The sequence below is a fragment of the Electrona antarctica genome (genome assembly GCF_951216825.1).
Source record: "Electrona antarctica genome assembly, chromosome: 22".
NCBI lineage: Eukaryota > Metazoa > Chordata > Actinopteri > Myctophiformes > Myctophidae > Electrona > Electrona antarctica.
Window position 1 is genome coordinate 35,861,233 of NC_136805.1, and position 72,089 is coordinate 35,933,321.

At 43.5% G+C, this 72,089-nt stretch overlaps 3 protein-coding genes across 3 annotated transcripts; all 3 read left to right on the forward strand.

Moving 5' to 3' along the window:
• Positions 1-9,953: 9,953 nt before the first annotated feature.
• Positions 9,954-25,782, forward strand: LOC306915123 (multidrug and toxin extrusion protein 1-like; the record flags this gene model as incomplete). The annotated part of the gene is made up of 13 exons (XM_079492372.1): positions 9,954-10,050; positions 11,406-11,474; positions 12,102-12,250; positions 12,632-12,674; positions 12,769-12,813; positions 13,496-13,593; positions 14,157-14,254; positions 15,194-15,375; positions 15,769-15,877; positions 23,432-23,507; positions 23,738-23,807; positions 24,106-24,238; positions 25,532-25,782. The coding sequence occupies exons 1-13, from the start codon at positions 9,964-9,966 to the stop codon at positions 25,780-25,782; spliced, it is 1,410 nt and encodes a 469-aa protein (XP_079348498.1). The 5' UTR covers positions 9,954-9,963.
• A 4,634-nt stretch (positions 25,783-30,416) lies between these two features.
• slc18a3b (solute carrier family 18 member 3b) lies at positions 30,417-32,003 on the forward strand (the record flags this gene model as incomplete). Its single annotated transcript, XM_079493531.1, has 1 exon — positions 30,417-32,003. One exon carries the CDS (start codon positions 30,417-30,419, stop codon positions 32,001-32,003), a length of 1,587 nt encoding a protein of 528 aa, XP_079349657.1.
• A 2,400-nt stretch (positions 32,004-34,403) lies between these two features.
• On the forward strand, positions 34,404-58,576 carry chatb (choline O-acetyltransferase b; the record flags this gene model as incomplete). Its single annotated transcript, XM_079492373.1, has 14 exons — positions 34,404-34,448; positions 36,824-37,015; positions 41,722-41,840; positions 46,663-46,716; positions 47,632-47,809; positions 49,881-50,058; positions 50,435-50,604; positions 51,538-51,638; positions 53,975-54,103; positions 54,477-54,599; positions 55,085-55,226; positions 56,408-56,470; positions 56,579-56,716; positions 58,286-58,576. 14 exons carry the CDS (start codon positions 34,404-34,406, stop codon positions 58,574-58,576), a joined length of 1,923 nt encoding a protein of 640 aa, XP_079348499.1.
• Between the last annotated feature and the right edge of the window lie 13,513 nt (positions 58,577-72,089).

Here is a 72,089-nt window from a genome sequence, read left to right on the forward strand (position 1 = left end):
ATTAAAACTGTCAACTTATACTTGGATGAGATGCTTTTGGACTGACAATTTGACGTACTTTACATACCGTAATTAGGCATTGGAGAGAGCAGGTGTCCCAATCACAGAGAGGAAAGAGATGTTTGGAATCGGGGAAAAAAGTAAGCTAACTCCAATTTCCTATTCCGAATCCTTACACATCTCTGAACAAACTTGATATTTTTGTGGATTTAAAAAAAAAACGTTATTCACATTTCACAGCAAAAATAAGCCTCCATGTGCTGTAACACTTCTGATAGCTGAACCAGCATCTCATGTTTGAGCTATCAAACCACGCTCGGATCAACAGCGGTTGACCCCAAATAATGGCCTCTTGACACTGGGAAGCTTCACTCTCATGACACCTTTTTTGTTCCCCATCTCTTCATCTCCCCCAATCAGGGTCTTCTCTCATACCCCTGGAGGAGGTGCTGGGCACTGGATCTGGTTCTCTGACCTCTCAGAAGGCGGACGTGGTCTCAGGAGCGCTTGATTCGGGTCAGGGTGAGGATGTGGCAGCTGCCACTACAGTGAGGGTGGCTCTGTCATGCAGACAGCTGGTGGTACGGCGTGGCCTGATTCTCGGGGTCATGCTCCTCGTCCTCGCTGCTGGCATCTTTGTCGATGAGCTGGTCACCCGGCGGCATCAGTGAGGGACCTCACACAGCGACACGTCGCTGATGGTCCAACAGACTAGCCTGGATCCAGCCCAAAGACCCCGCCCACTCTCTTAGTGGACTGCATCTCTAAGCTACAGTCTGATAATCAGGCTACCAACAGACAGTTCTTCCCAGGACGTCCTACACTGAACAACGAAAATATTCACTTCATAGCAGTGTTTAAAATATACAAAGAAAACGCCTGATGTATAGTTGAAATGTGTTTTGGAATTGTGAATTCTATATACTTAAAAGGATCCCTGGCTAATATGACAAATATGCCTTAAAATACTATACTTGCCCTCTATAACAAAAATTATTTCTTTCAGTGAGGGACCTTTACTAGTGGAGTAAAAGTAGAAATTTTGGCTCTGAGATGTATGTAAAAGTATTGGAAATTGGAAATACTCAACTAAAGTACAAATACCTCAAAATTGTACTTAAGTGTACAGTAGTCAGTATAGTAGTACTTAAGTAAATGTACTGTACTTAGTTACTTTACACCAGTGAAGCCCCAGAGAGATCTCAACGGGAGCGTGTGTATTTGCAGGGTATCAACACAAGATGTCACCACAACCTTGTGTTATAAATAAAAGGGTCCTCTCGAGATGTCAGGAGATGTAAGAGTGCATAGCGTACAAGTTTACTTGGTTACTTACTGATAAACGTTCTGATTTTCTTTTTACCGCCTTTTCGTTTCATTGCTGACTGAAACAATAAATTGTGGAATGCGCGTAATTTATTCGGTATTTCCTGAATTTGCTTTGGCAATGTAAACGTATATGTTTTCTGACTTTTCTCATGCCAATAAAGCCCTTAATTTGAATTGAAGTGGGTGTTGCGTGCTTGGCAAAAGAAACAGATCTACAAGCTAACAATGCGTCGCATTGTAATGCACTGTTACCTTGTAGATCTGTCTTTTTGTTGTTGCAAGCGACACCGTCATACTTCGGAGTATAAATGAGCCTCGAGTCTCTCCACGGGAGCTGTCCACCACTGCGTGGTCCTGAAAGAAAGTGAATTCAAACTCGATTGCGCGTATCCGCCTCTCTCTCTCTCTCTCTCTCTCTCTCGCTGTGTGTGTGTGTTTACCTTCTAGCTAGCCCCGCCTGAGATAGGCGGGGGCGCCTGCCTCTGAAGGAGCTCATTCAAACTATTCAAGTAGTACAAGATTCCATTCCCATTCCACTATGGACGACTCTACAACAACTGCCAATGGAGTAAATGGACAGACCAAAATTGAACAAACGGATGTTATTACTCATAAGAATGATTCTGCATGTATGCTGTGGTCCTTTCCTTAAATGCATCACGACCTGGATACCGGTGGACTACAAGAATGAGATAGTTCAACTTTTAAAGCTAGCAGGACCAGTGGTAAGAATTACATTGGATGTACCATGTACTCACTAGAGTAATTAGGGTTGGAATGCTAATTAAGATTGTGTTATTATTAGTAATACATTCATAATCCGACTCGATATTTCATCATAGCAGAACCCAAATTGACCTGCTCTATGTCTGTAGATATAATCTGTTGTACTGTATAAGCACATTGAAAGCAAATAATTCTCAACTTACTCTGTAAACTATTAATGTACCCTCCGCCTCCGTCACTATTGACAGCAACGACGGAAAAACGCTGCTAAAAATCCGAAAAACACAGCAGTGTGCAGGGACCTTAAATGTCGTTATTATCTCAAACATGTCTAGTGTATTATGAATGTATAGTATTGTACACACTAGGCCTATTTGTCATAGGCGGATCTAGAGATAACTGGCCCCGGGCCACTGTCACACTTGCCTAGTGTGGGTAGTGTGAAACCCAGGAAAAGATGTAGAAAAACCTCCAGAGAGTCCTAGATGCAGAGATGATGTTCGTATTTATTCACACATACAAAAACAAAGGTATTTACAGCTGTGCTGGACCGGTGGCCCTGGCTCCTTCCACCTCCACAGTCCTACCTTGGGAGGCCTCCCTACATATAAAGGCTAAGCCCCTCCCACTGAAACATACCACCCTGAATTGATTCCACAATTAAACCAGTACTTCATAATGTCCAGGGACAACACATATTATTCATCACATATTATACATAACTTATTATTCAATCAATTAACCATATACAAACAATATAAGATAATTAGAGTTCTCTCTATATACTCTCTAAACAAAACACGGTTGGCATGATGACCCCTACACCCAAACACACAGTTGGTAGGTGCTCCCTACAATGGAGCTACCAATCAGTCATCAATCAATATACATAGTCAAAATAACAAATATCACTCTGCAATCATAAATAATAATTAACATGTTAACCAGTCAGTCTCAGTGGCAGGTTGAACTGCCGCAGCCACCAACATGCAAATGTTTAATTTGTTTTTTATACAGAGCGCACGCATAATTATGACATAGAACTGCGACATTCACCTGCATTTCAGCAGTATTTACAGCAAGCAATAGACTGAAAAGTGGACTGGTTAAGTAATCAATTGGCAGGTGTGGGGTTGCCGTGTCAATCAATTGGCTGAGGCAGAGGCTGGAAATTGCACAGGTGAGGGGATTTAGGCTGATTAGGCCCACTGGCAGAGCCTGACCAGAGCCCTTTGTGGTGGTTCTGGAGAACCGTGGGTCCGACCGACTCGATACCGGGCACTGCACTCCCTGCGGGGGTGTGGAACGCGTGTGTCGAATTTGCTGTTTGTGTCCCTTAAACAACATTCACAAGCCTCTCCCGTACCAACAGCAGAAACGATGTGTTACATTGTGTCTTAGCCCCACACACGTTCTTGATTTGTCAATGAGTATAACTGAAGATGTTTTGCCAAGTTTTAAGGCTCAGACTGTATCTGTGGTGTTTACCTGTGAGAAACATTTTTTATACTTAAGCTGACAGCATTTCACCTGTGTGTAAAGCGGTGATGCACCCTAGAGGTAGGTGGAGAGCATCACATCTCTTGCCTCATCGATCGAGGTCTTGTATCAGCTATCAATATTAGCTTTTATTATTAAGAATACAGTAATTTCTGTTATGTTTGAACATTGGTGTACAATAGTTATTATTCTTATGAGTAGAAGCGATTTATTGGGGGTAGAACGGGGATGTACAGGGGCTATTATATTTACATTTATATTAAAGAGTGGTGGGTGTGGCTATATTAAGCATTGGGTATCGTGTGCGCACATCTGGACTTCAGTTCTCCGTTGGTCCTGGGACGGTCGGTCGGTAGGTGAAAGTGCCCGTAAATGTTGTTATAAGGATAAATGCCCACATTATACCTTTCTTGTGTAAATGTGTTAGTCGGTTGTATGTTCTGCGTTTAATGATTGTATTGTGTGTTTTCTTATTTCAACAGTAAAATTACCTGCTGCTACTACTATCGACAACAAAGCCAAGCTATCATAACTGTGCTATAAGCGACGTACAGACTGGTTGATTTTATTGTATAAACAGTATAGTTAGTGAATGTGTGTACGTGTGTGAGTGTGATATAAACAACAAAATACCATTTTCGTTGTGTTTGGTTTGTTACAAGTTGATTGAGTCGAGTAGTTTGCACTGTTGTGTCCAGGCCAGCGATCCATGTCAGAGGGAGATTGTTTAGTAAACATCTATTAAGCAATATTCTGAACAGTAATTTTACGGAGAACCAGTAATTTTACGAGGCACCAGTAATGTTACGAACCAGTAATATTACGATGGTACAGTAATTTTATAAGGGAACCCTGTGATCAAGTGATCACAGTGACAATCGTTAAGATTAGTATCAACCAGTCTGCAGTCGTGCGTCCGTGTACGGTGGAAAAGCTATGCTAGCGAGCGTTAGCCTTTGATGAAGAGGAAGGTGGAGACGAACGTCAACATAAACGCCGTGCCAGCCCGAAAATAATCGGTGTGTTGGATCGGACTGTTTGAGGGACTTCCAAGCTCCACGAACCTGAACCAAGAAGCTCGTTTGTTGTGCACCGAGGACGAGACGTGTGATGAGGAAGGGTGTCAGTCAACTCACGTGAAGAGTGAGGAAGACTCCAACCACGAGGCTTCGATCAGACAACGCAAAGACGTCGAGCTCAGATTGCACCACACCTAATACATCATGTGAAATGTGTTATATGCTTGTGTGTACTGGGATAGGATCAAAGAAGCTATCATTGCATTTGACGAGGCAAGCTACTATTGCTAGCATAAGCTAAAGTGCATTTATCTGCTGTGGCATTGTTATTGTTGAAATTGACTTTGAGTGCATTAACGGTGTGTGGCCACTAGGCGTCACTGTTGCCTTTGGTAAGGACTGTACATGGTAGAAGTGACTTTTTGACCACTGAGAGTCACTATGGCGTCAATAGATGACTTAAAAAAGAAGCGCACCAGTGCACAAAGAGACTTTACAAGGAGAGTCAATAAGATAACTGACAATTTGGACCTGTTAAGTGGAGAAGAGCTACTTAATGAACAGAGGGGACTTCAGATGGCATATGATGTGTTCATGGAGGAGGATGCAGACACCGACCATCAAAAGGAGATTGCAGATGTTAAAGGTAAAGGAGAGGGCTGTCGCCAAAAGTACAGAGACACTATGCTGCAACTCAAAACCACAGTATGGAGAGACAATGTGTCGGTCCAGTTTGAGAAAGCCAAAATTAGACTAGATGGTGAATTTGAGAATGCCAAAGGTCTTGAGCAAAGTGAGCTCACATCAAATCAGTGTGAGGAGATGTGTGAACTGTTGAACACCACTGCCACAGACCTTGAGCTCATAGTGGACAAGTGGGCCCCTTTCGTTCCCAAGGAGGAGGGTGCTACTTTACGGGAGAGCATCAAAGACTATGACCGTGAGTTAAAAGCGTGTATCCGCACATTGAAACGCCAAGTGCGTAAGTTAGGAAGTGAAGGAAGTGACATTTTTGAGGATACTTTTGACAAATACGCAGAGGTCCTGGACCACACTTCACCTGCTAATGAAGGGCAGGGTAAAGCCATGGACACCGGCCAAAGCAAAGCGCCAGCCACTGGCGGGACTTCAGGTGAGCAGGACGACCATCTTGACGGTGCGCTGGGGGGAGGTACTGCGCTGGTTAATCCCCCAGGCCTGTCACGGTTTCCATCGCTGCAGGACGCGAGTGTGAAGAGAGAAGCGCGAGTTACGTCGAGCAGTGGTGGAGTGAGGCGGGTGAGTGCTGGGCCTGGTGCCGTGCCAGGCGCTTCCTTCCCAATAGGAGGGGTGGTGGCGCCACGGCTAACATTGGCTCCTCTGAGTCTACCAAAGTTCCATGGAGATAGGAGGAACTATTTTCGCTGGAAAGAAAATTGGATTAAGCTGCAGAACCTGGCTGAGCCATCAGGTTTACCAGAATTAAAGTTATTTCATTTGCTGGACAGTCTCGGGGAAGCGGTTAAGACTGAACTCAGGCTTGAGTATTACCGGGATGTGGAGGACGTTTTCCGTGCATTGGATGATCGATATGGGGATGTGTCGCTGATTGCTGATGACATTGTCATGGAGCTGCAGGAGATGCCAGCAGTGCGTGGAAATCAGCCAAGAGAGACTTTGCAATTGATTCAGAAAGTGGAACGAGCTTTGGATGACCTGACATCATTGCAGTGTGCAGGGGCTATCAACAATCCGTTGGTGGTCCGTGCACTGGAGAGCAAGTTACCACACGATTTGCAAACACGGTGGCTTGTATTTCAGTCTGACCCAATGAACAGGGTCACCGTGTTGAACAGGTTTAGTGGACTGTTACATTTTCTACGCTGTCAGAAGACGGTCCTTACGCGGCAGGAGCAGTTGCAGGCTAAGCGACCGGACAGTGCCAGGGCGGGTGAGCCGCAGCCTCGCAGCAAGCCGACTGGAGATAAACCGCAAGAGCGGCGGGCATTTACCAGGGCGACAGCAAGCGAGGAGGACTCATCTCGGAGGTCCTGTGATGTGTGCGGGGAAGGAGGCCATGCAGGCCGCTTGTACCGATGCAAGGCCTTTAGGAGGGCTAGTGCTTCACAAAAGAGAGCTCAGGCAAAATAAACCAATGCTTGTTTTATGTGTTTGGATGTACATTATGGGGAGTGCAAAAGGGACTTTTTATGCAAAAAGGAGGAATGCAAACGAGAAGGTCCTGCTGACCACCACTACATGCTGTGCCAGAGACCACGAGCTGATAAAGGCACTGCACAAAAGGGCACAGCACCTAACGCCACTGTTGGCGGGGAGACTGCAATGGAGGGCAGACTGGTGGACAAAGAGCCACAGGCTCTAGCTGCGAAGGAAGAGAGTCTTGTCGCTGAGATAAGTCTCCTGAAGAGGCAGTTAGCTGAGTTAAAGCAGGCTAACACACATAAAGTGTCTACGACAGTGTGTGCCGGTGAAGATGGACCAAAGGAGCTCCCGGCTCTTTTAATGGTGGTTCCTGTGTTATCTCGTGGGACCTGGTTGAATACACTGATTGATCCAGCCTCTGACACAAATTTCATTACTCACCAGGCAGCAAACAGATTGAGTCTTGTGGGTGAGCCTGTCACTCTTATGATGCGTGGGGTGGGTAGTGTGGAGACTAGGGTAGAGTCAACAAAGTACTGTGTGTGCGTGAAAGCGGCATTACAGAGAGAAAATCCACAGAACCGGATGGACCATGAGATGGTCTGCTATGGACTGGACAAGATTGCCAGCCTCACCGCTGTAGACGGGAAGGAATTGGCAAAGTTCTTTCGAGGCACTGTGAAGCCTAAGGAACTACACCGCAAAGCAGAAGTGGAGATGCTCATTAGTGCAACTGAAGGTCGGCTCATCCCCCAGCGAGTGGCGGTGAGAGGCGATCTGATATTATGGAACGGTCCTCTTGGGAAAACTGTAAGCGGCCGGCATCCGGAGCTCATCGGGAGCATGGGGTCGACAGGACACCGGGCCTCGACTCACGTTGCATGGTCCATGATGGCAGGGGCCGTGAGGGTCGAGGTCCCTCAATGCTGCCCGGAGTGGGGTGTCGACAAGCCCGCTGGATATACTGCTCCGGTGGATGTGTGTGAAGCTGCCCGTGCACCGCAGGGCGTCGGCCCTGTGAAGGTAAAGAGCGTCGCCGTGAGCAGTGAGTCCCTCAGCAGCCCCCTGGGACTAAGTGTGATGTTGGCGGGGGTTGAGGCTGTGCTAAACACCAGGGGTTTTCATCTCAGCTCTTGGATGCAGTTTGGCCACAGTGGGAGGAGCGGAGATGAGACCCGGAATGCCAACCAGATGGTGAGTTGCTGGGGCCAGACGTTTCCTGTGACTGACTGGGGGCAGAGAGGGTCTGGGATCCTAATCAGACCAGATGGAGAGAGGCTGCAGAGGAAAGCATTCTCGGCGGTTTACAGCGGAGAAAGTGGATTCTCGCCAGCTGTGGCTGCGAGGGTTTCATCAACGCCACTGGACGGCGGGACGAAGAGGCTCTGCAGAGCCGCGGAGAACGATTGTGCGCATTCCTGGTTGCCCGGTGAGACCGGCGGTCATGAACAGTGGGAGGCGCTGCTCACGGCTGAGGACCGTGAGACTCGTTACTCTGACATGCTGTTCCTTCCTTTTGACCGTGGGGGGATGGAAGGAACATTTGCAGGTGTGGAGCGCCGTGCGAGGCGTTTGCGTGAAGGCCCACCTGGGTCTACTCATCGGCTGGGACCAGTCGGTGGGGTCATTTATCAACCTCCTTAAACGTGGTGGGGTTGGTACTTTAACCTGGGCCAACAAAAAGCCTAATTGAGAAATACCCAAACAGACTATTTGACTTTGTGTGTTTTTTCCCATTATAATAAGCGGGTGTTCCTCTGTGTGGTGGCTGTTTAGTTAGTAAATGTTTACTATGGGTTTGGAGTGAAGTTAGTTCTCTATTTTCTATATTGTTGCAAGAGCTTTTTGAAGTTAAATCTTTTTAAGAGTGCAGTCTAAGACTTTGTTTATTTCTGCGTGTGCCGATTTAGGTACATGTTTATTAGATATGGGTGTGTGACCTCCTTCGTGTATTTCACTCGTAGCTCAAGTGGGAGGTGTGGTGTTTACCTGTGAGAAACATTTTTTATACTTAAGCTGACAGCATTTCACCTGTGTGTAAAGCGGTGATGCACCCTAGAGGTAGGTGGAGAGCATCACATCTCTTGCCTCATCGATCGAGGTCTTGTATCAGCTATCAATATTAGCTTTTATTATTAAGAATACAGTAATTTCTGTTATGTTTGAACATTGGTGTACAATAGTTATTATTCTTATGAGTAGAAGCGATTTATTGGGGGTAGAACGGGGATGTACAGGGGCTATTATATTTACATTTATATTAAAGAGTGGTGGGTGTGGCTATATTAAGCATTGGGTATCGTGTGCGCACATCTGGACTTCAGTTCTCCGTTGGTCCTGGGACGGTCGGTCGGTAGGTGAAAGTGCCCGTAAATGTTGTTATAAGGATAAATGCCCACATTATACCTTTCTTGTGTAAATGTGTTAGTCGGTTGTATGTTCTGCGTTTAATGATTGTATTGTGTGTTTTCTTATTTCAACAGTAAAATTACCTGCTGCTACTACTATCGACAACAAAGCCAAGCTATCATAACTGTGCTATAAGCGACGTACAGACTGGTTGATTTTATTGTATAAACAGTATAGTTAGTGAATGTGTGTGAGTGTGATATAAACAACAAAATACCATTTTCGTTGTGTTTGGTTTGTTACAAGTTGATTGAGTCGAGTAGTTTGCACTGTTGTGTCCAGGCCAGCGATCCATGTCAGAGGGAGATTGTTTAGTAAACATCTATTAAGCAATATTCTGAACAGTATCCTTAACTGGACCGAATAGACAAAAGAACATTCGATTCTGTCATAACTCTGGCATGGCATAAACTGTACTTGTGTTGTGTTTTCTGTTTTCTGTCAGGCATAACTCTTTGATTTAGAGAAGTTCACAAACATAACTTATGATCATTACACATCAAATTATGCTTAACCATTATAGTGCCAGAAGGAACCATTGTCAAATTTGTCATTGTGTATAAACGTTCTCTGTGGTACACAGAATGGAATTGATTGATGATGCTATATATATATATATATATATATATATATATATATATATATATATATATATATATATACAGCATTTAAGAAAGTATGTTTTCTGTGTATAATGAACCATGCTACCATGCATTGTGATACTACAGCCATTTGATAAGATACTGAAAAATTAGATGGAATGATAAGATAAAGAAGGATAACATGGTTTAGAATTGTCATTGAGTTTATTTTTGTATTTCAGGTGGTCTCAGAGTTGATGATGTTTCTGGTGGGTTTCATCAGCATGGTATTCTGTGGACACCTGGGCAAGATAGAGCTTGGAGGTGTGGCAATGGCAATCGCTGTAAGGAAACTCAGTATACAGTCTAATCTTGTGCAAGTATCTGACAATATATAAAGTCACAATAGCACTTTGTTTTGTGGCTTTCACCTTTATTTTATATTTTTTATAGCCCGCTGAGCCACGGCCCAGGCCCACAATACCACATTTAATGAGGCAGTATTTGTTTTAAAAATATAAGGTTTTAATTTCCTGACAAATTGACATTTTGGAGTTAGCTGGTTTCTGCCCCTACAGCAGAGATACATTTGTATATCTGTGAAAAGGATTGAACACATACAGGTTTAAGAGCTTATTTCCATTGTATCCTTTTGAGTGCAAACGTAATGTGTAGGTGATGTATATTTTATGCACCAAGTGACCCATTGTGTCTTTGTAGCAGTGATGGTTGAGTTGAAGAAAGGAGGCAAGCGAGGTTCTAGTCGTCACAGAATCTGATCAGTTTTATTGAACAGAATCACTCAGTACAAGGCAACCACGGGCAGAAGGCCCCGTGGCATTCAGGAGTCACATCGTATAGGCTGATCTCATGTGAACACAGAGAAGTTCACAGCATCGCAGTATTTACTAACTTCAAGATCCCGCCTCCATGGAAACAAACAGGCTACCTCCGCTTTATGGGAGCCAATCAGAATGTTTCCTTCACAGGAAAATCCTGTGAGAGGAGGAGGGACACATGGCAACTGGCTCATGTAACGAACTATATGTGTTATACCGATATACTAATTCAATATCTATACTATATATGAAGTATGCAGAACATTATTTAACACATGTAATGAAATAGTTCAAACTGTATTGTTAACCAGTCTAAATGATTAAAGCCCAAATACATTGTAGATCATGTCATTTCGACAGAGAGCAGAAAGCCCCCTGTACACACACAGCTGTTAGTTTGCAGTTTGAGATAGGAGCTGTCCCTATGATTAGGAACTGTCCCCCGACCCCCCTGGGGTGTTTGACAGCATTCTAACAAAGGCTTCGTTTTTACAGCCTAATTGTAAATACCTCTAAGCAGTTTACTCTTCTGTGTGTCACCACAGTATCAACTTACAGTTTGTCCTGTGCACAGTCAGTGTGTGCAGTCAGTGTACCTAGCTGAAAATAGGTTTGACTGATACATACATGTGTCCATGTTCATACCAGATCCATCATAGATCATGTGTTTCAGGGTTGAAACATTTTGACCATGATAAACTAGTCTTTTCTTTTGTTGTCAGCCCTCCAACATGGACACAGGTCCATCTCCAAGCATTGCAGACATGTAGTCTGACTAAAATTTGAATTAATGAATGCATTAATTGTGCCTGCACAGTATATATATTTCTACTGTTTAAAAATGTTTGATTTCAATCTAGGTGATTAACGTCACTGGTATATCCATTGGCTCTGGTTTGGCATCTGCCTGTGATACTCTAATATCTCAGGTAATATAATATACTTGAGTCTTGTATTAATTGTCACACTCACTTAAATATCACGCCCATACCACTTTCAACCTGCTATCCCTATTTTGGGTATGTCAAATAAATAACACATCGAATTGCTTCAACGTAACTGATGGAAGCATATAGGCCTATACCCACAGTAATTCACATCATTATCTTGCGTCATTTGAAAAGTTCTACAAATGAATTGCCACGTGCCATTATGAATTATGACTAGTCTCGCGTTACCAGACTGTTGCCTCCGCGATTTCCAAACGCTTCATCATACAGTCTGGGCCAACGGAAGAGCTGTCATGAGTATACTATAAAGCGAAAGTGGAGCCTCCTCGCCACTTCCGTTTCGTCTTTACAGTCGCGCACATTTATCCTAATATAAATTGAAAACATCTAAGAATATATAGCTTGTTGCTTAGCAGAAAAGGAAATAAAAAAATAAGCTCTAAAGATTTTAAAATATATTTAATATAAGAGTTAATATTAATTAACGTAAATGGCAGCTTCCGTTACTCAGCTCATGGGGGCTATAGTATAGCATTCGGAGATTGTGGAATAGCTACGCGAGACTACATCATGACTGACTGTACTGCATGCATTTCCTCCATGCAGACGTATGGGAGTGGCAACCTGAAGCGTGTAGGAGTGCTGCTCCAAAGAGGGGTTCTCATTCTGCTGCTCGCCTGTTTCCCCTGCTGGGCGCTCCTCATTAACACCCAGCCTATACTGCTGGCAGTCAGACAGAGCCCTGAGGTCGCCCGGTCAGGCCTCCTTACACACACACGCACGCACACACACACACACACACACACACACACACACACACACACACGCACGCATGCACGCGCGCGCACGCACGCACACACACACACACACACACACAGCTGTACCCTAGCCCTGTTTTTAGGACTCGAACTTCGGCAGGAGTTTTCGAGCGAAACTTCAAACCATTCGTTTCTAATTCATTTAAAAAATAACATAATCATAGAAAACAGTTTAACACCAATTCTTCATTTAGACCTTTAAGAAATTCAGTATTTTAGAAATGGATCCAAAATGCTTCTCTCATTAAATTAATTAAGTCATTCATTTTCATTTGCAAGTGTCATTAAAACTTACCTTCATGTCCATCTGCCATAAAGAGTTGCCCAGCTGTATGTGATGATCTTCATGCCAGCTCTGCCAGTGAGTCGAGTTCACTCCCAGTATACCTAATGGTTTCATGGTTTGTTTTGTTCATGCCCATTCAACCCTGCTATTTTGTGGCTGTCTTTTACAGGCTGCCTTCATGTATCAGCTGCAGGGGCGATATCTTCAAAACCAGGTGTGGTGCATATATTGTTTAGCATTTTAGACTCATGCTACGTTCTTGGTTTACTGAGAGGCACTACACTGTCTCCCTGCATTTGATGCTTTACCTTCTTACTGTAAGTCGCTCTGGTTAAGAGTGTCTGCTAAATGTCTAAATTGTAAATTGAGTAATTGACATATGGATAGTAATACATCTAACATCAGTAAGACATCTGTCTGCTGTCTTTAAAAGAAAAGTCAGTAGCCTACTGTTGACTTGGACTGGATGTTATTTTAATTCAAATCACTCTGTTTAGAATGTGGCAATGTGCTGTAAAGAGGAGAAAGTGGTATTGGGAACCAATCCGAGCCATATGTGGCCCAGAGGTCAGGAGTCTTTCTCCTGTTTCTGTAACGTTAGGCAGCGAGTACACCCCTGAACATGACGCTAGTATGTCACAGGGACTTACCCCCAAATTAACCCTTGATGCTGACAACCTAGCAGGGAGGCCTTGGGTACCTTTGTTATAGTCTTTGCTATGAATCTGTTGGAGATTGAACTCTTGGCCCCACCTGCCAATCTCAGGCAGACAGTCTAACCACAAAGCCACTGAGCTGTTAAAATAAGTAATAAAATAAATATTAAAAGCAAGGTAAAATTATAATACAGAATGAAAGAAATCTTGTGATCTTAAAAGCAGGGTGTTTGTTTGCAGGGCATCATATGGCCTCAGGTGATAACTGGAGCTGTGGGGAATCTCCTTAATGCACTTATCAACTATATCTTCCTCTATCCTATGGACATGGGTGTTGCGTAAGTTTCACAGCCTCTATGGCTCATTCACTTATTTCTCTGTAGAGTACAACAAACACATTTCACACACTTACTCGGATCACTGTTATTTATGTCGTTGCTGTTGCACAATGCAATATCTAGTGAGCAGTGAGTGATTTTGGACACGGCCTATATGCATTGTCTAACATATACCCATACAGTACACAGTCACCTACTGTACAGTATATGTCATGCAGTGCAGTACCTTCACTTATAAATGGAATGAACCCATAAGGATCCATTTCGTTTCTAAATATCAATCATTCAGCTGGGACCCCCTGGAAACCCCTCGGGGACCTTGAGGAAACCAGTGTTAGAAAGGTCATGTGACAAAATATAAATGAGCCTTTTACAGCCTTGTTTAATGTTGCTACTAGCGTCAAGCCCTGCGTTCGAATCCCTGGAAGGAGATAAATCCTATATGCATTGCAGCTTTTAAATGAACCGGAGGATTGCACTGTGTGTGGTGGGGTCCCTGTAATGCCACAGAGTGCATCGCTCACTCCACTAAACCTTTTTGCTCTTCTTCATCCCTGATGAAGTGGATCTGCTGCAGCTAATGCTATCACCCAGTATTCCTTGGCTGTGTTCCTGTACGTTTACATCCGCTGGAGGAGGCTACACGAGGCCACATGGGATGGTGAGATGTGTCTCCCATTGAAATCATTTTTCATTCAATCCGAGTCGTCATAGACCACAAGACAGTTCTGAGGCTATTAAAAGGTTTCTAGTCGTTTGCCATTGCAGCAACGATTATTAAGTGCCTCTTGCTCTGCATTCAACCTACTAATAATGTGAGGCTTCGTACACACATATCAGACAAACATGCTCTGTGCGGTCCGTGTTTCATGGCCGCCTCAATGCTTTTCCAATGGAAGTCTTGTGGTTTGACCAAACAGTTGTGTGTGATGGGGGGCGAGGGGCAATCAAACACAAGTGTTTGGTCAAACCACGTGACTTCCATTGGAAAAGCATTGGGGCGGCCATGAAACACAGGCAGAGCACAGCACAGTTGTTCTTTATGTGTGTACTAAGCCTCAGAATACGTTGACCATTGGTCACATTCCAGTGTGTAATATCTAATATGTGACCAAGTTGTATAATAGTCAATATTGTGGCTGGCTGGCTGGCTGGCTGACTCACTCACGTTGTTTAAACAGGCATACTCTACACTTCTCTACAAAAGGTGATATGCTGGCATTTCATATTTGACTGAGTTCATTCCAATTCCATTCCATTCCATACTGAGGAAAATCAGTGGGTTGTTTTGTAATGTTACTGATCATGCCATTTATTTAGCATGACACATGCCTGACATCACGTATGCTAACAATATTGCAGTACCCACACACACACACACACACACACACACACACACACACACACACACACACACACACACACACACACACACACACACACACACACACAGTAATGCAGTTGAATGGGGAACAATTGATTTGACTGTCTGTTACAGTATCCAGAGGGTCCTCTTCTGTTGGACTGCACCGTTTCAGTATGTAAAGTCACACAATATAATACAGTTTACCGGTGTGACCCATGACCGTCTGACCCCTAGGGTGGTCAACTGAATGTCTTCAGGATTGGGGACCATTCATGCGGATCGCCATCCCCAGCATGTTGATGCTGTGCCTGGAGTGGTGGTTGTATGAGATCGGAAACTTCCTGGCTGGTGTCATAAGTGAAACCGAGCTGGATGCTCAGGCTGTTGTGTATGGGCTGGCAACTCTTGCTTACAAAGTAACTCTCAATATCCAATACAGTCATGTTTATCTATGATGAGAAGAAATACATTTTCCAGTATAAGTAGTACTGTACATAAATATAGTTTGCAGACAATGTATTGCTAAAAATACTGAAAATGGTCACAATGAACATGAAATAGACAAAATGAAGCAATAAATAGTATTTTTCTTTTAAACGTTGGCCTACACAACATGGCACACAATACATGTATTTGGAAACACATTTTAGGCTATGGAAATATAGTTTCACAAATATAATATTTTAGATATGTTTTAGACGTACTGTACAGTGTTTCAAGATGTGTGAAAGAGAATGGAATAATTACATATATTATTAAATTATTATATGTTATTACAGTATACATTTTGACCTCATCCTTTCCCACAGTTACCACAAGGATTCTCTGTAGCAGCCAGTGTGCGTGTTGGGAATGCTCTTGGTGCTGGTAACACGGAACAGGCCAAGCTGTCTGCCAAGGTCTCCTTCATCTGTACAAGTACGGATCACTACATCAATGAAATATTACAAGTTTATTTAAAATTGGAATCAGGCATAGAAAAGACTACTGAACACCACAAAACCAGCACTGGATGAATGACTGAAGGAATGAATTAATGTACACCACAAAAAGCACTGAGTGAACAGAATGAATGACTAAATTAATAAATGCCAAAATCAATAACCAAGATAAACTAAAGACCTAACTAAGCATCAAACAAAAACAAACAAACAAACAAAAATATGGGCTGGTCAAACTAATAAGTGGGGGAGCTATGCACTATGTGTGTTCGGTTATTTGGCGATGTTATGCCGGGGCTCCGACCAGCCCATGCACTAGGCAGACAGGAGTGACTAACACGCACAGGGTGAACTAAATGTTCCAATAATAGCTTATATTTGATGAACTCAAACGTGCATTTTATAGGGTTTTTATTAATTCATATTAATCATAAACACTTACAATCATACATTCACACGTTCTGTTCACACTTTCCCCAACACAAGATGATCTCAGTACCCTGGAGCTCTGCCCTATTGGTCTGTAGTTCTATCCTGCTCTGTCGGTAGGAATTCTTGCTATCATTTCACACTCTAAACTGTCCCAGATCATGGTAAAGCTTAGCTTGTCCTTGTTGACTTTCAGACTTAGTTCAGTGATAAGTGTATCACTAATTATGTGGTTTTAAATCTACGTTATCATTCAGTCAATTACCATTAATTGCCATTAATCAATCGGGAGAAAAGAAACACAAATAACACTTGGTTACAATCTAAACATCATATTACATCGATTATGAATAATGCACAATTATATATATAATAATACATACCGCTGGCGTCTGCCTAACTACATGTATCACGTTCGTTGGTATTAGTGAATCTGATTATTGATTGTGCCACACAGAATAGTCACAGTGGGCTCTGACTGAAATCACACCTCCATGCTAAACACTTTCGGCCAATCAGATGCCACTGACCATCCTGCCTTTCTCTGGCCACAGCAGCCAGCTCCTATTACAGTCCCTGTAATGTGCCCAACTGCTACCTCTGCCTAGATTAAACTGTTGACTATTACAGGTATTTATCATTTAGCCTTTTTTACCAACCCAATATATAATAGGTTATTAGAACACATTTAAACAATTGAAGAGGAATTAAAGATTGGTTACTTCAATATTTGTATGTTCTAGAGTTGACTTCTCCTGTGAGAAGGAGTCAAAATGGCCTGTCTCACAACAGGAAGAGGTCGTAAAACCCCTGTAGAATGGAATGTGGGGACCTGAAGCTCTCCCACTCTAGAGAGCTGCATATATCTCCAATCAATCTGACCCAATATATAATTTCTCATTATGAGTACAAATCTCGCACACCCATAAATAACAAGACACTCCTCACGTCAGTTATGAAAATTGATATGGATATTAATTTTTCATAATCTGAAAGATTATTTTTGATATTAATTTTTTTTTCGGAAATATTTTTTGATATTTGGGCGCATCCCATTTTTAGTAATTCCGGAACCTGTTAAATAATACTGGATCCACATACTGAAGTTATAACATTATACAACTTTGAAAAACACATTAAAATAAAACACATTAACTGCATAAATCAATAAAAAATTTAAATAATAAAAGGTTTACATGCGTCGATATCGTGGACATTTTTGTAATTATCCCAACGCACCCTTACGTATTAAATTCAGTTACAGCTAATCAAACTTATGTAATACTTGTAATAATGTGATGCTTGGTGCATCTCCACTTTTGTAGGAGATGCACCATTTACCTGTCATGTCAGTTAGGGGTCACCTAACTGACATGAACTTTTGGTCACCTCTGTCCGTTTAATTTTATGGCTGTTTGCCCGGACAAAGGTTCAGACTGCTATCTAACATCCCCCTTGTTTTGAGGAAGAAGACAGTTTATTTTCCACACAAGACTGGTCCCTTTATCTTAAGAAACATTCTTCCCGTGCTCCCCCACCTCTGCAAACGACTCTTTGCCCACAGGATGGGCTAATTTGTTAGTTACTTCAAATTATGATTTAACAAAATAATCGATTTTGCATTTCAACAACTTGGTGTCATTTGACTTAACTTTTTGGATTTTAATTTGACTTTAACAAAAGCAACCCAATTGAAAATTGCAAATCCTTGCAACATCTTAACCACATTATGTGTCTTTCACACATGCAGTCTTTGTGCTCGTGTGTGTGTGTTAGTTTGTGCGTGCGCGCACACACGCTCACGCACAAAACCCACTTGCACTTTGAGAGACAGTGATCCCCCCTCCCAATCGAAGGAACCGTAATAATTTTTTACCAGCATTTCACATTTGTCCATAAGGACTTAATTGGCACAAATTAAATCCATTTACCTGCAACTTGTTGTATAGTACAGATATAATGAACCCACATACATCATCACATTTATATGCACAGATCAGACACACATCTCGTGTGTGAGTGCTTGTGTGCGTGCGCGTGCGTGTGTGTGTGTGTGTGCTGTGTGTGTGACATCTTGTTGTCACTGAAGCCCCAAATGTTCCCTGCGGTGTAGGAGCAAAATGGGTAGAGAAGCATTTCACATGCTACTCTTTCTGACCCAGCTCTGATCTCGCTGGCATGAAAGCGTTCACCCACCCCCATCTTTTCCCTTTCCTAGGATCTAAAAGGACAGGAGCCATCGTGGCCTTCTTTGCCTTCTTCTCAGCTGCTTTACAGACTCGGCACAACAAATGTGTCGACACTGCGGTTTTCTGTACCAGACTGGACTTTGCCATTCCCGATTTGCCACCCTTCACGGGGGCAATCTTCGGGTGACCCCTCACGAAAGTCACCCCAGGTTGCCTGGTGTGTGCGTCATGCTCCTCCCCCACCGCCCGTTGAACGCGTAGACTTATGATGGCACCAGTAATGCCACAAATCACGCTCTGCGTTTCTGTGGTGAGGAGGTTCGATGACTCGTCGGCCTTGCCCACGGCGTCTGCGGGCATGGCTCTGATGAACGGTGAGGCGTAGGCAGCCTCCAGGCTCTCTGGACGGCTGCTTACCTGTTCCGCTCTTGTTGACAGCTCTGCTGCTGCCGGTCCTGCGTCGTTCACAGGTAGTGATAGTTCCTCGCGAGCGACATCCGTCACTGGCGCGGCTTGGATGAACAGGACGGTGTCTACAGGCTCCAGGCCCTCTGGAAAGCTGCTCACCAGTCCCGCCCTTGTTGACAGCTGCTCTGCTGCTTTTGCTGCTGCTACTGTCGTCGATCCCACTTCGATGTTCGGCGATTCCTCCTCTGTCGAAGGCTGCGGAACCGTCGCGTGGTTCTCGTAGGCTCCCTCAGCTCTGCCCCTAGCCACTGGTCTGCTAGGGTACTGACTGAGGGTTGGTGTAGAGGGCCCCGGCCTCCCTGCATGGTTACTGCAGGAAGCACCAGGTTGCGCCTCCGTTGTGACAGGCTCTATCTGCTCCCAGCCCGGATGGCTGGCAGCCCTGTCTCTTCGCCCCTCTGGGGCGGTCCCGGTCCCCGCTGGCACCGCGTCCGCTCCGCCCGTCTCTGCGCTGGCGAAGGGGTCCGTGATGTCACATCTCGTGACGCCTGGTGCTGCTTCTTCTGCGGGCTTTAGTATGCCCCTCTCCTCCGGGGCTCCTTTGTTCCTGCTCTCTACAGGAAACTCACAGAGGCCTATCTGGTGGCACCCTGCTGTGACTATGACACCTTTGGCTACCCTGCCTTTCTCCTGACAGATAGCAGCCCTGATTACACGGTATCTTTCTCTGTTGTACTGTTTAATACATAAATTCAGTACTTCATTTTCTATGTGTGCAAGTCTATCTTGGTTTTGCTCCTGAAGGATCATCTCGTAATCTGACGACGCGTCTATCACATCGTCCATCACCCTGTCCAGCACAGCAAAACTTTCAGCTATCTCACTGGATGAACCCTTGTCAATACAAAGATCTACCCTATAGGTTGTACTATTAAACATAGATTGAGCCTGTGAGCTCTTTATCTTTAGCTCATTTAAAGAAGCCATTTTTCCACCCCCTCTGTCCCTCCCCTTAACAAACAGTACAGGATCTAATTGGACCGGGTTAGTGGTTAGTCGACTTCACAAATCATTCATTCACTCAAGTAAATGGTTAGTTTTTTGCCCAGCGATTTCACAACGCGGTCTTTTATTGCCCCTTGACCTCAGTCACAGAGCAACAAGCATGCAACTCCATCTAGACAATTCCCTCGTCTCGTTGCGAATAGTTATGACTATGGCACTCTCTATGTTATTCTGTCCATAATCATTTGTACTCAGAGAAGCCCATACTCCCCTGTCAATACCTTCACCAAATAAACCTTTTTATATTATATAGATTATATATAATATAATTATATAGATTTATATTGGCCGTGGGCGGTCAAACTCTATAGCCTCATGTAAACCTGGATCACAGCTTTTGCTAGATGCGTCACGCAACAGTTATTATAGACACGCCCTTCCTTTATGCGCACTTCAAAGCACGCTTTCAGCGTTAAGCATTATTGATTGGTAATTGGATCACAATTACATCGCCTTTAACGCTGAGTTTAAAACCCTATTTTGTTCTAAACCTTCATTAGCATCGTGGATCACACGGAATGCTGTCGTAGTACTTTAGCTACGGTGAATTAAGTACCGTTGCTTCAGTAGTACCTTGGTGGATTACACCGCTATTGTCTCCCCTGCACTGTTTCAGCACATTGGGACATCTGCATGATAGTGAGAATGAGGAATCCCCCCAACCCCTCACATGCTCTAAGCTGCTGTTGTTTCTTGGTGCTCAGCACCCAGCAGGAAAACACTTTTATTGTGGTTAGTATAAAAGCACCTCTCTTGGTTTAAACGACCGGTGTCTTAACCGGTCTCAATTAAACTTTATGTTTGGTTACAAATAGTCTTAATAATCAGTTTCCTAAACTGACCGTCGATTAGAACTCTGCCCTATCGACCAATGACTACCAAACTATTTGTTAAACCCGCAGTCACTTCTGTGGCTCACGGTTTTAACTGTCCGTTTCAGATGGCCCCATAACCACACAAAACGGTTTAACGGTGTCGCATTTATTTAGTAGCACAAATCAAACTACTGCGGCATCGCATCCACATGCGCTGCTATCAACGCACGGCTTAAATTTCAGTTGAATAAAGCCACACCAACTGGTTGTTAGTGTGGCACGATTCAACTCTGTGCGCTGGTCCCAACACACGGTAATTTATCTTTGTTATAATTGTGGTCACTTTAGTGACTATACACCGATCTACGCTGTTTAGTTTAAACAGCACGGCAACCGAATAAGTTCAAACCGTCGCAGTTGAACTATATTCTGAATTAAAACAACTTTAAATTGCAGATCCTTTTAGTGACTGCTAATTTAAAGCCCTTTACAACGCGGTAGCAATTTAAACTGTAATATGTCAAACGGTTTCGGTTCAGACTATATTATATCTTAAATTGCCCGGGCGCGTATTGAGCTGTACGCTGATCCCAGCGTGCGGCACTTTCTTTCTGTTTAAACTAGGCACTTTAGTGGCTCTATGGTTCAAAACAGTTCGCGCGGCGGCGAATTAACTTTCGCACGGCGGCGAATTAATTATGTGTAAACTGTGCACTGATCCCAATGCACAGTACAACTGCCTTTAAATTGTGGTCACTTCAGTGACCACTAATTTAAAGAAACTGTGCACTTTAGTAGCACAGCGCTTTAAACCTGAATATGTTGAACTGTTTAAAGCTAGTCGCTGCACGCAGCGATTTAAAACTAGTAATATGTCTAGATTATAGGCTATATTACGCTTCAAACCGCCCGGCCACGATTTAAAACTGTTCGGTTATTTGGCGATGTTATGCCGGGGCTCCGACCAGCCCATGCACTAGGCAGACAGGAGTGACTAACACGCACAGGGTGAACTAAATGTTCCAATAATAGCTTATATTTGATGAACTCAAACGTGCATTTTATAGGGTTTTTATTAATTCATATTAATCATAAACACTTACAATCATACATTCACACGTTCTGTTCACACTTTCCCCAACACAAGATGATCTCAGTACCCTGGAGCTCTGCCCTATTGGTCTGTAGTTCTATCCTGCTCTGTCGGTAGGAATTCTTGCTATCATTTCACACTCTAAACTGTCCCAGATCATGGTAAAGCTTAGCTTGTCCTTGTTGACTTTCAGACTTAGTTCAGTGATAAGTGTATCACTAATTATGTGGTTTTAAATCTACGTTATCATTCAGTCAATTACCATTAATTGCCATTAATCAATCGGGAGAAAAGAAACACAAATAACACTTGGTTACAATCTAAACATCATATTACATCGATTATGAATAATGCACAATTATATATATAATAATACATACCGCTGGCGTCTGCCTAACTACATGTATCACGTTCGTTGGTATTAGTGAATCTGATTATTGATTGTGCCACACAGAATAGTCACAGTGGGCTCTGACTGAAATCACACCTCCATGCTAAACACTTTCGGCCAATCAGATGCCACTGACCATCCTGCCTTTCTCTGGCCACAGCAGCCAGCTCCTATTACAGTCCCTGTAATGTGCCCAACTGCTACCTCTGCCTAGATTAAACTGTTTAGACTATTACAGGTATTTATCATTTAGCCTTTTTTACCAACCCAATATATAATAGGTTATTAGAACACATTTAAACAATTGAAGAGGAATTAAAGATTGGTTACTTCAATATTTGTATGTTCTATAGTTGACTTCTCCTGTGAGAAGGAGTCAAAATGGCCTGTCTCACAACAGGAAGAGGTCGTAAAACCCCCGAATCCACCGGTCGGTCTGTAGAATGGAATGTGGGGACCTGAAGCTCTCCCACTCTAGAGAGCTGCATATATCTCCAATCAATCTGACCCAATATATAATTTCTCATTATGAGTACAAATCTCGCACACCCATAAATAACAAGACAATGTGCATGTCAGAGTCCCCAGACACCCCATAAACTACAAAAAAAAAAGAAGAAAACTAAACAAACGCCAAAAGAATACTTACGACCAGCCCATCTGAAACTTACCTAAAGAATAACAGAGCAACAAAAGGGGAACACAACTGTTTCAGCTGCTGGCCACAGCTCCTCTGACACTAATCACTCAATCACTCATGAAGTACAGCTGGGACCAAATGATTGACAGGTGAGTCGCTAGACCAGAGCATAGATAGATCATAGCAGCATAGATCAGCAATGTCACAGGCAGAACATGCACTACAACAAAACAAAGACGGAGTAACATTAGTGAACAGATGATGGACAGAGGACAGATGATAGACAACGGAATGGATAGACGTCGTGTCTCACCATGCCTCTCAGCCATTATAAAATACACGGTAACCTGAGACCTCTTGTGGTTTATTGCTTTATTATTACATCACAATTCTATTGGCAAAGGATGTCCTCTAATTCCTTGTTTAGAGTGTCAGTTGTACAGTAAGTATTCTTCCATGCTTCGGCCAACTATAATAGAGTGGTTCTTTTCCCCAATTCAGTTATAGTCTCATGTTGTGTCGGGATCGTTCTTGGACTCACTAAAGACGTTATAGGATATATTTTCACCCGAGAGAAGTGAGTACATTCTTATGGTACTTTGATGTCTCTTAACCACTTAATCCTATACTGTATACTATACTTAGTTGAACAGAATTCCCCAAGGCCCTATACTAGGCCCCCTTGTGTTTTTGTTCTACACTAACTAATTACCTTCACCTAATATTTGCGCAAAAAATGTTAAGCTATATTTTCTAAAACATATGTGTATATATTTTAAGATGTTAATGTCTTTGCTTTTCTTTCAGAGATGTCGTTAGGAGGGTTGCTGATGTCATGATAATGTATGGTTTTATCCATCTGTCTGATGCCATTAGGGTGAGGGATATACCAATTTTAAAATGCCTTGTTTTATTTCTAGCCCACTTTGCAAGGTCATGTACAGGGTTCAATTTCTGGACAATCAGTGCGGACTATAGTTTTATACCTGCTTCTGGTCAGACCGGATTCCCAAAAGGCAATGCAGACTGTCTGAGAGATATATATTTATTTATGTTTGACAATATCACAATGTAACACTTTAATTTAAAATGGATGTAAACCACATTGACCCTAGCATCCTTATGTTGGGCAAATTCCAGAGGCATTTGGAATCAGGTGTATTAAATCTTCACAGGCTGTGGCTGGAGGGGTTGTTAGAGGAGCAGGGAAGCAGATTGTCGGTGCACTGGCTTACTTCATCGGTATCTATTTCATCGGCTTCCCCATTGGAGTGGCCCTAATGTTCCCAGTCAAAATGGGCATTGTAGGTGAGAAGAGTTGAAGGGTGTATAATAGCCGAGGTCCAATAAGTCACTGGTTCTCAAGGGAGTACCCCCAGATGGGTCATTGGGGAGATCCCCAGCAAAACGAGGAACAGTTTAAAAAGTTATTTTATTTTTTTGGCTATTCGAAAATCTACAAGCTTGAGCTGTTATATTTGGAAAATGTTGACAAATCTTCCTGTTGGTCCTTGGCACAAACTATTTTCAAAAGGGAGTCCATATCGGGGATCCCTGACATGCATACAGTATGTTTGAGAACCACTACAATAAGTAAAGGCTAATTTATATTTCATGACTCATTGCTTTGCTTGTCTTGTCGAAAGGGCTGTGCTTATAAACTAGCCATAACTGTGGTTCTCAACTGATTACATGTGGACACAGCTGTTACTACTAGAACTAGTAATGACCTGGGACTAGAAAAGTTAAAAGAGATGGATTGCACTTTACAGCTAGCCAAGATACACAAATGTGAACAGGTCTCATAAAATGTCAGTTATTATGCACAGTCCTACAGTAGAAACAGACAGTAGTGTGTCAGTACAGCCGTGCTTGGAGAGAGTGCACATACTGAGAGTCACTGTACTAGAGTCAGTTATTCTGTCTTTATCGGTTCCCTATGTGTTGCAGGGCTGTGGTTGGGACTTTTCACCTCTGTCATATTGATGTCCATATTTTTAATAGTTTACCTATGTAAACTGGACTGGAAAAAGGCCACTACAGAGGTAGGTGTCAGGCCTACATCTATGTCCATGGATAAATGTCATGACTCATAGGTTTTATTTTATTTTCATTACATTACATTTTCTTTATTTTATTTTTATTTAATCATTACAATGCTGTTATGATTATACACTGAATATTAAAACTGTCAACTTATACTTGGATGAGATGCTTTTGGACTGACAATTTGACGTACTTTACATACCGTAATTAGGCATTGGAGAGAGCAGGTGTCCCAATCACAGAGAGGAAAGAGATGTTTGGAATCGGGGAAAAAAGTAAGCTAACTCCAATTTCCTATTCCGAATCCTGACACATCTCTGAACAAACTTGATATTTTTGTGGATTTAAAAAAAAAACGTTATTCACATTTCACAGCAAAAATAAGCCTCCATGTGCTGTAACACTTCTGATAGCTGAACCAGCATCTCATGTTTGAGCTATCAAACCACGCTCGGATCAACAGCGGTTGACCCCAAATAATGGCCTCTTGACACTGGGAAGCTTCACTCTCATGACACCTTTTTTGTTCCCCATCTCTTCATCTCCCCCAATCAGGGTCTTCTCTCATACCCCTGGAGGAGGTGCTGGGCACTGGATCTGGTTCTCTGACCTCTCAGAAGGCGGACGTGGTCTCAGGAGCGCTTGATTCGGGTCAGGGTGAGGATGTGGCAGCTGCCACTACAGTGAGGGTGGCTCTGTCATGCAGACAGCTGGTGGTACGGCGTGGCCTGATTCTCGGGGTCATGCTCCTCGTCCTCGCTGCTGGCATCTTTGTCGATGAGCTGGTCACCCGGCGGCATCAGTGAGGGACCTCACACAGCGACACGTCGCTGATGGTCCAACAGACTAGCCTGGATCCAGCCCAAAGACCCCGCCCACTCTCTTAGTGGACTGCATCTCTAAGCTACAGTCTGATAATCAGGCTACCAACAGACAGTTCTTCCCAGGACGTCCTACACTGAACAACGAAAATATTCACTTCATAGCAGTGTTTAAAATATACAAAGAAAACGCCTGATGTATAGTTGAAATGTGTTTTGGAATTGTGAATTCTATATACTTAAAAGGATCCCTGGCTAATATGACAAATATGCCTTAAAACACTATACTTATAATATTTTATTTCTTTCATATATAGAGAATCTTTCACTCAATAGGGACTGCTCCCGCCGCAGGTTGATGATGTCATACGTCCATGTTTGGTCCAGCCCTATGTAATGTATGGAATGCATTGTATGGAGGGTCAGGGGTTGTTAGAGGAGCATGACATGTACTCACAATGCACTCAACCAAATTCGTCGCAGCAAAAGAAAGACAAAAAAGAATATCGTCATATCCCCAAACAGGTATGGACTAGTACTAGTATAAGTAATAATTTGATTTGATTTTGGTAGGACACGATATATCCCAATTATCAAGAATGGGTGAGCTGTAGTGTGTCCAACACCAGCAGTGGTGAGCGGCGCACTTCATGGCGCACTTCAACTCTGCTTGCGCACAAGTTGTGTGCAAGGCGCAAGTTGGCATCTCGAGAGAGTGCATCTAGTTACAGTGTAGATGTTATGACCAGAATGAGCCTGATTAACATCAACCTCTGTGTGAGTTCATCCATGTGGGACTGCATGCAGCACGTGCTTTTGCTGATTTACATCGTTGAATTGAGACGCCAGATGTCTTTATTTGACACGTGTTTGTGATGGAAGTTGAAGTAGTACTCACATGTTTTACTTAAGTAGTAATTATACATTATGCATTGCAGTATATCAAATACTCTGTTACAAGTACAAGTCCCGCGTTCAAAATGTACTTGAGTAAATTAAAGTGCAAAAGTATCAGCATCATCAGGTACAAGTAGTACTAGGTAAAAGTAGCCTACTCATTGTGCAGAATGTCTCATTTCAAGTTGAAAATGCATTACAAATCTTTAAAAAGATATGTACATATATATATATATAATAAAGCTGAAAACCTTTTGTCTTGCTGTTGCCCTCAAATTTAGACCATTATTTTCTTCCAAATTGAAATTGCTTTGTCCTGAACAGACTTTTGGTATGCGGTCCGGTTTAGGCCTGGCTCAGGGAAATTTGGTATATGGTCTTTTTTTATTGCCCTAAATATTGTCTATATACAAACATTTATGAATCCACTTGCTGACCAGCTGTCAGTATTGAGAACGTTTTTTATAGGGGTTTCTTGTGACCCTACCATTAACATCCTATGGCAGACAAAATTGTCAAACATGTCAGGCTTTCCTTATGCTTTTAAGTAGCATGTGACATGTCAAACTAGGGAGTTTTCATGATTCTGAATCCATTCCAAGCATTAGTTTTGCACAAAAAACACTCAGCCATAGACGTTATGACAAAAGTGATGAGGTCACAACAAATGTGATAAGGTCAGCACATTTTGGGGACATTTGGGCAAGTGGCTATGGCTGTTTTTAGCTCAAGGAGTGTATGTTGTGCAAAACTAATGCTTGGAATGGATTCAGAATCATGAAAAAACCCTAGTTTGACTTGTCACATGCATGCTACTTAAAGCAAAAGGAAAGTTTGACATTTTTGACATTTTTGCCTGCCAAAGGATGTTAATAGTAGGGTCACAAGAAACCCCTATAAAAACATTGCTCAATACTGACAGCCGGTCAGCAAGTGGATTCATGAATGTATGTATATAGACAATATTTTAGGACAAAAAAGGGGAGACAGTAGCCAATAACATTGCAGGAGAGCTTGTGTGGTATACCTGGCCTTATGCAAGTGTTAAAACAAGCCACTCATCAAAAAGAAAAATCTAAATGTTTTTTGGGGAAAAGCCGACCTACAAGCTCACAGTCACAACACATCACCGCATGTTGTGAGCTTGGACATCAGCAATTCTCTTTTCTTTGTAGCCTATAATGACATGCCAAAAATTGGGATTTCAGGGTGTTTAGCTATAGTTAGCCAGCGAGACTGGGACGTTATCCACTGTATACTGGCAGGTGGCAGTCCTCCTGAGACAGACATTATTTGTGGCATATGCATGGTCCAAGTATATTACATGTTTGGGATTTCCATAATTGGGTATTATCAGTACAGTTGCAGGAGAAAAAGGGCCATTTAGCTGCAAAGGTGAATGGGTGCGTACTTCATATTAAAACTTGTTTACACTGTAAACAAGTTATACAAGCTAAACTTGTTTTTTGTTTGTCTTGCCTTTCTCACAAGCTTGTTTAGGTTGTGAGTGTCGCATCCCGACACATATAGGCTAGCGTTGAAGTGGTTAATGTATGTTTTCTAATCAAAATTAAAATCTCCAAAGTACTAGGCCTAACTACAGTTTTCAAATAATTGTAGGTCTAGTGTAAAGTAAAAGTAAAAGTAGAAATTTTGGCTCTGAGATGTATGTAAAAGTATTGGAAATTGGAAATACTCAACTAAAGTACAAATACCTCAAAATTGTACTTAAGTGTACAGTAGTCAGTATAGTAGTACTTAAGTAAATGTACTTAGTTACTTTACACCAGTGAAGCCCCAGAGAGTCTCAACGGGAGCGCGTGTATTTGCAGGGTATCAACACAAGATGTCGCCACAACCTTGTGTTATAAATAAAAGGGTCCTCTCGAGATGTCAGGAGATGTAAGAGTGCATAGCGTACAAGTTTACTTAGTTACTTACTGTCGATAAACGTTCTGATTTTCTTTTTACCGCCTTTTCATTTCATTGCTGACTGAAACAATTGTGGAATGCGCGTAATTTATTCTGTATTTCCTGAATTTGCTTTGGCAATGTAAACGTATATGTTTTCTGACTTTGCTCATGCCAATAAAGCCCTTAATTTGAATTGAAGTGGGTGTTGCGTGCTTGGCAAAAGAAACAGATCTACAAGCTAACAATGCGTCGCATTGTAATGCACTGTTACCTTGTAGATCTGTCTTTTTGTTGTTGCAAGCAACACCGTCATACTTCGGTGTATAAATGAGCCTCGAGTCTCTCCGCGGGAGCTGTCCACCACTGCGTGGTGCTGAAAGAAAGTAAATTCAAACTCGATTGCGCGTATCCGCCTCTCTCTCTCTCTCGCTGTGTGTGTGACGTGTGACTGTGTGTGTGTGTGTGTGTGTGTGTGTGTGTGTGTGTGTGTGTGTGTGTGTGTGTGTGTGTGTGTGTGTGTGTGTGTGTGTGTGTGTGTGTGTGTGTGTGTGTGTGTGTGTGTGTGTGTGTGTCACGAGGCGCGGACCGGAGCATGCAGGCCACAGAACTGACACAGAAGTGCACTGAAACCTCACACGTCATAGACAATGACGTGGATGACTGATGTCACAGCCTGCTACCATTAAGTCAAGATCCACAGCTGGACGTTCGTTACGTGGATGACAAGATCCACATCATTTTATAGGTTTTTTCGTTGCCAGGTGCAATGTGGGGGTTGTCAAGACAAATTGTCAAATAAACTAAGTAGCCTACAAACGATATAGGCAATGCAAAGTGAACAGCTTCACAATTTCAAAGCTGTATTTGAGGTGATTCTGTGGTGATTTCGCTATACTAATAATATAATATATTAGTATAGCGAAATCACCACAGAATCACCTCAAATACAATATAGGCACACCTCAACACAAAGCCCTGCCACTATGACTATTTAATGCTGTCCATATAAGTGGCTAAAATGTCCACCGAATCCTATAACCACTAGACCACCATGCAAGATAAGTATGAGCACAAAGCATACGTTTGCCTTTTAAAAGTCAAGAGTCAGTCGGTGAACACTAGTGGTATAGGGGGGCGTGAAGAGGAATTGTATTGTGGTGATGCTCACACGCTCTTATTGGTTAAAAAGGCTTGCCATGTTTGGAAATTAGCATAAGGGACACAACTGGCAAAGGATCCACTTGGGGGCAAGCTGGTGATGCGTCACACAGTCCCTCGGTGGTGAAAAAGAAAAAAGGACCACAAAATACACCACGAAACCTGCGAGCCAATGTGTTCCAATGGCAACGAAGCCACCCGCGGTCTCAGAGCTGAACGCAAAGCGCACCGCAGGTGACAGGAGATATGAGCACTGGAACCACAGACCCGGGGTGTCCTGAGTGCGCCAAGCCGCTCGCAAAACCGCGCAAAACTAACTTTTCAGCCCAGGATTAGCAGCCACAGACGATTTCACCGCGTCACTTATCTCCAGATCATGAAACAACATCAACAGGAATGAATGAAGCGACGACAAGTTGAGCCTGGAGAGAATCTATACCACCGATGAAGCAGCATCCCCTCAAACGGAGGAAAAGTTCCACATGCTGCGGCTGTTCTTTCGCTCAGACGAGGTGAAGAGACGGCCGGGAACCATCAACATAAATGCATAGAGAACATGCATTTCAGTCTGTGGTTCTGAAAGCACAGTTATTGTAGACGGGAGAGCACAATAATTGCAGTTTACCACCACAACAACAACAAAAAAGCACATGATGAATTCGGAAGGGGGATCCTCCGGGCTGGCCAAGTCAGCCGCCGTGAAACTGTCCGAGATGGGAGAAAGAACTAAACAATTTGGCACCGCAATGAAGACTCCTCACCAGCAAAGACGCATTATCTTAGTGATCGTTTGCGTGGCTCTGCTCCTCGACAATATGCTCTACATGGTAATCGTGCCAATTATTCCAGATTATCTCGCCGATCTGGAGAGCGAGCAGGCAGAGCACGTCCACGTAGTCATACATCCCAATTCTTCAATCAACAGCACAAACCAAGCTAAAAGCAACAAGGACAATTTAGACGTCCAGATAGGAGTACTTTTCGCATCGAAGGCTATCTTGCAGCTTTTGGTTAACCCGCTGTCGGGAACTTTTATAGACCGCGTCGGATATGACATTCCACTTTTAATAGGACTTACCATCATGTTCTTGTCAACGTGCATATTTGCCTTTGCGGAGAACTACGCGACGCTTTTCGTCGCCCGAAGTTTACAGGGTCTAGGGTCGGCTTTCGCCGACACCTCTGGAATCGCGATGATAGCCGACAAATACACGGAGGAGTCGGAGAGAAGCACGGCCCTGGGCATCGCGCTGGCATTCATCTCCTTCGGCAGCCTGGTGGCACCCCCCTTCGGGGGGATCCTGTACGAGTTCGCGGGCAAGCGGGTGCCGTTCATCGTGCTCGCTCTGATATGCCTGGTCGACGGCATTGTGTTTCTGGTCGTCATCAAGCCGTTCTCCAACAGGACTAGAGAGAACATGCCGGTGGGCACGCCGATATACAGGCTCATGGCCGACCCGTATATCGTCGTGGTGGCCGGGGCTCTGACGGTGTGCAACATCCCCCTGGCCTTCCTGGAGCCCACCATAGCCAACTACATGGAGAGAACCATGCACTCCACCAAGTGGGAGATGGGGCTCACCTGGCTCCCGGCCTTCTTCCCACACGTCCTAGGCGTGTACTTAACGGTCAAGCTGGCGGCGAAGCACCCGGAGCTGCAGTGGTTCTACGGGGCCCTGGGCATGGTCATAATAGGGGCCAGCTCCTGCACGGTGCCGGCGTGCAAGACGTTCGGCCAGCTCATCGCCCCGCTGTGCGGCATCTGCTTCGGCATCGCGCTCGTGGACACGGCCCTCCTGCCGACGCTCGCCTTCCTGGTGGACGTGCGCCACGTCTCCGTGTACGGCAGCGTGTACGCCATCGCAGACATCTCCTACTCCGTGGCCTACGCCATGGGTCCCATCGTGGCCGGCCAGATAGTGCACAACCTCGGCTTCGTGCAGCTCAACCTGGGCATGGGTCTGGTCAACGTGCTTTACGCGCCGGCCCTGCTGCTGCTGCGCAACGTGTGCCAAATGAAGCCGTCCCACTCGGAGAGGGAAAACCTGCTGGACGAGGCACCGCAGGGGCTCTACGATACGATCCGGATGGAGGAGAGGAGGGGGAAAAATAAGAAGGGCTACAGTAGCTCCGCGGGAAACTGCATGCTGCCGGTGGACGAGAACGGTGGGGTCGAGCCGCCCTTCAAAGCACAGCGGTCCTTGTCAGAGGAATCGTCCGGCGCAGAGTGCACTTGAACTCTTGTCTGTCTCTGTCTGACATTCAACAGTCCACAACAACACATTCCGTTTTAACCCACTAAATCAGTAGTTCTCACACTTTGAAGATTTTTCAACAAAAGAAAATGTTCAAAAATTGCAGATGTATAGGCTATATACAAGCTCGCAGCGCGGCACTGAGTGACGCGCTGTGAGCTTGTATACATCTGCTATTTTTGAATATAGCCAACGTAAAAATCTATACAAATGGCACAGATGCTCTGCTGGTTTTGATGGGTTGAATAGTATAGAAAAGGGTTTTAATGGTCGTTTTCAACATGTAAGTATGTGCACAATATAAACACCCAATCGCCAAATTGATTGCGTGGCCCCTTTCCAAAGTTTTTGTTTGTTTATTTGTTTGTTTGTTTGATTGTAATTTCATTGTGTTATAAGTCTACGTATAACGTTTGTCAAAAACGTGAAGATTTTGTGAGAGGTTTATCATCGTGTGTGTCAGAATATTGTAAGAAGTTATAAATAAGTAAATGTACTTACACAAGATTATATTGAAAATAAAAACACAGGACCAACTATCAACAGCACATGAGTCTCCACAAAAGCCTATATTTGTATAGTCTATATGATTTTAATATTAACGGCTTGATCTTGATTTTATTTTTGTTGGATATACATTTATTTTTAAATATTGTATGGTTATTTTATATTTTGGTCGTTTAAAATAAAAATGTATCATAATATATCAAATGAGTTTTTGTACATAATGTGGATATTTACATTGTAAATCATTAAAGTACTCGTGGATCTCTGCATATCTGTGTGTGCGTGTATATATACATGTGTGCGTGTGTGCGTGTGTGGGTGCTTTTGTCAGTTCAAAGATTTTGTTGTGAAACGTATAATGAAGTCACTATCCATGAACACTTGTTTTTAATAAATCTCTGTTTTGATCTGTGTGACGACAATGCTTTTCCTTCTCAATTACAAGTTCAATTGTACAAATTACAAGTATAGCCTAATTTCAAATATGCAATAAAAAATGATGTGGATTTGCCTTTACCTTTAATTGTTGAACATGTACGGGCTAAACTGCCAGCTATTATCAGCAGATGTATACATTTGCGCTTGCAGAACATGGTAAATAAAATAATATCCCACTGTATAGAATCACGATACTCACAAATAGGCTAGAGTATACAGACAAGTACTCCATTTTGATGTGACTGCTGCGGAGAAACTATACAACAAACACACACACACACACACACACACACACACACGTTATTATGATGAACACGTGGTGCATGGTATAAGCCGGCAAAGCCTATATGCATGCAAGACTGCAAGTAAAAGTAAGTGAGTTTCAGACGCAAATGTGCGCTAAAAACATGTAAGCAGATGAGTGACAGTTTGTAAAAGACGGACAAGCCAAGCCTGCTATACTTTCAAAGGAAATCAAAACGGGAAAAAGTGTATCCTATATAAGACAGTAGGCCACTGTGTCTGTGGTCTGCCTCGTCATGCCACTAAACAGCTCTACTCGCGTGCGCCCTCGCTCTGCGTTTTGTGCGTAAAAGGAACAACTGTGAATTCAGCACTATATAGCCTATATTATAATTGCACCGACAGAGTTCTTGAGAAATAAAGTATAGCCTAATTCCTTATAGTTGCCTTCACTTCGAAACAAAATATCTGATTCATTCCATAAAGAATGGCTCGACTTCCAGTCGGTCAGACAGTGTTGCCACCAGAACGCCGCATGAGATCTGTATAGAGTTATAGACTTTGGGGTTGTCAAAGAAGTATTGCCTCGCGTCCCGAGGTGGGCAGGGAAATAAAACAAGCTGTCAAATAATATGTTCCGCGAATTGGATGACGATGGGAGGAGTTTGTTGCGCCTCAAGGGGGCTGGATGAGACAAACACCTACAGCATCTCTCCAAAGTGCACGTTTAAAGCCGAGGCTTACAGTATGCTCCGGTGTGGATGATATGCATTCCTTCGCTCACAAGAGGAGTTATGTGACGGGACAGGACACCGCGAAGTGGACCTGGGACAACATGTGATCTTTAGCATCCCTGCTTTGACCCCTTGAAGTTGTAAAGACCACTGTTCACGCCACTGTTCAGGTAAGCAATGCTTGACACTCCTCGTGATGTTTCAGCCCTACAAATGTTGCATGAGCGTGGCGTGCATGCGACATTGGCGTAATTGAAAACCAAAGTCATGCATTTGATTGCATCTCCTATATATGACATGTATTTGCCTTTTCCGATAGCCTATAGTTCTTAATTATTACTTTTGTATTCTATTTGAAAGGCTTCAACATATCGATCTTGTTGAAAAGGGCTGAACTTCAATCAACTTTAGAGGGTTTTCCACGTTACTTCCCGCTCAGTGCACCTGGTCCACAACAACAATGCCTATCCTGGAAAGACAGCCGTCGAGAGGCCGGGAGAGCGAAGTACGAAAGTGAAAGTGTTTTACTAGTTGATCAATTTGGATGTCATGCCGGGGAATTACGCAATTAAACTTCATTCGTCGTGATGGTGCAGTGGCACAAAATAAATCAAGTTTAACCTGATTTGATAGAATGTTGAGAACTGCATGCATATCTTTCTAAGGAATTTAACAATATGCCATGTAAACTCTGCAGCCTGCAGGTTTAAATAAGTTTATAATATATTAACTAATTGCATTGCTATCTTGACGCGTCACTATAGGACATCAGATCTAATCATCGCTGTTATTATTAGTCTATTTTTACTATGACTACTGTGTCTGAATAGCTGGGTAGACTACAATTATTTCCCAAAAGAGTAGATCGTCAGAAATTACAAAGAACTAAAACATATATGTAAATATACTGATAGCCAGGATAGATTATAATAACCGATACTATAATTATTGCTAACTTGGCATCAACTGGAGTTGAGCGCCTGATGTTGGCTGGCTACTCATCCACAACTGTGTGCACATCACATGTCTTTTGCATTATTGAACCGACACTCCGACAGAGATGTTTAGGGTACAACAATATAGTACAAAGTCAAATCATTTACAACCACTTTATGAGGCAATATATATTTATGCAAATTGTAATAATTTGATTAAATAAAGTTGGGCAGTTATATAAAGAAAGTGAATTCCATACTATAAATCCACAACTAGATTGAATTGATTTAGTACAATTTCAACATACTGATCAGTTAACAGCCTGGGAAACTTAACAGTAGGATATGTCATTTCTTAATTATTGCAAAAGTCAGACAGAACAATTTGTATTTTCTTTCCTTCAACAGAATACTTTCCAAGTAGGTTACCAGACTATAAATGGGACGAATGGAATGGAATTTATTCACACATCTCAAACAGTTCTGAATGATTGATTATTAATGCTGCTTTTAATAATACAAGCAATTAAATAAACAATTTGCAGTGAAATTGCAACTTTTGGATGTGGGGTCCCTGCAGCTAAATTACTGATAGTATAGGAACCAAATGATAACACTGAGAGTGCAACATTATTCATGCACTCTCAGTGTTGACACTGAATATTTTAAAGTGTATATTTGGGTCCCAGAGATAAATATTTTGTATCAACTATGGGACCATGTTTTATGTATCACACAGAGTATCACACAAAAGTGAGGACAGAAAAGTGAAGACGCAAATTTGTGATGATTTGATTGGCTGAGCACAGAATGTGATGTATATGATGTATGATAAGAGTGCCCGGCCCCTCACTTCACACAGGTGTGATTTTAAGTAAGTAAGTATAAGCAAGTAAATAAGTAAGTTTAGTACATTTTATGTATAGTATATATCACCTTTCTTTCGCAAACAATGAAAAGTATACGAAAGTATAAGTATATTTTATTCATAGAGCACCTTTCGCAGACAGTCACAAAGTGTTTCAATGCTTTCAATGTTTAAAACAAAAGCAAAGCAATAAGAAACAAAATGTGTAAAATAGGCAGTCAGACCAATCATTAAAAGACATCTCGATAAGAACAGGACCCAAAAAAGTAAGCACATAAAGTTATGGGTTGCCATTCACTCATTTACCTAAGCCATAGCCTTTTTATGAGGGTCGCTAGCCCCTCCTATATATACAGCTTTTGTCCACACACTTCTCATATTTGCCATTGACAATGAAAGGAGAAATTAGGTCAAATGTCCGCCAAATATGAAGCAATGCCATTGACAATGAAGGGAAATTAACTTCTATGTAGACAAGCAAACCGGCTAACTAATCACATAAATTCAGTTGTTCATGAGATGTATGATGATGTATAATGATAAGAGTGCCTCTCACTTCACATGGGTGTGATTTATTTGAGGGGTGCTAAGACTGCTAGTCCCTCCAATGCATGGCTTTTAATTTACGTCATATGGCAGCCAAATCTATGGGATTTTTAATGTTCGTTTAGAGCACTTATGATATAGTTGGCAAGGCAAGTCTATGGACTTTGAGGATATTACAATGTGTATTTAGAGCACTTTAGAGTGCACTTTAGAGCCAGTCAAGTCTACAGACTTTAATGTTTGATTAGAACACTTTAGACTTTCAGAGCTACAAGGTCTATGGACTAACTTTAATGTTTGTTTAGACTCAGCACTCATGACGTAAATCGTTTTCCAGTCAAGTCTATGTACTTTAATGTTTATTTAGGGCACTAATGATGACGTATATAAGAAGTCTTGTGGCCGATATAAATACAGTGGGGGCCCTAAAAGATATAGGCTAATTCTCCCAGCATTGGCCTCCTTGAGTCTTAATCCATCCCTGCATTACATCTTGTGTTTTTCATATATATATATATTTTATAATCCCAGAACTTGCCCAAGGTCCCGGTGCCACCGCTCAAACAGACTTTGGACACGTATCTGAAATGTGTCCAACACCTGGTGACCGTGGAGCAGTTCGCCAAAACCAAGGTCATAGTGGAGAGGTTCGGGGCCCCCGGGGGACTCGGGGAAGCTCTGCAGAAGAGGCTTCTGGAGAAAAGGGACAAGACGACCAACTGGGTAATAATGCCTGATATAACTCATTATTGGCTTGAAACATCAGTTGTTGTTGTTGTTGTTAGCATGCAATACCACCGTGCAATGGGAGTTTAAATTGGGCTTGAATTTACAAGTCTTAACTTTCTCTCATGTCGTTGCTGTCGGGCAGAAACATCGTATTTCTTTTTTGAGGGCACTAAGCGCAGCTCTGTGTGTTTGTGTGGAATGATTTGATTGGCTGAGCACGGAATGTGATGTAGGCCTATGATGATGTATGACGATAAGAGCACTCCTCACTTCACACGAGGGTGATTTTTCATTTATCATTTATTTAGTGAATTAATGCCCTACTTTAGTACTTGGTCATACAAGTGTCACACAAAAGTTGACAAAATAGCAGATCTACAAGCTCGGGGATCGGCAATTTTCTATATATAAAATAATAACACAAAAGGAAGGGTTTTCGACATACAAGGTTTCCACCTGACAGCAATTTAGTATTTTCAAGGGTTCTATGTGTAATTAGTGTCAAATCAACATACTGTATATGGAATGAATTCTGTACTGGCCATATATGGAGCGTGTCTTGAGTGTACAGGGTTTGATGAGGTCAGATCAACATAATGGAATGTCAGAACAAGAAGGACAGGTGGGGAAGGATAAACATAATGGAATGTCAGAACAGGTCAGCTCCATATATGGAGATCTAAGGGTTTGAGGTCAGATGTAGAGTTGCTGGCCGGCTCCATATGCAGATCTAGGTGATGATCCAGTCTTCTCCATGTATGGTTATCCAGGGTTAGATGAGGTCAGTGTTGTGATCTTCACATGGAGATGGCCATATATGGTGGCATGACGTGTCACGAGGCGTGACCATATATGGAGACGTGATGTCACGAGGCGTGATGTCGTGAGGCGTGACCATATATGGAGACGTGATGTCACGAGGCGTGACCATATATGGAGACGTGATGTCACGAGGCGTGAACATATATGGAGGCGTGATGTCATGAGGCGTGACCATATATGGCGTGGGTGACTAACTAACTGACGGACAGGGGATGCAGGTTTTCATAGAAAATGCAACCTACCGTCGCAATAAACCTAGTTCAGTAGTTCTCTGAGACCCCCTTTCCACCGGTTGGTTCCCAATGGGAACCGGTTCAGTTCTTTTTGGTTCTTAGTCCATGAGCCAGAGCTCCAAAATTAGTGGGAAAAACTAGACCTATATTAAATTGTTTATAGGATCAATACAAGTAAATTAATACATGATAACCCTTCCACAGTAGTAGCTTTTTCATATTTTCTATTATTTTGCATATTTTCCTACATAATGCCTCATTTGCATATTTAAAAATGTAAAATGTGTAATACAATAAATCATTGTCTTCGTGTAAGTAATCAACTGGGGAAGTTTCATGGTGATAACAATCTAATATAGGTAGCCTATAGTTTTGCCCACTAAATTCATAATTAACGTTCCAATTTTGGAGCTCTGGCTCATGGACTAAGAACCAAAAAGAACTGAACCGGTTCCCATTGGGAACCAACCGGTGGAAAAGGGGCCAAAGTGGGGTCCAGGGACTCCCTGGAATACCTTCAAGGACCCCTGGGGTTCCCGGACCCAGCAAAATAAGGAACTGTTTACAAACGTCACATTATTTGATATGAAAATGTTTCAGAACCACTGACCTAAAGTTGGGACTCCTCATTAGTACATGTGATGTGATAGTTCATGTGAGTGTGTCCCTTTACAGTCTGTCATTTGTTTTTATGTCCAGAGACTCTAGAACAGGACAGGCTTCAGACACGCCTCCTCCTGCAGGAGATTTAGCTCAGATCTGAACACATTTGATTTGGCGTCAGGAACCCGTCGTAACCGCATGCCCTTGCTGACGTGGACCCTATAGGCAGCGTTCGAAGTCGAACCCACAACAGGGTTGTGGGAGCGCTGGCGCTTTGGCATGGGGGGGTCAAATCAACATACTGTATGGAATGAATTCTGTACTGGCCATATATGGAGCGTGTCTTGAGTGTACAGGGTTTGATGAGGTCATCAACATATGGAATGTCAGAACAGGAAGGACAGGTGGGGAAGGATAAACATAATGGAATGTCAGAACAGGTCAGCTCCATATATGGAGATCTAACGGTTTGAGGTCAGGTGTAGAGTTGCTGGCCGGCTCCATATGCAGATCTAGGTGATGATCCAGTCTTCTCCATTTATGGTTATCCACTATCCAGGGTTTGATGAGGTCAGTGTTGTGATCTTCACATGGAGATGGCCATATATGGTGCCATGACGTGTCACGAGGCGTGATGTCATGAGGCGTGATGTCATGAGGCGTGACCATATATGGATTGGATACGTGATGTCACGAGGCGTGAACATATATGGAGGCGTGATGTCATGAGGCGTGACCATATATGGCGTGGGTGACTAACTAACTGACGGACAGGAGATGCAGGTTTTCATAGAAAATGCGACCTACAGTCGCAATAAACCTAGTTCAGTAGTTCTCAAAGTGGGGTCCAGGGACTCCCTGGAATACCTTCAAGGACCCCTGGGGTTCCCGGACCCAGCAAAATGAGGAACTGTTTACAAACGTCACATTATTTTTGGTTATTTTTCTCGCCGATCAATCAAATCAATTTGGGGGTCCTTGATATGAAAATGTTTCAGAACCACTGACCTAGTATACCGGGGTCCACCAGAGCTCTATACTTGGTCCAGTCCTTTATTCCCTCTTCCTCTATACACCAAATCTCTTCGCACAAAATAGCCAATCTACAAGCTAATATGTTGCACAATACGTTTCTTTTACCCGCTATTTTAACCAGATATTCGCCACCAGAATAGGGAATGTATAGGGTTAACTATCGGTTGTGCAGTCTGCCAGAGACAGACGTATACCTCAGCAGATGTTAAGTGAGGACAACAGACATGCTGGAGCCGCCCATAGAGAGGCATGTGTGTATCATAAGAAAAATGAAACATAACTCTGATGAATTGAATATGAAGGACCGCGATGGAAACAAGTCACCGGCTTCCTAGGGTTTTAAATCCTCTTAGCAGACCTTGTACTGAACTGTACTTAACTCTTAATAAAGTCTTCAATCAATCAATCAATCAATCAATCAATCAATCAATCATCTTCAGATTCTACACTGCAAAATCCTTTCTGGATCCATGTTTACAATGAACAACACACAGGATTTTGTGGTGTACATTCCTCCCATACAAAAGTGAGAACCATATTCACACAGCCATAGAATAGATTGTGCTCATATCACAACATAACAGTATCACAGATAGATCATGAGATCCATTTCTGAACATTATAAAACCAGACCAGATAAAAGTGCGGCTTCATGTGGATCTCTGATTGCATGTGGTCAGTCTGTGACGCCAGTCATCTCTATGACATTATGATATCTATGACGTATATACTCCACATCCTGGCAAGGTTTTAGCCTGATTCGACTGCCGGCCTCACTTCATTAGGCGGCACTCACATTCGCGTGCAGCATGCGTCCGCCCCATACACACCCATTCATTTCCCTTCTCTTCCCCTCCCCCCTCCCATGAATGGGTGTGTATGGGGCGGAGTCGGACGCATGCTGCACGCGAATGTGAGTGCGGCCTTATATACAGTAGATGGCTTGACTGTTGTGGGATTCTATGGTAGCCCAGTGACAGCGACAGTGTGCACAAGAAATTCGGCCTTGATCAGTTGAGCGGTTTCCGCGATTAGCTCCAGCAGACAGAGTCACACAGACAAGACCCTCTCATTGGCGGCTTAAGCCTGATTTATACTTAGTTGCACACTGGTGTTGCATGGCGTAAATAGCAGATATATGGCTCACAGTGCATCACATTCGTGGCACATTGTGAGCTTGTATATCTGATATTTACTAAGCACGACACTGGCACGCAACTAAGTAAGGCTGAGGCTTCAGTCTCTTTCAGAGCTACGCCATAAAAAACAGATCAATTGGAGCCTCGTCCTTGGGGTCTGTTGCTTCGTTCTATCCTTGTGGTGATCAGTCAGTCCACAGTTCCTCCAGCTCACCGATATCCATCACTCTCCCACGCTCCCATCAACTCTCACCCACCACCCTTTTCGCCACGCCACGATACACTGTAATGGCTTTTCACCCCATCGCCCGTACAGCGACGCTCATCTCTCAAAGACAGAAGATGAATCAAAAAAAGTTAAACAAACATAGACCATACACTAAAACCCAGACGTTCATTGAACAAACACCACTTTCAACCCGCCGTCCCTGTCAAGATGTGACGCGCTGAGCCTGTAAATGGTAAAAATGGTGCATTTATATAGCACCTTTATCCAAGGCGCTTTACATAGATTGTGCATCAATTCACCCATTCACACACACATTCATACACCGATGGCGGCAGAAACCATGCAAGGCACTAGCCAGCACATCAGGAGCAATTTGGGGTTCAGTGTCTTGCTCAAGGACACTTCGACACTAACTCTGGGGGAGCACGGGTTCGAACAGGCAACCTTGCGGTTACCACCTTGCGGTTACCATCCAGCCACTCTACCCTTGAGCCACTGCCGCCCTCAGATATGAGCTATGAGCGGATATGAGCAGATATGAGCCTGTAGATATGAGCTAATTCCAGTATTTGTTGTTAAGACATGGTATAAGTTAGGGCGTACTCCTTATTGTTCTGTGTATTCCCCCGTCTGTCTCAGGTGTATGACTACTGGCTTGAGGACATGTATTTGAACAACAGACTGGCGCTGCCAGTCAACTCCAGTCCTGTCATGGTTTTTCCCAAACAAACCTTCAGAGTCGAGAAGGACGCAATCAGGTACGTGTCCTGCATTCTGTGAAAATGACCATAACAATCATCAAGGTTATCCTTTTAGTCTGCGACATACTAGCGTCATATCCAGGAGGTGTACTTGTACATCAAGCTGCCTCACGCTACAGAAACAGGAGATAGGCTCCTGACCTATGGGCCTCATGGCTCGGCAAGGCTACTTCAAATCAAATCAAATCAAATCAAAGTTTATTTGTATAGCACATTTACATTGACCGAAGACAAACCAAAGTGCTGAACAAGAGCATGTAAAACAAGAACAGAGCAACAACAAGAGCATGTAAAGAAAAGAAAAACAAAACAAAACAAAACAAAAACAAAGCAACAAGTGAGACCGGAAGTATAAACAGACATGGTATAAGAAGGGTATGTGTTTTCAGGCAACATTAAAAGCCAGGGAGAAAAAGTGGGTCTTTAGGAGAGATTTAAAAACACCCAGGGACTGGGCAGAACGAATGGGAAGGGGCAGGGCATTCCACAGTGTGGGACCGGCCACAGAGAAGGCTCGGTCACCTCTAGTGACACATGAGGTTCCAGGCACAATCAAACGCAGTTGGTCAGCTGACCTCAAGGGTCTGGCTGGGACGTATGGTTTAATGAGCTCGCAGAGGTAAGGGGGGACATGCCCATTTTGGGCTTTGAAGACAAACAATAATAATTTAAAATCTATTCTAAAGCGAACTGGGAGCCAGTGTAGGGAAGCAAGGACAGGTGTAATATGATCGCGCTTTTTCTTTCCGGTAAGGAGGCGGGCAGCAGCATTTTGGACGAGTTGTAGGCGTCTGATAGCAGATTGATCGATTCCAAAGTACAGGGCATTGCAGTAGTCAATCCGCGAGGAAATTAAGGCATGGACAACTTTCTCTAGGTCTGAGGGAGGTAGATAGGCCTTGATCTTGGCCAGCAGCCTTAGTTGGAAAAAGCTAGCTTTGACAACGGCACTAATCTGCTTATCAAATTTAAATTTGTTGTCAAAGAGCACTCCTAGATTTTTAACAAAGGGGCGAGTGTTGATGCTGAGTGGGCCAAGGTCAGCGTTGGGATAGCTTGGGGCATGATCGAAAACCAGCACCTCAGTCTTTCCCTCGTTGAGTGTTAAAAAATTTGAGGCCATCCAAGCCTTAATATCTGAGAGACAATCCAACAATGGTTTAGTTGAATCACTGGTTTTTGTGTTTAAGGGTAAATAAAGCTGTACATCGTCGGCATAGCAATGGAAAGTCATATTATGTTTTTTAATGATTGTCCCTAATGGCAGAATATACAATAAAAACAGAAGAGGGCCGAGAATGGAGCCCTGGGGGACGCCACAGTTAAGGGGGGCAGGACTAGAGGAAAGTTCACCAAGCTTGACTGTAAAGCTCCTGTCGGTGAGGTAGGACTTGAACCACTGCAGAGCAATGTCAGTGATGCCGATGTAATGTTCTAGTCTTACTTACTTACTTACTTATCCTTTTAGCATTGCTTGCGTAATTGTACTTGCTGTACTGTTTACTGTTGTAAATCCAATCAATCAATCAATCAATCAATCAATCAATCAATCAATCAATCAATCAATCAATCAATCAATCAATCAATACCCCATATACTGCTGCAACTCACCATCTCACTTTAATGGGTGTAGACTTAGATATTAAAAATATATAGATGCCTCATTTGTCGCTGCAGTTCGTTGGAGCGACCTGTCTCCAACGGGAGGAGGAAGTCAAATGGAATCTCGGAAGGCAAGTGCTGCTGGGAAAGAGGGAGTCAAGCCTCTGATTGGCCTACCAAACGTCCCCTTCCGTTCTTCCGTTTTGCTTCCGCTATGCTTCGCAAGGAATCTCGGGAAAGCTTTGTCAATGCAATCCAATCACGCATCGCATCGCATCGCATCGCCGTTGAGATACAGACGGCCCAGAGCCGGAAGAGGCGTCTAACTTTATATGTCTCTGGGTGTGGGGCATTCATCCACCCCTCTTATGAGCAGAGGGTGGGTAGTAATTAGTTACATTTACTCTTACATTTACCTAAGTAACATTTTTAAGTAAATTGTACTTAAGAGTAAGAGTAGTCTAAATTCAACACACCTTTCACTTGCTTATTACTTTTTAGCCATTTTTAATTGAATGCATGTTCTATTTCTTTAATTCGTTCAGAGAGATGTCAGCCAATTTTGTTTATTTCCATTGGACAAGCATGGATAATTTTATATTTTACGTTCTGATTATTCAAACAATAAATCCGAGCACATGAAGTAACTCATTACTTGAGTAGTCTTTTCACAAGACATTGTCTTACTCTTAAGTAATTACTTGGATGACTACTTTTACTTCAATCATTCAGAATCATCATCATATTAAAGTAACACGTAACAGTAATACGTTTTACTTGAGTACATGTTTTTGGCTACTCTACCAACCTCTGCTCACGAGACACGCGATACTGATGGTGCTCTACCTACCATGCACACCAGAGACACTAATGAGGATGCTATGAGGAGGAGGCCATTTTCCGGAATCTAATTAGAATGCGTTACACACGGCCTGGGCTGGTTTAGTGGTCCAGGCATTTTGGCTGGTAATCCAGCATGACAGTGTGCCGCGGGTTCAAGTCCTGATCCCGACGAACTTTACTGTGTGTCTCTCTCCCCTGTTTCCTGTCTACCTACTATACATCTATCAATAAAGGCAAAAAGCCCCAAAATATCTTTAAAAAGAAAAAAGAATGAGTTACATACAGTGGCAAGTCCATATAGGTAGAAGGGGTTCAGTAGCCTGGCGGGGCCAGACTCACAGCGAGGATTAACCTCCCCGCGGGAGGAAGCGTCAGTGAATCCTCGCTATGAGTCTGGCCCAGCGAGGATTCACTGACTCTGTAGCAGCTACAAACGTCACATGCATCTTTATATCTTCATGTTGCTGGCTTCCATTGAGAATCAATGGTGGACTGTATCTTTGCATGTGCCCGTGTGAACGCAGCACCAGGCTACACACGTAGGCCTACACACACTGGAGTCACTCAGGCTAAACACGTAGGCCTACACACTGGTGTCACTCAGGCTACACACGTAGGCCTACACACTGGAGTAACTCAGGCTACACACGTAGGCCTACACACTGGAGTCACTCAGGCTAAACACGTAGGCCTACACACTGGAGTAACTCAGGCTACACACGTAGGCCTATACACTGGAGTCACTCAGGCTACACACATATGCCTACACACTGGAGTCACTCAGGCTACACACGTAGGCCTACACACTGGAGTCACTCAGGCTAAACACGTAGGCCTACACACTGGAGTAACTCAGGCTACACACGTAGGCCTATACACTGGAGTCACTCAGGCTACACACATATGCCTACACACTGGAGTCACTCAGGCTACACACATAGGCCTACACACTGGAGTCACTCAGGCTACACACGTAGGCCTACACACTGGAGTCACTCAGACTAAACACGTAGGCCTACACACTGGAGTCACTCAGGCTACACACGTAGGCCTACACACTGGAGTCACTCAGACTACACACGTAGGCCTACACACTGGAGTCACTCAGGCTACACACGTAGGCCTACACACTGGAGTAACTCAGGCTACACACGTACCTACACACTGGAGTCACTCAGGCTACACACGTACCTACACACTCGTGCTATACTGTAATAAGTGTGTCTGAAGAAAAGCATCCACCAAACGTCACACGCTACAGGCCTAAGCTGCTGATTCCACATCCAAAGTCAAACAAATGAAACCATTCAAACAGGGGTACAATCTGTGAGCTTGTAGATCAGCTATTCTTTGAACATATTTGTGAAGTTTGAGAATTACTGATTTATAAGGCATTTGCAGAATGGCCTCAGGTCTTACCACTTAAGCCTTTAAAAAAAACCTTAAAATAGCAGATCTACAAGCTCAGGCAATGCAATGCAGGCATGCGTGAGTGTGTGTGTGGGAAACACTGCACTAAACGTAAATGCAAATATGCACGACCACGTTGCCTATAGGATATTACATCCTATCAATTCTGTAGCTGCTGAGAGTTTTATGCTCCATTGGGGAAGCATGGACCCAGATTAAGATCAGATTTCTTCTTTTTTTTCTTTTGTTTTACAAACATGCAGCGTATCAGTGACTGTCAACGTCATGAATTGGCTAAATCTCTGCCTGTTATTAAATGAGCCGCGGCCCTGCTGCCAGACACACTAACAGCAGCCAGACTGTGCCTGTAACTCGCCATTAGCTTCTGTCAGCTCGCGGCACTAAGTGAATATTTCCAGAGCACCCCACGAGCAGCTGGTAAATATACAGACAGAGCCACTTATTAGATTGAGAGTGACGGGACCAAGCTCTCCGCCGAGACCGCTAGTCAGGCCCTCGTTTGGGGTGGGTGGGTGGGGGTGGGGGCGTGGCTGCGGCGGGGCCCCATCCTTTGCATTGATCCAGGGATTGAACGTAATAACAGCAAGACAAATGACACACAGCACGAGATCTGACAGGACGCTTTGTTTTTTTCCTATCTGCACAAGTACCACTCGCTCACGCACACGCACGCACACACACGCACACACACGCACACACACGTAGGCTACTGTAGTTCGGTCACGTGCACACACACACAACAGCTTGCACCTTTCATCCTGGTAATTTGCCACCGTGCCTGTGGTTATTACCAATGCTCCGCCGAAAGAAGAGAAAGTGTGACCACAATCAACAGTTTACAGGTTCAAACGAGTCAATTCATGATACAAAAAAGGAGTCTGAAGAGTTCATGTGTTGCAACAACGTGACTTCTCCTTCTCCTTGTCTTTTTCAATCATTTCAGATTTGCTGCTCACCTCGTCATAGGCGTTTTGGAATACAAGGCTCTCATTGATGCGTAGGTTCACCATGCATGATTTATTGCCCCCCACCAGGAGTCATAACTGTCATGAATTGATTCAGAAGGAAACCTAAAACCAATCCTGTTACTGCATACAGTGTCACAAGAGATAATAAAACAGTACTCTCCTTATTAGAGTGTATACCATACCAATTTAGACCTAAGCCCAGTCGTGTTGGTCATTTGTATTTCTCGATAGAAGTAGCACTGCAACGACCACAGTTGTGTAACTTGTGTTAGTTATATTGTTGTACTTGTCTGCATATGGTGTAAAGTACATTTACTTAAGTACTGTACTTAATTAAGTAAAATCTTTAGGTACTTTTATTTCTACTCCACTACATCTCGGATCAAAATATTGTACTTTTATTCCACTACATTTATTTGAACACTTTAGTTACTAGTTACTTTGTAGATTTGGATTTTCATTACAAAACATTCAGTAACCACTTCAGCCCCACTATATACATTTCGGCCAATTGAAAATAGCCAATGTACAAGCTCACAATGCGTTGCGGTGCGCGGAGCATGCAGATCTGCCATTTTCTTTATACATTTGATAAAGATCTTTATACATTTGATAACTTGAAATGGATGCATTATGGGTACTTTTACTTTTGGTACTTTAAGCCATTTTGGGCGGGAACCCCTTTTGGTGTTTTAAGCATTGTGTTATGCTTTAGCTGTTGAAAAATAGCAGATCTACAAGCTCATAGCGCGGCACCGAGTGCCGCGCTAAGAACTTGTAGGTCTGCTATTTTTGAAAAATCGTGAAAATGCGGCACAAATCTTTGAATATATATTCTTTCAAAGTGAATGTTTTCTCAGGTCTAAATGGATTAAGCATATTTTGATGCCAATACTTTTGTACTTTCACTCAAGTATATATTTTTTCCACCATACTGCCACAAGGAGGGAGTTGCCGGTGGACGTTGCTCGCGGTCAGCTGGCGGGGACGCCCATGTGTATGGAGCAGTACGAGCGCCTCTTCACCTGCTACCGCTACCCAGACCCCAGGAGGGATGTCCTCGACGTCCGCGTCAACCAAGCCTCGGAACCAGAACACATTATCGTGGCGCGTAAGAACCAGGTCAGCTCACCATGTGATGATCACTGACCGAGGAACCTATATCAGCAAAGCAAAGCAAAGTTCTTTGTTTACCCAGGGAAGTGGACTAAGCTCGAGATGCTTGTTTACAGCCACACCCTGCTCATAGAACATTTCATGGTAGGGGTTCAATGCCTTGCTCAAGGGCACTTCAGCGGTGGTAATTTGAACGTGCCGGTCCGGGGATTCGAACTGGCGAACTGGATTCTATGGCAGCGGCCACCGCTGCCATAGAATGGCGCTGGTCCATAAAGGCACTATACTACCTGTTGCCTAACATCTAGCACCTGGCCTGAATATAGGCATTGAGATGTGCACATATTCTTCTCTGTGAACTATAGAACTATATAGAACATGTTAATTTCATCTGAAGCCTGTAGGGTTGGTATTCAAAGTCTGCCCTCGATTCGATTCAGTTAGATTCAATTCAATTAGATTCAATTCAAACAACTTGATTAATCCCACAAGGGGCAATTTGTCTCGAGCAGTTTTGTAACAGAGACACAGAGGAACTGAACATAATAAGTAAGTACAAACAAGTATGCCAAGCATGCCAAGCGTTCTAGGCATAAGCAATATAAGCGGTCGCCTTTTAACTATAGCCTTAATCTGATTGGTAAATGGCTCTGCATGGTTGCTGCTTCTGCATCATGATTGGTTAGACCACAGTCACCACATGCATTTTCCTTTCAAAATAACTATTACAACAACAACTTCATTAGGCTTACCTGCTTCTTATTGGGCCGATCACACTGTTTTGGCTCCACCAATCACAACCTCAGCCGCAGTCTCCTGACATCAACATGTCTGTACACAGCCACGTGTCTGTGGCAAGACTTGTTCATGTCTGTGGCCTATTATATTATTTACAGTGGAAAATGGTGCAGCAAAAACATCTGTTCAGAAGAATCTATTTGCTACAAAAGCAAAGGAGGCCAGTACTGAGCAAATAAACATGCTTAAAAACGATTTCACCGTTGAGAGAAAGCCAAAATGCTTGTTGGTCACAGAAGGAACTCAGGTCAGGTCAGAAGTTGAAGTCTTGTTACTCTTATGTGCCTGTAGTGTACACAAGATGTAACAATAGCAGAACAGATCATAACAATGCAAACAAAAAGAATAAGAAAAAAACTGACCAAGTGGAAAATATGAAAAAGCCCTGATTATAAATTGGCTACAGCACGGCAAGGTGAAAAACACACACGCGTTGTGGCAAAAGGCTTCATACAGAGTGGGTGCGTTTAACCTTGCCATGCAGTAGCCACGTTAAATAAAGGCTTTTTAATAATTTCCACAAGAGTGCCATTGGTCTTTGTTTGTTTTTTTGCTATTCATTTTGTCACCCTTGCACCAAAGAGCACATTGTCTGGATGTTCACGGTTCACACGTCTGTCAGTAATATGTGCTCCTTTTTCTGTTATCTTACAGATCTTGAGTTGACAATGTTGTTCAGGCGGTTTCTATGTTTTGTTGTCAAACCAGCAGATATTAGAAAGTTGGAGATGACTACATAAGAGATTCACAAAGATTACAAAAGGATGACGGCCTGACAGAAAACAAACCATCTACGTTTCCTTACAACACAGGGTTTGACACGTTACCATTAGTTATTTAACCACATGATCCGTGCAAGCTTCCCGTTTCTGGAGAATTGTTCTACATCTCCATGGAGCTGACTGATTTGTTTGCGCCTGATGCCATGACGACACATTGAGGTTAGACAACACACAACAACGCTGTAGTGGTTAATAATCTGTCACTTTCTCTGAGAGCCCCCTGGAGAGTCTTCATGTTTTATTGATCAGAACAGGAGATCCAAGTTTTATTTCACCATTGATATCCAGCCAATGGCTGACATATCTAGGCTAGTGTGCCACAAACCAGTGTGCACACTAGCCGCAGCAATTAACACGTATCAAAACGCACAAGGGAGCTAATTAACAAACAAGGACACAGCTGGACATCGTCGATGCGGTCTCTCTTCCAAATGACACATGATTTAATGATTGTGTAAGAGTTAAAATATTTATCGTGATCCGCTTTTCCTCCTCAGTTCTTTATACTGGACGTGGCCACGAAGAATAGGCCTCTCAACGAGATGGATGTCTTATCCCAACTGGAGAAAATTGTGAAAATGGCAGACAGCGCCGAGGAAAGACTTCCTCCGTTCGGTCTCTTGACCGCGGACGGCAGAACCGAATGGGCACAAGCCAGAGACGCCCTCGTGAAAGGTCCGACCTCAAACAACACACTCCTTTTCACCACTCAATTGTAAGATGTAAAATTAAAAATATATATATACAGTAGGATCAACTATATTAAGCCACAAACCGTCAATGGTCTGTCCAAAACCTTGGTCCCAGACCCGATATCTGTAAAACTACTTGCTGGATTGCGTTGGAATTCATGTTGCACCTGCGTGCTCCCTGGAGGATGCAGGCGGCGGATACGACGGCGGTGTTGCATGGCGAAAATAGATACGATCTATAGTATAAACATTGTTTTTAATTCATTGCCTATAATGTCATGTCACAAAAAAGGACGCAAGGATGAAAAGGATGGAAGGCCGTTATAAGTGAGCTAAACGAGACTCCCTCGTCCATGCAGATCCGATCAACAAGGAGTCTCTGGCGCTGATAGAGAGCTGTCTGTGTGTGGTATGTCTCGACGAACGCAGCGGGACGGAGCCCAGCGACACCAACCGGGCCCTGCTGATGCTCCACGGAGGAGGCCATGAGAAGAACGGCGCTAACCGCTGGTACGACAAGCCAATGCAGGTACTGTATACCAGGGGTTCCCAAACTTTTTTGGACCAGGTACCCCTTTTGGGGTAGACATTCTTCCAGGTACCCCCTCATCTGAAGCGGCCGCAGAAACCTTTCAAGTGTCCTGAGTCTTTTTGTTGTTTCTGCAGCATGCGTCCTGCTGTTACTGTTTGGGGTCACGACAGGTTGACTGATGTTGTAGTTTTAGTAATCATGTCAGCTATTGGCCCAAAGCAAACATGGGAGAAACACAATGAACAACACAAAAATAAGTTTATTGCGCAACTTGGCAGAAATGACCACGTTTTTTTAGGCATAGCCAGGTACCCCCTGGCTATGCGTCGCTTACCCCACTTTGGGAACCGCTGCTGTATACTGCAGGGCCACGCCAGTCACATTACAATCCTCACGTAATCACCACGTGTTGTTTTTGTCGACTAAGACTATGCCGAAAAATGTTCGTCGACTACCGTTTCACACTGAGGAAAACTGAATAAAAACGAATTAAAAACTAAGCCATGATGACTGAAACTATGACAAAATATACTGACAATTTTGTCGACAAATACAAACTAGACTAAAATGTCAAGGAGGGACTAGTGGACAAGATATCCAGTATAAGTAATTTTACAGTTGGTTGCATGCTGAAAATAGCTGATCTACAAGCTTAGCTTTAGTCGACTAAAACAACTGTAGATTTAGTTGACTCAAATATTATGATATTTAGTCGACTAAAACTAGACTTTTGCTGCCCAAAACAACACTGGTAATCACAAAGTGGTTCTCAACTCTTTCAGGCAGAATAATCACATTTTGCCACTTCAACTGTCATCTGGGGACCTCCCCAACAGGTTGAGACCCACAGGTTGAGAACCACTGACGAAATGCATCAGTATACCCGGTATGAGGCCTTGTTCCATTACATGACCCGATGCCTTCTCTCAGTTTGTCGTAGGCATGGACGGGGTGTGTGGAGTGGTGTGCGAGCATTCGGCGTTCGAGGGAATAGTGCTGGTCCAGTGCTCAGAGTATCTGATGAAGTACATGTAAGCACAACCTACAGTATTACTGTATATGCCAAACACTCTTGTACACACAATAGTTGTATATTATGTACCAGTTGAGACATCCCATGTACACTCTCTACTCCATAGCAACGACTTGCGCTATTATTAAAAGGTCACACACAGCGAGGTCCAGATGGTTAATCTAATTAACCGAACACTCCAGATGTTACTGTAAACTCAGGCACAGCTGAATTAGAGTGGCAGTTGATGTTCTATAACAATAAACGTGGATCTATTATGCCCCACGACAATCAATTTCGGGTTGATTGGATGTTGCATTCAATATCCAAACCCTGTTTGATGGCCATTGCCACACGAGTCACATCACAAGATAATTTATACCTAATTTGGTGTAAATATTTACCTGCAATAAACAGTGATGTTTGTAGCAATTGTGGCGCCTCTGTGTGTGTAAGTGAAATCGCAATTGCCATCCCCAACCCCGCCCGTAACCTCCCCAACCGCTATGACGTACACAGTCCGGTGGCCATCAGAAAAGCACTGTTGTATGATTGTGTTACGTAACTGACGAAGTTAGATGTTACTTAGATGTAAAATAAACAAACACAAGCCTTACTACCATTTTCTCACACAAATTCGAGACATCATTTGAGACATCATCGCAAAACACGTTCGTAGGCCACACGAGTACATTAAATGTGATTTAGACTTCTTATTTTAAATTGAATGTAGTTTAGTTAAAACGGACAAACAATGCGAAACAAAATAACACTAGAATCCATACCTGTCTGCACAGCACAATAGTGCACGGCTGCACACACACACACACACACACACACACACACACACACACACACACACACACACACACACACACACACACACACACACACACACACACACACACACACACACACACACACACACACACACACACACACACACACACACACCCTGAGTTCAGCACCATGGACAGCGACCATGTCCTTATGTAACCTGTTTCAACTTTTTCTTTGGAGATAGCTTATATTACATGAGATTGGCTCACCTGACATGCCAGGTGCTAACATAAAGAACGCTTTGATGCCAAATTGGTTTTGGAGCAGTTACAGCAGAGACCATTTTATTTTTGTTATTGTTTTTAAATAAAAAATTGAACTGAATATGTTTTCCCTGACTATCTGTTTTATTAATATCTGAGATATCATGACATTGGAATGAAGTTGGTTAAATGCTTCTAGTAGTAGTAAACTACTTTTACATTTAATTTAGTTTGCTACTGTATGTTTGTCTGAGTGAAACTGACTCTGGGCATTGTATGATTATGCAGCACAGGAAAAGCAACTGGCTAATTTTACAATGCACATACATAAATATGTTATTGTGCAGTTGATTAAAATGCTATCTCATTAGCTTATACAGTAAATATCTGACGGGAGAATAAAGTTGGCACATCAGCCAAGATCAGAACTGACAAAACAAAAGTCACAAAAATAACCAAAGGTCCATATTTATATTGTCTTTCAAAAATAATTAATAAATATTATAATCACAATAAATGCACAGTCTGAACTTCTAATTAATTCCCGCCACTGTATTCATGTTTTCAAATCTGATTTGTGGATATGTGTCTCATGAAGCTATGGACAAGAATTAGCTAGCCCTTCACTAAGTCCCTCCCCAACCCATCTTTGTCCAATAGGCACGTTAGCAGCAAAGAAAGCTTGACCAGCATAGCAACCGTTGCTAAACTATTTGGATTGGCATTGGACAATCGCTTTTTGGGGTGGGATTTAGTGAAGGGCTAATTAGTCAAATGGGCGCCTGTCCAGCTTATGGCTCTAAACTATAAGTGGCCAAATACAGTTATTGTTGAAGTGTCTTTGAGCAAGACACTGAAGCCCTAAATGCTCCCGATGAGCAGGTTGGTGCCTCTGCCGCCGGTGTATATGTACGGTAAAGTTACAAGTTCACAACGCATTTAAAAATCTTTTCAAATGGGAGCCAAACTGCCTACATATTTGGTGGTCCTTTGTTTGAGAACAACGAATCTACAGAAAGCATGACATTTAAAATAAATTCAGCAAATCCTTCTTATTGGTGACGATTATAAAGGTCACTGTGTCCGTTCATAGACAAGCGTATACAGTACCACTCCCTTGCGTCGCCTAACTTCCTCGCACTAAGAACAAATGAGGTGCATCAAAAACCTGCAATGACAAACTATAAATCCAATGGGAGGGGTGTTGTGTCACCAAGGGGTATGGGGATGGGAGGGTAAAGGGGGTACAGTAGTTGAAAATGTGAACTGTATACCAATTACATCTGTATGCTGTATATTATCATAAATACAGGACAGGGAGTCCCTCTAAGCTGGCGAGGTCGTCAAGTGTGACGGAGCTTTCTCTGCCACGAAGGCTGCGATGGAAGTGTAACCCCCACATCCAGGGGTTGCTGGCAGCCTCCGCCGACAGACTCCAGAGGTAGGGAGAACTAATACATATACAGTAGCACGATGTGTCTCTGCAGACACCAGTGGAAAGACATGCTGTACAGTAACCAAAGTCTTTACAGAGACTTAGCGTTGAAACAAAATGTAAATTAATCCATTTTGGGCGGGAACCCCTTTTGGTGTTAGCATTATGTTATGCTTTAGCTATTGAAAAATAGCAGATCTACAAGCTCATAGCGCGCCACCAAGTGGCGCGCTACGAGCATGTAGGTCTGCTATTTTTGAAAAATCGAAGAATGACTGACATAGAAACATAGCTTTTTCAGAAAACTGTCAGGATGTAGAAGACATTTTTTAGAATCTGATCTCAGGTCAAAATGGGTTAACATATTTTCTTCCTCCAGGCTGGTGAGAAATCTCGATATGGATGTGCACAAATTCACAGTCTATGGAAAGGAATTCATCAAAAAGCAGAAGATGAGTCCAGACGCGTATATACAAGTTGCCCTACAACTTGCATTCTACAGGTATATATACAGTCTTCTCACAGCCTCTGCAGACTGTCCGTACAAAGCAAATGAATACCTCGAACGTTAATGATCCTCTCCCGTGAATTGTACCTCCTGCTTCCCCCCCCCTAATGTTCTCACCAAACCTCGCACGGCCTGGGGCTGTGCTTTGAAATTGTACGTGTGGCATAGAGGGGAAAAGGGAAGGGGTGTATCAACCCGTCTCACCCAAACACAGTGAAATTACCACGTCTCCGTCGCGCTCAAAACAGTGGTAATATGCACAGATTCGGGGGTTTTCTAGTAGTGTATGTACGGAATTGCCAATCTGTGTTATCTGGGTGGAGTAGGAAGAACCCCTGGGGGATGCCGGTCAACAAAGTATATAATTACAATTTTTAAGTGGTTAAAATGTCACAAGTTTTTTTACATTGCTCATGCTGCAGGAAAGAAATGCCACCGGAGTGATTTGTGTCGTGTTCTCTTTCCCTGCGTGTTCTCAGATGCAACGGAAGGCTCGTCTCCACGTACGAGAGCGCCTCCATCCGGCGCTTCCAGCAGGGGCGTGTGGACAACATCCGCTCTGCCACTCCCCAGGCGCTGGCCTTTGTGAAGGCAATGACGGATGAGAAAGCCACGCTCACCGTGAGTCATTTTTCACACTTAAGTCCCCCAACCCCCCCTCGCATATATCACTGTTCATCATGTCTGCTTAAAATGAAACAGGTGCCACCGGTCTCCTCCTCCCCGCAGACAAAGTCAATGCTGCTAACGACCCCTGTCCAAAAACTGATGAACTCTAAGCAGATCTACGCATCTGCAAACAGCATGCTCATAGACTGACAGACAGAGACAGACACACAGATAGATCGTTTATTTGTTATTTGGAAGACATTATTTTCCACAGTAGGTGCATACAAACATACCGCATAAGACAATTATCCAAACTACAGGCTTTACAGCCACACAAGAGAGACAAAATCATGGATTGGCGCTCTACACATCAGACTGGTTACTTAGTTAGAGCTTGTGTGGCTGTGGGAACACACATGTGTATAAGAATACCCATACGACCAGACGTGGGTCACGTATGATTGAGAGTGCTTTGGGGGTCAGGGATGAGGTGACACAATCAGATAAGTTGGGGATGGGATTTGGGAATACCATTGTGGATAGGGACTGCCTCTTGAAACGTCAATTGCGAGGCGTGTTGTGAGCTTGCAGATTGGCATTTATAATATATAATAAGGCTTAAGTTATACAGTAAGTGGTAAACCCATTTAGGACAGGAACCGCTTTTGGTGTTCTAGATCTCCCTGCCGTGTTTTGACTAACCTTTGAAAAGCCACTGCACAGACTTGATAAGTTGCTTGTCATGACAATCCACTTTAAAACAGTGTAATCGCTTCAATTCGCTTGTCGTATAGTGTTAAAAAATATTCCAAAGTGCCGACCACAACAACCGCCATTGTAATGCATTGGACTCAATTTCCCATAAGCATTGTTATACTTTAGCTGTTGAAAAATAGCAGATCTACAAGCTCATAGCGTGGCACCGAGTGCCGCACTAAGAGCTTGTAGATCTGCTATTTTTGAAAAATCATTGAATATATATTCTTTCAGAGCAAACGTTTTTAACTCAAATCTTTGCTTCTGGGGGGGTCCCTGGAACAACATATTTTCAGATGGGGGTCCATGGCCAAATACAGATAATTCGTAGGGTTCTTGACATGAAAAAGGTTGAGCACCTGCACCACTGACATAGAAACATAGGTCTTTCAGAAAACTGTCTAAATGGGTCAATTGTTTCTCACTCCCTATTGCAGGATTCCGAAAAAATGAAAAAACTATGGGATGCAATCAATGCCCAGACAAGCTTCACAATCGCAGTAAGTATTGACAAGAATGAACACATTTCTATTTGCTGCCAGAAGCTTAAGTTGAAAGAAGAGTGATAAAAAATAAAATAAAATAAAATGATTTTCCCTTGTTTTCAGGCTATTACAGGGATGGCGATTGACAATCATCTACTTGGGCTCCGGGAGATCGCCAAGGAATTAAAAATGGAGAAACCAGATATATTTTGTGATGAGACATATCTGGCCAGCAACCAATTCATCCTCTCCACCAGTCAAGTAAGCTGTGGTCTATTTTCATTTTCAGTTTATTACGGCACACAATGCATCTTATTGTGCTAAAAGGTCACGCCATTAAATAAGGACCGTTCTTAGGTAAATTATGATTTCTACCATGAGTGAGGTTCATTCTATGTAAAGCCTATGGCTGCCGAGAGAGACAAACATGCTGCGCTAAAGTTTATAAAAATGCATCAATTTGACAACACAAACACTTCAGAAATGCGCTGCAAATGGACAAATCACAAGCAAATGAAAGAAGCACGCGTACCACTCACAACATGGACGAATTATGACTTGTGCCAAGTGTGCACATTCACTATGTGAATGTGGGATCAAGGCATACACAGTGCTGCCTTGATCCCGCCTCTAGCTGCCGCTGATTGGCCAGGCCGTTTTGTGGCCAGGCATCAAGTCTGCCTGAGAGTTCCCAGATGGGAGCAGGAGGGGGGAACCCAGTGTACTCTCTGCTGCCCCATCTGGCGGAGTCAGGTTACACATTCACAGGGGTCCTGAGCGAATTGGGGCCTTTTGATTCAGAATGTCCTCAAATTCACACTTCAAACAAGCTTTGAACTGAGAAGATTGTACTTTCCGTTCCAGAGATAATGGCCAAACGTCTTGAAAACAGCCACTTTAGCCAATTTTCGATCACCGATTTTCACCATGGTTGCCCGTTCTTCTTTTATAACACAGGCTAGGAAAGTCAAACAGCGACAAACTAGATACCGGAGTGAAGTTCACTTTGAGCTGCATCCAACAGATCCACTTTAGTTCCCTTCTGACTTACCATTAGGCTGCTAGAGGCAATTGAAAAACCTGTGACGGACCCTTAAAAGAAAGAGACATGTTCGGGGGTGGGTAGTCCATCCATTTCCAGGGGTATTTTATGGCACACAACAGTCATTTGTTGTGTTCAAATATAATTGAATCAAATAAGGGACAGTGCATCCAATCTTGCTGGACAGGTCATTCCAACTACTCTTATATTATTTGACAATTTGGCCAATGTTTGACCAGTTTTACAGTATAGTTTGTTGTTTCTTTTCTTTTTTCGAGGTATTAAAAAGGTCTTCAAAGTCCAAAATTTTTTCCCCCCCACCCTCAGGTTGAGAACCACTGTCCTTAGACAGGCCGAACTAACTGACTCCATGTGGCGTCTGCCTGCCTGCCTTGCACCCTCTCCAGTGGCGTGCACAGACATTTAGAGGGGCAGGTGCTCAAGTGGAAAAAAGGGCACTTTGTGCAGCGCGTGGAACCGGCCGGTTGCCTTAATAGTGTGAGATTTATAGATTGTGGGGCCTAAATAATATATTAGAAGCTTTTTATCAAGAATTGATGTCACCATGGTCCACATACTGTACAGTGTAACTGTACAAAATAAGGGAAAAAAATGAAGAAAAAAAGTTTGTTTTTCCGAAAGGGCACATTGCCAAAAGGGCAGGGGGTGCTCTAGCACCCCCTAGTGTCTATCTGTGCACGCCACTGACCCTCTCTCTCCACCATGCAGGTCCCCACCTCGGTGGAGATGTTCTGATGTTCTGCACCCTTTCTCTCTCCACCATGCAGGTCCCCACCTCGGTGGAGATGTTCTGCTGCTACGGCCCCGTGGTGCCCAGCGGCTACGGGGCGTGCTACAACCCGCAGGCGGACCACGTCCTCTTCTGCGTGTCCAGCTTCCGGGAGAGCACCGAGACGTGCTCGGCCGTGTTCGTCAAGGCCCTGGAGGAGGGCCTGGTGGAGCTCAGGGACCTGTGCAACAGGAGCAGTCATGCAGCGAGCGCCGGCGCAGCCAAGCCGGCCGGCGGCGGCGGCGGCCAGGGAGCCGGCAGCCAGCCTCCTCTCAGAGCAGGGAAGTAATGAAGTCATTCTGAGAGGGAAAAGGACAGTGCACTCATACAAGACACTGTTAAGCACTTTCACTCTCGCGTCCTCGTTTTGGGCATGTCATTACAGTTAAGTATATATATAAAAGATTGTCCATTTACTTTGAAAATGGCAAAAATAGGTTATCTACTACTAGCCTGGTCCAGCCAGTGTGTGATTTCCGGTCTAGAGGGGGCGGGTGCTGCTGGGATCACGGCAGTGGAGCCTATTGATTCACCGATCTGAGCTCACCCCATGCCACATGTGTTTACATCATCGTATGACTAAACATAACTAAAATAGGGCTTAAGTTTTACTCTTAAGCCCTATTTTATACAAAACGTGTCGCATCGCGTGAGCTTGCAGATCTGCCAATTTCACATCCGACATGCTCAAAACAGGCACACCGGGTTAAAGTGGTTAACTCTGAAAGCGTCACATTTTACTGTGCAGAAATTAATTACCCATGTGTTTTTGTGTCGTTCGTGCAATCTTATGTGCTCGTTTAAAAAAAACACTCATAGCCTATATATATATATGGACCCGAATCTGAAGCCTTAAAAATCACAAGCAACTATGTACATATAAAACAAATCAACATAACGTTATTTATTTATATATTTAGTTATTTATTGTCTCCACCAGGCCGAAGGCATGGGGAGAGAGTATGTTTTGCACTCCGTCCGTGTGTGTGTCCGTCCGTCCGTGTGTGTGTCCTTCCGTCCGTCTGTGTACAGCTAATCTCCGGCACCGTTAACCCGGCCGATGCCAAACTTTGCACACACACTCCCTGGATGCCAACGATGAACCTCTGCCCCACATTTTCCAGAACGGCCAGTTATAGCGCCACCATGAGGCAGCTTTTCACATTTTTGACCTACAACTGCACCGATCTGCGTGAAACGTTGCATGCACACTCCCTAGAGGCCAAGGACAAACCTTTGACCTGCATTTTCCGCATCTGCCTTTTATAGCGCCACCAGGAGGCCGACTTTTGTAAAACACATTTTTTGATATTACTCCTCCAGATTCTGTCCAAAAATCTCACAAATCGTTACACAGTATCTCTATGGTCATGTGCTCAAGTTGGATCTGTCCGATATTTCATATTCCATCCTAATTGGCTATAATTGGCTTTCACAGTTTGCAAGATTGCCCCGTTTTGAACAATAGCCTCAAATCATGAACGCAGCATGCAATTTACGTGAAATCTTTCACACTTTTTCTTACTAGGCTGAGGAATATATCCCACCCTTTTCACATTGGCCTGTTATAGCGCCACCAACAGGTTGATTTTTGCAAAACACATTTTTGGAACAAAATGCCTCAAATCATAAAAAAAAAACAAAACATCCTCCTAAACATCCTTGCCAAACATCACACACACTCCTATCCTCCTGGTGGAGACCTGTGCCCGGAAGGGCACTTTTTCTAGTTATATATGTGTTGTCGACGTAAGCTGTTGGGAAAAAATGTTTAAGAGGTTATTGTATATTGTAGAGGTCAGGGTGACCTGGAGGTCAAGCACTGGCGCTGCTAGAAAGCGCTACAGTAGCTATAACTGCCCTGCCGATACTACTGGGAAACTGAAGCCATGCCTGCTGTTTAGAACTCCTCCGTGAGGGAGGGGGTGAGCACACCGAGACACGCCGCTATACAAGCGCAGACCATTCAGAAACGGTTTGGCAACAGCAGTTGTGCTGTGTCACTGTCCATGTTATTATTATTATTATTAATATTGTTATTTTGCTGCCAGCAGTACCGCTGTAGTTGGCTCTTAGTTAAAGCACTGTGACCAGTGGTGGTGTGACTCCGTGCCTTGGACACGTCACAATATTTGCACTTTAATGTGCATTAAAACCCGCTAGAAAAATGTGGTGTGGCGCAAGAAGGCCTTTGGAGACAGCGATCGTTTTGAATTTATTTGTTCTTTTCCACACGGCGCATGATTCAAATTTAAAACGCATCAGATTTTGCTGTCCATGAGGTCACATGTGTTCGTTTTTTTCCCGGGTGAAAAATCAGACCCCATCTGCAAAGGCCTTACTCAATGGTCGCCAAGGACTTATTTAACTTCTTTTTCATGATGTCCTGAGCGCCAAGGACGTGTTTTTCGTGTTTTATAACATGGTAGACTTTTTTTTTGAAAAAAATAAAAATATATAAAATAAAATAATATATATATATGGTGGCGGTCTGGGACTTTTGGCGCCCCCTGGTGGCGGTGAATGAGTTAACGATTGAAACAAACCCGCCGTGCAAGCATAAGCTCACGCATGTGAGTTTTCTTAGCGCATCCTCATTGAAACACATTGACCAGACGTCTCGCTGTGAACAGTTGCGCACAAACCGCCGCACACATTATAAATAAGCGAAGCTTCACGTTGGTTCCCAGCGTAACGCGTGCCAGTCACGCCATACCATTGTTAAACAATAGTTTTGCTGCTGATGCGTTTATAGCGACGCGTCTCGGTGTCATCGCCCCGTAGTGGACATATATACGTAGAGTAGTGCAGTGTATTAGACACAACAAAGTCTGCAAATAAAGCATCTCACTAGTCAGTTGAGGCTTATACATAGTCTGGATTTACGGTGGTTAGGTGACCACCGAACTACAACATGACGTCACGAGCCGCGGTGAAGAGAAAACCACCGCCACCGCTCCAGCCCTTCTCTCTGTTTTTACTCAGAGAGAAGCTGTGGTCAGCTCACCACCGAAAATCCAGACTATGAATAGGCCTTTACAGTATCATTCATAACATATGTACTCATTAGATGGCATTATAGTGGATCTGTGATAATCACGGTCAATCTGTATAACCTTACTGTGTACCATTATCGTGGTGTAGACTGGATCTATGGGACTGTTTAATCACATTGATGTGTTGTCATTTTTGAGTGTATATATACATATATTTTTGAACTACAGTGACATTATTAGGTGGCCAAAGAGGTTTTCATTTACAGTACGTCTAAAGTTTGAACGACGAGGCACTTTAAAATATAGGTATTTACGAAGTTGTAGCGGAAAAGAAGGGAAATGTGCATTTCGGTGTTCTATTTGTGACAATAGTTCGTCTGTGTGTCAACAAAAACAAACATGCTACCTTATAAGCAAGTGGGCATTGTGTGAGGCAAACCACTGTGTAATAAAATCACATGTTTTAGTGCATTACTGTATATTACCACTTAAGAGGTAGATTAAGGGCAGCTGATATACTTATTTTATGTACAGTAGAGGTTCTCGTGCAATAATATAAAGCTAACATAGTGCTGGGCTTATGTGCAATCCATGTCAAATGCAAAGCATTCGTAGACGTTCATTTCGTGTCGGATCAAATAGCTATTTTTGATATTCGGAGATACTGTAGTTGCATTATGTAAAGTAATGTCCTCGGTTGAAGTTCGGTGTACTTATGCCTGATTTGTGCTTGGTTCAGCGTTCTGTCACGCCGCCGAAAATAGCAGATCTATATACCTGTTGTCTCGCCAGCTTGTGAGCTTCAGTGGTGGAAAAGGGTATATACGTTTCTTTACTTAACCCATTTTGACCTGAGATCAGATTCTAAAAATGTCTTCTACATCCCGACAGTTTTCTGAAAAAGCTATGTTTCTATGTCAGTCGTCCTTCGATTTTTCAAAAATAGCAGACCTACAAGTACAAGCTCGTAGCGCGCCACTCGGTGGCGCGCTATGAGCTTGTAGATCTGCTATTTTTCCAATAGCTAAAGCATAACATAATGCGAACACCAAAAGGGGTTCCCGCCCAGAATGGGTTTTAAGTAAGCAGTATCAATACTGAAATGTAGAAATATACTCTGCTGCAAGTCAAAGTGCGGTAATTAAAATTTTATTTGAGTAAAAGTACAAAAGTATTCGTGCCATAATATACCTAATAGTACCAAAAGAATTAAGCAGAATGTCCCATTTCACAAGTTTATAAATTGTATAAAAATCTTTTGAAACTAGCAGATCTACAAAGAAAGGTCAACTGTTTTCAAAAGGCCAAAATGTATGTTTCGTAAAAAGAAATGTGCAAAGTAACTACTAGTAACTAACGTTTTCAAATAATTGTAGTGGAGTAAAAAACAATATTGGCCTCTGTGATGTAGTACTGAAAACTGGAAATGTACAGTACTTGTAAATGTACATAGGCTGCGTAGTGACGTAGCGTTTAGGTCTGCTATTGTCAGTGCAAAGACGCCGGCATATTAAATATATATAAGTATGAATCAGGCATTACAGTTCCCTGCATGTTCTTCGGTCAAATATAAGGTAAACGATGTCAGACGTTCCAAATGTGTGTAATACTGTATGTAAACTCATTTACAGATGTTTTGCTTTACATTACACAATGTATGTGTCGTAGGTGCATGGTGTGTGAAACTGTGGTGCTTTTGTGTTAACGTCATGTGAGTCTGCAGGTTGAAACTCTACATAGAGTAGCAATGTTCACATCATTATAAACACACAGACACTTTCACTCACTTCAATCATATTTATTGAACTAATTATTTTTACATACACGAAAATAATTAATATACAGAGTATGCACATTCGGTGCTCTTGAAATCTAAAAGAATACCAATACAAGTCTATTTATTATAGTATTTATTGACTTGCTGAGAAGTAAACAGAGCAAGTGGAAGAGTTAAAGGGGAGGTGTATTTAATTACTAAGCTGCCTTAACATGTTTTATGCAATTAAAAACTCTTATTATTGCTTCCTGATATAGTAGTCTATAACAGTTTCCATGTGGGTTGGCCTGAATTTGTGAGTCAGGTTGTTGGTCGTCCGTTTGCTGTCTTTGTGTGTCAAGGGAAATGGGAGATGTGTTTTGTATTAGCCTTTCCCTTACTCTCTATGTTCTAGCCAGTTGAGTTCGTTTAACGACGGTCAAAAGAAAAATAATAATGAATGTTTCTGTCTTCAGTGTAACGTAGGGGAGATTTTCAGTGATGATAATCAGTGAACGTTCAGTGAAATCAGCTTAATTTAGAACAAAATGTTTATTTATTATCGTTGTGTTTTTGTCCCCGTGACTATTTGGCTATTATAGAACTTATGTGTGAAAAGTAATGTCTTGTAATGTAATGGAGAACAATGACAAAACAATGCAATAGTCCAGAAATAAACTGGATGAAAGAAAACAAAAAAAGTGTTTTTGTTATTTGTGCTATCCGAGGACACAGTGAAATCCTCAGTGTTAGTCATCCGTTTGTAACTATCAGTGTACAAATATGTCCACTCTCAAAGTTAACATTTCGCACCATACCATACCCTCAGATTTGGTGACATGACATAAAGTATGCTCTTAGGATGCCAACAAAAGGCTGGTGCATCGCACCGGTTAGCATATTATCGTCTTGCATGCTAGTTTGGGGCCAGATTGACCGACGGACAGGATGCGACTCTTACTTCCGGTTTAAGATGGCCAGTCAGGGGTCCCGTGATTTGTAGTTTTTGCGTGGCAAGGGCTACCGAGGTGCCCTAAAACATGCCGGCAGTCAATGTGTTCACATGACCCTTGGTGTGACTATTCTCATGGCGTGGAGTGCAGACCTCTGAACAGTGTTTGTGCCAAGTTCGGTTCGGAAACCAGAGCTGTGGGTAGTGGTCTCTCTCTCTCTCTCTCTCTCTCTCTCTCTCTCTCTCTCTCTCTCTCTCTCTCTCTCTCTCTCTCTCTCTCTCTCTCTCTCTCTCTCTCTCTCTCTCTCTCTCTCTCTCTCTCTCTCTCTCTCTCTCTCTCTCTCTCTCTCTCTCTCTCTCTCTCTCTCTCTCTCTCTCTCTCTCTCTCTCCTGAGAGACAGAAAGTAGCCTGAGTCTAAATGCTGCTCTGATTGTTTTCCCCCAAAGCCATCCCATCGCTGGGGAAGTCTATCACAAACTCTAAAGTATGGACACACTAGGTGACAGGGCGTTGTGTAGACAGCAGGCTTTCAGAGAACTGGAAGGAAAAAAAAAGAATCCCTCTTGAGAAAAAGTTCTAAACTCGGAGTCTACCACAGCCACTTCACACCAGTACACTAATCGTCCATATTTTTGCAGTAGGAGAAAGGCAGGGTGGTTAGTACATGGCAGCGACTGGCATGTGCTATACAGCACTGAGGGAGATGCGGTGAGCAACGTGAGCAACAAGCCGTGAGACTTTGAGATCAATTGCGGAAGGAAGGAGGCCCACCTGGAGATGGATCCTATGAGAACATTAGCACCGATAAGTGTCTGCCACGCAGTAGACATGAGAGAGGCTCACCTGCTGCCTGCTATCGACTAGCGAGGGGAGGGGAGGTCGGGGGAGCAGGGGGGGAGGGCCAGGAGTCAAAGCGATCAACAGACCAGTGACCACTAAGACACTGTTTCTCAATGTCGTGTCCTAGGGTCCACCAGACCACCAGAAACACAAATGACACAAGAAAAGTAGCAACTGATTTTCAAAAAGTAAAAAAATATATATAGCCTATAGTGAAAATAGCAGATCTACAACATTCATTGTAGATCGGCTAGGTTCGCTACATGACACCACCGTATGACGAGTATAAAATAGGGCAAAAAACTGGGAAAGGATCAGTGTAATTTTACTATTATTTTGGCTATTCATAAATAGCAGATCTTAATTTTTTGCTAAACCTTGAAAGTTTGAGAAATACTGATTTAGAAGGCATTTGTAGAATCGGTCTCAGGTCTTCATGGGTTAGGAACGCATAATTAATGTCACAATAGTTAGTAGTAGGATGGATAATGTACAATGGCCGCCAGCTAGATGCTGCCAAATGTGGGCTGTTGTCTGATCAGTGTTTAGTCTCTACCCACCACCGTGACGGGTCCCAAACTGAATTCAGCAGTCACTTTCTAATTTCTATTTAAAACGATGACGCAGGGGGTGGCGCACCTGGTAAGAGCACATAAATAAGGCACCAGTCATTATTCCCACACCTGACCCGGGGTTTCAATCCAATCTGAGGGCAAAGCACTTTGGTTTTGCTGCATGTCGCCCCCCACTCTCCCTCCCTCCTACCTTCCCTGTATCTCTGATCACTGTCTCCGTTTTAAAAAAACTGCCACCAAAATGCCACCCAAAAAAAAGGATATTAATTAAAGAAAAAAGATGACACGCGGTACATGAGCTCTGATAATAGTATTAGTCGAGCAATAGACATCCATCATGGATTTAAACTAGACTAGTCCTCCACACACTGTAACACTCCAATGTGTGCAGCCTCATAGTTAGAAATCACTAATTAGGCTACCTTGTGTTTGCAATCAGCCTCCATAATTGAACATTTGCTCATGGATCAAAAAAAATAGCAGCTATGAGTTATCCATCAAAAGCCAATTAGCCAAATGGAGCTTGCCATCCGATTACGCTCTCGAGTATTTAAGTCATGTTTCAGAACCTGCCAGTGACGACGAGGCAGTCCAGCTTTTCTGGGAATGGAAACGAAGTTTGACATTTTCCCTTCAAAATGAAACAATGCTCAATACTATAGTCTTGCAAAAATAAAAGTACCACAGCTTTACCAGTGACTGACATTCTTAAAAGATCGTTCAATTACGGCAGACTGTTACAGCATATAGCTGTCTGTTTTCCCTCACAAAGGGATTCTGATAATGACCCCTTTGCCATTTTGTGGAAAGCTCTCCCAGTAAGAGGTACACTTCACACACCACACTGGCGCCTAATTGGGCAAGAATTGAAGCCCCATTAACTAATAGCTCAATATAAAGTAGAGCATATGCCAAGAGATAGACATGGTATTTCAACTCATCCACTTCCATTTATAAAAAAAAAAAGCACTATCTAGATAAAAGTCCTCATGACAGTATCTCTCACTGCTAAAACCTCTATATACCAAGTATACATTCCACAAAGTAACTGAATAGGTTCAGGGGGCTACATTGAAAATGAGGGCCAGCCCCTCAATTGTGCTCTGAGTTTAAATAAAGGTTATGATGAGGGTGCCAATTGTTTCCACGATGACAACTCAAATTCGAGCAAACTTCCATCTTTCGGCTATTTTTCTCCTAATAAGAAAATCAACACACATTTATGTCATATTAAATAGCTTTTTTATACTCTAAAGCCCTGCAGTCAATATTAATAATCATAAACACCGCATGCAGCTAATCTCTGCACATGAATAAACATATGTTTGTGCACCCTCTAATGAAAACAATATCAAAACAAAGATTGCTGTGGAGTGCAGCTCTATTTCCCAGAGCTCCTTGCAGCCAATGTGGCTAACTTCAAGCGCTTCACGCCCGCGACTGTCACTACACTCTCTTCTCGCTGGCTTTGACGTGAGGTAATGAGGCTGAGTTGGACGACAGCTATTCATATCCAGGTATTAGTCTTAAAATCTAATTTCTTTTCCCATTACCCTCCGCGTTTCTCTTTTCTCACCATTCTCCTAAACAATAATCCATCCTCCAGACTGCGTTATCAGATACGACGCCAGCCGCGCTAACCGTAAACCTAGCATCTAAACAGTGTTGGCAACATGTGATTCATTTTGCGATCCGAAGATCAATAACCAATTTGAAGGTGACAGGGTGGGAGTGGGTCCGGATTGCCGGTCCCGTGCTTCAATGTGTGGCGTTAAATCTTGGCCGGGGAACGTACAGTCCTGCTCATAGGAATGATTTATTCCCGGACGCTGAGACGTGAGCTGTTAAGAGTTGAGACTGGAGACACTCATTGAATGGCCTGGGCTAATTTGAGTGGTTCCCCCATGTTAGAGCTTCTATAAGGGAATAGCAGGGATGGGGAAAGCTATAGGACTCAAGAGTTCTACTGAATCAATGTGTCAATGAGTTGGGGCTGGGGGGCTCTAATGAGAAAGGCTTATGGGTCGATAATCCTCAGTTTCATCATTGCAATAATCATCATCATCATCATCATCAATACCATCATCATCATCACACTGAGCATCTCAAGGGAGTATCACACTCTCCCATCCTCTCCCTCGTCCCTCTGCCTTTTAAAAAAAAGAAAGCCACTAAAGATATTCAGTTCAATGGAAGTTGCTCAGTGGCGTTTACTTTGAAGCACCCGGAAGTATCACTGTTGGCTATGGTTGGCTCGCGCGTGGTCTCAACTTTGAGGTCAACGTTTGCGTCACTGAACGTGACGTCCGTCCACCTCCATGAACGTCCTGCAGTTCCAGCTTTGGCCAGTAGGGTAGCGCGGCTTCAATGTTGGCCAGCCGCTCTGGGGGCCTAGTTCCAGGGGCTCCCACAGGAAAATGGGTTAGTTTTACCGCTTTAACCCTATACTGAATTGGCTTTTTTTTAAAAGCCGATCTACAAGTGCATGACGCGCCACAAGGCAACATATCTTGAGCTTGAAGATCTGCCATTTAAAAAAATATATAATCTTTGTGACACATTTGGAATATTTTTGAAAAAATGTTAACAAACACAAATCTGGTATGAGTAGGAGACACCCTCAGCCAAATACATCAGGGTTCCTGTTACTACTAATATCTTGTATGTATTGCACTCAGAACAAATATTTATCTTTACTTCCATTATGTTATTGTATGCATGTGTGTTGGCATTCATACATTTTATCTTGTATGTGTAACTTGAACATACACTCGGAACAAATATCCCGGATGGCCGGACCCTCCACCAGCTCTGTATATTCCAGATCTACAGATGTGACGGCCATAAATTCTTAATGAAGGGTTGTTACACGGAGGAAAGAAAAACAAAATGTTCCTCTCCGTGTTGGAATGTTATGGCTGTGATGTTCCTACAGGTCACAGTGGAGAGAGAAATGTGACACAGGAATGCAAGAATTGGTCTTTACAGCGCCATCGTCGATCACAGAGTTGGTGGGATTTTATATGTAGGCTACTAGTAGGCCTACGGATTTTGATTTGCACCCTTGAGCTTCCAACCTGGCGTCCATATTGTGGAAATGTCATTACAGGCGATTATCCAAAATAGCAGATCTACAAGTGCACACGTGACACGTTGTGAGCTTGCTGATCAGCTTTTTGCCCCGCTTCTTTTGCGCAACACTGCTGTGTGTCGAATACTAAAACAGGGCTTTAGAGGTTCAGTCAGCTCTTGTCCCCACCTTGGTTTGGGCCTTTTGATGTCCTTCCCTCATGTGTTCAGCATTAGATGCAGTCATTAGACTCATTCTCTCTGTCCCATTATTAAAACAAGTTGTGCTGGTTTGTGTTCCGTCAGGCGGCACACCGAAACTCAACTCAACGTGCTTTAGAAGAGCAAATAACACAATTCTATAGAACGTTCAGTATATATATTTCCATTACAAATGCAAAGGATTAGAGGCAGCACAGGCACACACAGAGATGCATGGAAACAAAGACAACGTTAGCCGCAATAGCCAAACATGTAGAAAGGTTTTGCCTGTGGTACCTGCATGTTAGACCATGTGTGTTTTCAGGTAAAGCTGGTGGAGTCATTAGTAGTGCTAACCTACTTTCTAAGCACTGAAGCTGTGGTTTGACTCTACTGCCATGCATGTGTGGGTAGAGCATGCATTAGAGCCAAGGCTGAGCAGAACTAGAGCTATGGGAGTACTCACAACTTTAGCCTTGCGGGTCTTCAGCACAGTCATTTTTTTAAATTATTTAGCTCTTTTATAAAATGATGTTTATTTGTCATTAGTCCTTGAGCGATGCTAGTAGTGCTGGTCATCTAACGCAAGGGTTCTCAACGTTTTTGGCTGGGGACCCCCGGAAATGCTTTGGCCGTGTCTCGCGACCCCCGCTCATAGCACGCCACCGAGTGGCGCGCTACGAGCTTGTAGGTCTGCTATTTTTGAAAAACCGAAGAACGACTGACATAGAAACATAGCTTTTTCAGAAAACTGTCAGGATGTAGAAGACATTTTTAGAATCTGATCTCAGGTCAAAATGGATTAATGCCTGCCCACTCAAGACACGGGTGCACACGTGCACACGTGCACTTAATGGCTCAAAATATATGAACACAGGGAAGGCAAAAGACACAGAGGAAAGAGAGACGCCCAGAAAGAGACAGGTTGTGACGAGATGCGAGTTGAGACCCTAGAAGGTAAATGGTCGTGCCAGGCCATCGTCTTTAAGACCAGGATCGTCCATCCACCAAAGAATAATGGGGGGTGGGGTGGGTTGGTGGGGGGGCAATCATTTAAATGTTCTCCTCGGATCGGAGTAACAAAGTCTCAGCTGCCTGCTCAGCACACAGTACAAGAGCAGCTCAGAGAGAGGTTGTGTAAGTGTCATATATGAATGGATCTGAGGTGACAGTAGAGAGAGAGAGAGAGAGAGAGAGAGAGGCATAGAGAGACGCTGTGAACTGGCCATGAGTTCCGAAGGACACCTCCTAATGTGTGACGAGTGACAACAGGCACCGCACCCCCACTAATAGCCCGATTGTCATTGGGGGTAAATAAGAATGCACGAGTTCCCAACGCATGTAGACTCTGTCACTCTGGCCATGTGAGACGGGCGGCGCGCGGTATCGGCCCGAGCCACGAAACCAAAGGCAAAGGCAATTCCCTCGCTCCCCGCGTTGCCACACGCACACGGATCTGTCCCGTGTATACGCAGCCAGGCAGCGCCATGGGCCAGATGTGAGATGGAGGAGGGCTGTTGGCACGGGGAGCGACGGTGGGGCCGCGGAAAGAGAGGAGTAAAAAAGGCTGCGCTTCATTACGCGCTTTAACTCCCAGGTGGTCATTTGGCCCCAGCAGCAGCAGCAGCGCTGTCCCCGCGGAGCGGAGGACTGCTGGGTGGAGAAGGGAACTGACGTGGGGGCCCCCGCATAGCATCCACCACCACCAAGCCCCCACAGCTGCCAGTGTCTCCCATCAATCTCCAGTTCCCTACACAGTAACTATTATGCACCACACACGCCATGGAGCGGTGCTCGCTTCCTTGACTCGGCCAATTACAATGATCCATTAGGAAAGAAGCCCGCGCCCACCGACAGATGGGACGACGCCGCTGTGTTCAATCGCTTGGCCGTGTGCATCGACGAGGTTGACGTGGTTGTTGTTGTTGTCTGTGATCCGAACAGGAGGGGAAAATGAAATGGAGGCTGTTGAGGCATACGCGTGATTTATACTTAGTTGTGCATCAGTGTCAGTCAGGCATTAGCAAAGATGGGACTCACGGTAGCCAGAACCCAGAATATGAACACCGAAGCAGAGACCGGACTCCGGTTCGGATCTATGGGCAGTTCCCAGAGAGACGACACATTAGATGCACAGCTATGGTAACAGCTTACACTCTGGAAGTGAAGACAGCACGTGACTGCAGGGTTGATGAGAAAGAGTGGATGCAGGTGTGGCGAGGGGTGGGGCTGCAAGTGATGGAGAACGGAGCGACACGTGGTGTAAACAGAAGCAGCTGGAGGACAAGGGCTGTGGCCAAAAGCATTCACTCATCAACTACTCGCTAGGTTTTGTGGTAGTGACCATCGGTTGTAGTAGTACCGCCATACTTTTCACAGTGCATTGTAGTACAGCAAGATGAGTCCACTAGTCATGTATATATAGACAACAATACAAAATGGCATACCGGTAGTTACTATAATGAGTTCGGAGTGATTTCAGACAGACCATCACCACACCCAGGGAGAAACACATGGGGAAAGCAAGCTAAAAGCACAAGGAAATACAGTATCATGGCAGGAGCTGAGGAACAGTTTGTCAGCAGATTGTGACACAGCTCATGGGAGCTCAAAATGCTATATGGTCTCCGTCTCCCCGTCGAGTAATTGTAAAACACGACGAAGACAACGGCAATTTGTTGTGCCACTCGGAGCTGTCTCGTGGGCTACTTCTCCTGACAAGTTGGCTTTCGAAGGGCCATAAAGTGGCAACCGGCCATCCCTCAGGACTGTCCTATATTCCATATATGAACCAGTGGGTGAAGTGACAGGCTTATTTACCCCAGGACACATATCCCCCAGACACCGCCATCGCTCCTGACGCCACGGCGCGCTGGCTGGCACCCAAACATATTTCACTGACAAACTGCAAAAGAGATAGAGAGAGAAGTTGAGAAAAGATAGAATACCAATATCAATTTACCAGTCAGTTAAATTAACACCCCGAGATTGAACTGTGTACAAATAAGACGATTAGGCCTTATTTTACCTCCTGCTGTTCAATTATCCCACAACCTCGTAAAAAAACAAAACCCTGATGCTCCGTCCCCGAGGAGGGATATCACTGAGCCTCCTCGCAGCAGTTAAACCTGATTTAGGACGTCGTCGTCCACTGTGGTGGAGATTCACTCACAAGAGCCACTCTGTCACCAGCCAGCACACTCCCCAGCTGCCTATTAAAGACGGAGCCATTACTTTAACAGCTCCTTCCTGCCACCACCACCGTGTGCCACCTTCAACCGCCGTCACAGCCCCCTGGAACTGCTGGAAGTAAATAAACACAATCCAGCTCCGCAATTTACAGAACGCAGCCTAGGCTGCAAAAAATATATAAATAAAAAAATCACACAGTGGTGTAAACCACTCCTACAAC